Below are 72,089 nucleotides of genomic sequence, written 5' to 3'. Positions count from 1 at the left end.
TTATAATTGCTCAATAAATGTGAAGTTGTTACTATGCAAGATGCATTTCCAACAGTACTTTTCAACTTTTATCCTAAGTACCCTATTACATAAAATTATATTGGAAAACTCGGCATTTACAATGGTTAAAACAGCAACCTAAAAGATCTTAGAATAATCCTCTAAAAATCAGCAGATTTTGCCATTAGAACTACTACTGCTTTATCACAAGAGTTAGCAGCAACATGACTGGCTATGTAGAATAAATTTATAGTGAAGCTCATATAAATGTTTGCTAACTAAAGATACACACTCACACATACATGCAAAACACATATTGAGAAGGAGCAATCTCTGGAGATTTCAAAGTGCCGCATGATTTTACAAGTCAACATTGAATGTAGAGGGAATACTTGTGTAGAGTGAGCACATAGGCTGTTCGCCTTGCATGATATTTCATTTACCCTTCTTTTATTTCTTCTGTCATAATTCCTCTACTCGACACTTCCCAGCACCTTGCTATCCGTTATTGCTTATTTATCAGATACCATATTTAATACCAAGCATGACATTGTATTGATCAACCCATTATGTCTTTTCAGCTTCTCTGTCTACTGTGTTTTGATGGGTTTACACATTAGCTCTTTTGAAGGATGTTGTAATTTGATTCAAACTCTCCTGGTGAATACAACTTCTTTTTAAATTTTTAACTGATACATTCAAATTATACAGGAATGTATTAGGCACTTATTGCTTTAATTCTTTCTGAGCAAGTAACTATACATATTGATTATACCCACTAACCAATCCTTCTTATTCTCCTTTGTAAGCTTTTGATCCTCTGCCTGTCTCTTACATTTTTTTCTTCACAATTCTATCCTACATTCTCTTCAGTGCTCAGTCTTCATGATCTACTAGGAAAATCTCTTGTTCAATAGCTGCAATTGCAAACTAGCTATTATTCAGTGACTCCAAAATCTAAGTCCCCATGTTAGACCTGTATATTGAATATTTCTAATTGGACGTAGGATTTCTCCACACGGAGGGGCTACTGAACCAACATTCAACACGGCCATAGTGAACTAATGATTTTCCCAAACCTTCGAGGACCAATTACAGAGAAGAACACCTGTGAATTATCTTTCACTCTTCACTTACCCTGCACAGTTAATCCATCATCAGTTCCTGATGAATCCATTTTTAAAAAAATATTTATTTCCTTTGTTTGAAAGAGCTACAGAGGGAGAGGCAGAGATCTTCCATCTACTCGTTCACTATTCAAATGGTTGCATCAGCTGGGGCTAAACCAGGCCAAAGCCATGAGCCAGGAGCCTCTTTCAGGTCTCCCATGCAGACGTGGGGGCCCAAGCACTTGGGCTGTCCTCTACTGCCCTCCCAGGCATGTCAGTAGGGAGCTAGAATGGAAGTGGAGCAACTGGGACATGAACCGGCATCCAGATGTGGTGCCTATGTAGCAGTCTGGTGCCCTACCCACTATGCCACAATGCGGCCCCCCGAATGAATCCATTTTATAAATAACTTTCAAATCAGTCCTTTTCTCTCCATCTCTATCGCCAGGAGCTTATGCCAGGCCACCATTAACGTTTACTAAGATGATTGTAAATCTTCCTAAGTGGTTTCCTTCTCTAGAACATTCTCCTGGATGTTGTCAATGCAAGATTTCTTAAGTGTGAAAATGACATTGCTCTTCCATTTAATGCTTTTCAGTAACTTCTTACCCAGAGAATCAACACTCTCTATTGTGATTCTTAAGGTCCTTTATGACCTATCAGCATCCTAGAAGTCAACTATTTAGTGTCAAAAATATGAGTTTTGAGACTACATGCCTGCATTTAATTTTTTAAAAATTTCCATTCATTTGAACAGAAAAGAGGGGGAGAGAGAAAAAGAGAGAGAGAGAGAGAGAGAGAAAGAGGGTGAGAAATTGTCTTCCATCTGCTGGTTCACTCACCAAATGCCTGCAACAGCTGTAGCTGAACTAAGCCAAAGTCAAGAGCCTAGAACTCAGCCCTGGGCTCTCATGCGGGTATCTCCCAGGGTGAACATCAGTAGGAAGCTGGATTAGTAGGAAGTGATGCAGGGATTTGAACTCAGGCACTCAAATACAAACTATTAGTAGTCCGAGCGGTGTCTCATCAACTATACTAAATGCCTACTCCTAAAATCTTCACTGTCCATTCGTTCATTTCTGAGCAACCATGGTTGGTTTGCCGGGCACAGATCTTTCTTCTGTGAATACACAGCAGTGAAGAACACCGGAAAACCTGCCCTCCGGAGCTTTCATGCTACAAACGTAAGATGAAGCATTAACGAGCTATAGACATGATCCCTGAAAGTACAGTCTTAAGATGAGCCATTAACAGTAGAACAAACCCAACATGGAAGGCCCTCCCATATCTGTTGGGGCATATGCTAAGAACCCAGCAGATGCTTGAAACTGGTAATAGTATCAAACCCTATGAATACTCTATTTATTCATATATATAATATATATTTATGATAAAGTTTAGTTTATAAATATCCCCAAAAGTGATTGACAACATTGCCACCATCACCACTCCTGCAGTTTGGGCCATTAATAAGTAGAATAAGCATTACTTGAACACGAGTACTGTGATTCCCAGTAGCCAGTCTGATCCCAAAGAAGCCTAACAAATGACTACAGGAAGGTAGTGTGTACACTGTGAATACAAAGAACCAGGGAATGATTCATGTCCTGCCTGAGTGGGACGGATTGACATGGCGTGAGAATAAATTCTGCTACTCAGAATGGTACACAATTTAAAACTTATGAATTGCTCATTTCTCAAATTTTCTATTTTGTTTTTGAACCATTTTTGGCCATAAAACCATGTTTGATAGTTGAAGCCAGGGAATGGAAAACCATGGATAAGGGGGAGATAATGTATTGTATGTTAGGTAATGATAAAGCACCCCAAAGCATATTTTGTGGCATTCAGAAAGAGGAAAAAGAGTAATCCTCCAAAGCAGAAGAGTATTAAATAGCCTTTTCACCCCTACCAAAGTCATCTCAGAGCTAGATGTTTTTGAGGGATTTACATTTAAATTTCTTGTTTATTTTACTATCTAAATCTCTATCTACTAAATAGAGAAAAGGCTATGAGGTAATATGAGTGGAAGCAGGAGGAGAGTTAAGAGACAATTTATAATCACACAGGGTAGAGCTAAAATTACAGTTGTGACGGTGGAAGTGGTGAACAACAGTTTGCCAATGAGCTTAATTCCAATGTGGAGCCCACAAGTCTTCCCTCTGGATTTGAGGATAGGAAGAAAGGAAGCATCAAGAATGATGTCAAGGTTGTGACTTAAGAAACTGCAAATGGTGGAGACATTCAATGGTATGGGAAGGAATGAGAACGATCCTGTCTGGAGTTCAGAAAGGCAAGTGAAGAATTTATTATTTTTCAGATGCCTGCTAGATTTCCAACTGGAAATGTCAAAGTAAGAAGCTGGATATGGAGTATGGAGTTCAGGTGAGTAGTATGAACTGGGATATAAAATTTTCTGTCACATGCATATCATTTTTTAAGATTTATTTATTTTCTTTTGTTAAAAAAAGATTTATTTATTTATTTGAAGGCAGAGTTACAGAGAGACAGAGGCAGAGAGAGAGGGAGAGGGAGAGGGAAAGAGAGTCTTCCATCTGCTGGTTCACTCCCCAATTGGCTGCAACGCCCAGAGCAACATGATTCTGAAGCCAGGAGCTTCTTCCAGGTCTCCCACGTGGGTGCTGGGACCCAAGGACTTGGGCCATCTTCCACTGCTTTCCCAGGCCATAGCTGAGAGCTGGATCAGAAGTGGGACAGCCAGGACTCAAATGAGCACCCATATGGGATGCCAGTACTGCAGGCGGCAGCCTTACCCACTACACCACAGTGCCAGCCCCTAGATGTACTTATTTTCTTGAAAGGCAGAGTTACACAGAGAAAAGGAGACACACAGAGAGATCTTCCATCCACTGATTCACGCTCCAAATGGCCACAACGGCCAGAGCTAGGCCTGGCTGAAGTCTGGAGCCAGAGTTTGATGCAGGCCTTCCAGGTGCAGAGGCCCAAGGACTTCAGCTATCTTCTGCTTCTTTTCCAGGCACATTAGCAGGGAGCTGGATGGGAAGTGAAGCAGCCAGGACTCGAACCAATGCAGACACAGCAAAAAGCTGCTTAACCTGCTACGCCACAGCACAGATCCCTATAGTGGTTTATAAATCTATGAGACTGAATGGAAATCCTTGAGAGTAAATACACATGAGTGATATGCCCATAAATACTTAGTGAATGGCTCTGCTCTAAAAATAAGTATGGGTCAGTCATTTGGTGTTAGGGGTCAAGGTGCCACTTGGGACACCTGTGTCCTACATCAGAGTGCCTGGATTTGTGCCCCAGCTCCACTCCGCATTCCAGTTTCCTGCTAATGTGCACCCTGGGAGGCAGCAGGTGGCGGCTCAAGTACTTGGGTCCCTGCCACCTGTGGGGGAGACCAGAATTGAATTCCTGGCTTCTGGCTTCTACTTGGCCAAATCCAAGCTGTTGCAAGCATTTGGTGCAGTGAATCAGCACATGTGAACTCTGTCTTTCTGTCTGTCAAATAAATAAAATACAAAGAACATTGCTCTCCCTAATTTGCCACGGTCCTCTGTACTCACTCAGTTATGCACCTTTCTTAAATGGGGCCTGTTCCCTTATTTGTGTTACCTGCCTGGCCGTTTTGACACTGAAGTTTGTTACCCGGCAGTCTTTCCCTTCTGGATCCTCCATTCAGCCTATTCACTCCGTGTTCTATTCCACACTATCTGTCTCAAACACCACATTGCTGGTCCCATCCATCGTTAGTTCCATCCTCCTTAGATACAAGCCTAGCATCACTTGTGGCAGTGAAGGGAGGAGCTAGAAATATTCCAGTTTCTAAATATGTTTCTCAGTGCATGTAAAGACTGTTCTTCATCAAATGAAATTCTTGTTGAACTATGAAGCTGGCATACTTAATGTAGCTCCTAGGGTATATGGGGCTCAATAGCTGTAATTTTTTAAGGGAAATTACCAAGTTCTCTTGGATAATCATATATCTGTTTTGGGTGTCTTCTTGGAGATGGGAATATTGGCATATAATGAATGTCAATACTTCAGTTTTGATTAGTCTTCAAAGTTGAAAACAACAGATCAGAAGAGAGTTTAAGAAATCCTCTACGGCCGGCGCCATGGCTCACTAGGCTAATCCTCCACCTTGCGGTGCCAGCACATCGGGTTCTAGTCCCAGTAGGGGCGCCGGATTCTGTCCCGGTTGCCCCTCTTCCAGGCCAGCTCTCTGCTGTGGCCTGGGAAGGCAGTGGAGGATGGCCCAAGTGCTTGGGCCCTGCACCCCATAGGAGACCAGGAGAAGTACCTGGCTCCTGCCATCAGATCAGCGCGGTGCGCCAGCCGCAGCGCGCTGGCTGTGGCGGCCATTGGAGGGTGAACCATCGGCAAAGGAAGACCTTTCTCTCTGTCTCTCTCTCACTGTCCACTCTGCCTGTCAAAAAAAAAAAAAAAAAAAAAGAAAGAAAGAAAGAAAGAAAGAAATCCTCTACAAAATATGGTAAAGAAAACTAGTTCTACCTTAATTTTTTTAAAGTAAAGCAATAATTTCAGATATATTAAAAAGTCACAAAATTAATTTATTATGGAAATGATTCAGTATAGAAAAATTACATACTCAATAGTCATGGGCAAGATTTGTCAGTAGTTGAATGTAAAGATCACAAGGTTATAAGTGGATGCTGAACACTGTCTGAATTAATTGCCCTCTCACTCAGGGCATAAGGTTAGCTTTCAGCCATATGCCATAATTTTAAATTATTTTTTTCTTCTCTGGAAGCTGTATAAGATATAACTAAAAAGTAATGAAAAATATTTCACATTAAAACATGAATCGTTACTTTATGGCCAAGTAGCTGTCATAATTTTCTATTTTTAAAATTTTTTTTTTTTTTTTTTTTTTTTTTTTTTTTTTTTTGACAGGCAGAGTGGACAGTGAGAGAGACAGAGAGAGAAAGGTCTTCCTTTTTGCCGCTGGTTCACCCTCCAATGGCCGCCGCTGCAGCCGGCGCACCGCGCTGATCCTGGCAGGAGCCAGGAGCCAGGTGCTTTTCCTGGTCTCCCATGGGGTGCAGGGCCCAAGCACCTGGGCCATCCTCCACTGCACTCCCTGGCCATAGCAGAGAGCTGGCCTGGAAGAGGGGCAACCGGGACAGAATCCGGCGCCCCAACCGGGACTAGAACCCGGTGTGCCGGCGCCGCAAGGTGGAGGATTAGCCTATTGAGCCACGGCGCCGGCTATTTTTAAAAATTTTATCCCTTTTTCTGTTCCCTTTGTTCTCTGTGCTGTACCTCTCTTCCCTTTCGTGGGTTTACACTTCTTGTGATATTTTTTTTCTTTTTTTCCTTCAGAGCATAGATAGAATTTCCTGTGTGGCATTCAGTATCTTCAAGACCTTGGATGTTCCTTGAGAAGTATGGTACTATTTTGAGGTAAGTTATAGCATAAAACTGCATTAGCTGTCTCATTTGTGAAAATTATACCAAATTCCCAAATATGTGGTAAGCAGTTGCTGGTAAAAACACAATCCTAATGGTTTTCATAATTGATGTTTGCAAAACCAGAAATGATTCTGACCATATTGCATCCCCCTTATAGGACTCCAGTGGTGAGAAAGAATTCTGTGTTTTATGAGGTTTAGTAGACATTCTATTTAGACTTTTTTTACTGCTATATTTCTGAGACAGAAAGAGACTTTGGAATCTTTTCCTTTTAGTTATTTGTGAAATGTTAATGAAATGTGTATATATTTCTATTTTTCTTAGTAGAATTCCAGGGATGAAGTGGCAGATAATTCCCTTTGGAGTAGGAATACTCTTCACTGAGCACTTAAAAATTTAAAAAAAAAGGAGACAAGATCATCAAAATATTCTCTTCACTCTTTTCAGTAAAATGTAAGGTACAGTCAGCACTCTTATAGTTAATTTTTAAATTATCTCATCCTACATTGATATAATGTTTGGGATTAGATTTTCTGCAATGCTTATTGACCTACACATTAATTACAAACTGTTTGACCTTAATCAATTTCTCTTCTATCTATTAGTCCAAATTCATACTTAGTGTTTAAATAACTAAAGGAACATGATCTGACTCATGCAAAGCTTCCATTGACTTTTACTGGAGTCGGTAAAATGTTGTCAGACATCCAGAATCTAAATCACTGCTGCATCCCAGAATGCAAACTACAAACGAGAAACTGGTGAACTTTGTGCCATATAGCCACATAATGTTCTTTTAATGTTTTTCCTGATCTCAGTGGGATTTTTGCTAAATATGTAGCATTTGTAATGGCATTTTTATTCCTGGTAGGTAAGTATTCACTTACAATATCTACAGATACGTAATGATTTTGTTGTATAAAATATTAACATTACCATGTATTATTATCTTTATTGTTATTCTCCTTTAAACACTTCTTCGGCACCTTAGTTAAAAAGAGTCTACGTACAGAAACGATCAAATTTTCTTGGTTGTTCATTTCCAAAATTTCTTTGGCAATGTTTTCATGGTGATATTGGATAGCCAAAAATTTTCCCCATGTAGATGGGATGAATGAAAAGATCACCTAAAATAAGATGAGTTTAAACGAAATAAGTAATTCCTCAGCCTCAAGTGAAATCGGAGATGATCCCCTAAAATCTATACAAAAATCAATCAAAGGAAAGCAAAGACAGGTAGAGGAGGAGTTGGAGTGATGCGGAATTTGGGAATGAAACTGAACACAGACCACACATGTCAAAGTCTTTCTTCCAAATATAGTCATGCTCAGAAACAAATTAAAGGCAGATGCCATTTTCTAGAGAATGTAACAGGCTTATGGGAAGTAGAGAAAATGTTGTCAATCCCTATTAATACTGAAGGGACAGACACTGGAACTGCAGGCAGGCTCTGAGAGAACATGGAGCCTCCCAGCCTCTTTCCCACCAGAGTTCAACAGCATTCCAAGACTGGCTGGCATCCCTGGAATGTGAAGTGAGCACCCAGCCCCTCCTCACTGTGCTCCTCTGCTCTGGCCTTTCGGTAGTCCCTGAATTCCCTCCGAGGAAGGAAGGGACCCTCTCATTTCAAGAAGCGAGGTCTTCTGTGGAGGAAGAAGAAAAATAATGGCATCAGAGGAGGTAGAGAAGACAATATTGAGGCAGCAGCATAGAGCATGGAAACTTGACTGAGATGGGAAGTGAAAGCTTCCGCTTCGCAGTCGGTAAACCTGCGCTCTGACCCTGGTTCGCTGACTGCCAGGTATGTGCTGCTGAGAGATTTTTGAACCTGCGTGTGTCTCAGTTTCGTCATCTATAAAATGGGGATAATAAGTCTTCTACATATGAAGACTATGTGATAAACTGGTATTTATGGAAGCAGGTATTATGATAGCCCCTCGAACACACCGGGCATCCCATAAATGCTGGAGGCGTTTGTTAAGTTAAATAATTTAATGTCCTTAGCTAAATCAGTAAGTTAAATATTGCTATTATTAAATTGAAACAAGAAGGGACTAAACTCACTTATTTAACAGAAAACTTTTAAGTTGGGTGAAAAAGTCTATATGGTGTGAAAAAGAGACAACGGAAACCAAATGAGGCAAATGTTAAAAGCAAAGAACAGAAAGCCAGACAAGCCAATAATCGCTGTTGCCCACCCACATTCCCTCCTTGTAACAGTAACCCAATCCGAGGGGTCAAGGCCGTATCTGTATGGTTGACTGTAGTCCACTGTTGGTTACAGCTGACTGGCCAGGCACAGATGCCTGGCTAGGGACAAACAAGCCATGGTCTGTCCAGGGCCTTGTGTTGTGTGTTCTGCCTGAGAACAGCCTGGGAGAGGATCAGATTATTTTTATATTTGGGGAAATTAAATAAATGAGCTGAATGGAAATGTGATGCTGAATGAGCTGGAAGGAAGTGCCTTCAGCAGGAAAAGGAACACTTGAATCACACAGCCTGTCCTGAGTTGCCAGGTGGAAACAGAGAGGGAGAGGGAAGTGTGGATTCCTGTAGCAGGCAGGCTGCACTCCGGGTCCTGCTCGGGGAGCACCACATGACCGCTGTGAGTCTCCTGCTAAGCTCTGTTTCTCTGGGTAAGGTCGTGATTCTGACCGGCACAAAAACCTATCCTGGAGGACTGGGGAGCTGGGGATGTTTGGGACCCTGGCCTCTCGGAGGCACTTTCTCGTGCGAGCCCCTCCCACGTGTGCTGAGACACCCCTTATAAATCCCCGCTGCGACCCAAGCTTGGAATGCAGCGTGGGCTTTTGGAAATAAGCAAAGGCAGCTTAAGGAAGAAAGGCTGTTTTCCCTGAGTTCAAACTGATGTTTCCCTTCAGAGCCCTGAGGCTTAAGCCTTTATTTCTAGAAGAATGGGGAGGGGAGGAGCTAGTCCCATTTGTTGCTAAGCGACCAAAGCTTTCTCAGGTCACGTTTGCAGCCATTGAGTAGCAGTGACAAGGTGGATGTAGCGATGCAAGAAGCCTCTCATGTCAAGATTTCTGGTTCTGCTTTTTAAGCCCAGAGTTCTTGAGAATAAAATTGACTGGGAGCCCGTCACAGATCTTCGAGAATGGTGATTTTAGCAATAAGCTAGTCCTGAGAAAGGAAGGTAAGTTTCAGACTCAAACCAACACAGCAGGACATCTTATCTTGGCTTGCAAAATCTAGGCCCAGTACAAAGAATAAGGAGAATAAGTTTAACAGGATATAGACAGAAGCTGTATGAAGAGAAAACACCAGTGAACTAACCAAACGAAGGCCATGAAAGAATATCAGAATGAGTGGAGAGGCACTCCATGGCCTTAACAGGAGGATAAATTCATACGAATTTTCTACAAATTCTTTTGTACAAGTAACATTTTTGGAAAATGCCAGCATAAGCCTCACTTAATTGGGAGATTAAATACACAGGAATATCTAGAAACATCCTGAATATAAAAGTCATGAGTAGAAGGGTACCATTGAAGTATTTAACCGTAGTGTTAACTTGTGGCAGTGCAAACCATATGTTACTCTGTGATACCAGCATTGGAATACACAAGCAGGACAATGGAGGAGACTCAAGAGCCAGAACTAACCCAACAGTAAAAACCCTGGGAAGCTAGCAAGCACTATAGGTGACATTTCAAATTGATGTGCTGAACAGATCCTCCACCACCACCCCCAAATGTTTTGGAGCAAATAACTAGAGTTTGCAAAAACGTAAGGTTCGAAGCCTATCTCCCACTTACTAACATTTCAAAATTTTAAATTAACTCCTTCAATGGAAAAAAATAAGATTATCAAGTATGAGAAAAAATGTGGATGAATAATGTTATAATCTCAAGATGACAAGGTGCCTAGTTTGTCAAAATAGCTGTGGCTGAAAACGGAGATTTATTTTCTCAGTTCTGGAGACTAAAAGTGCAAGGTCAAGGTGCAGGCAGAGTAGATTTCTCCTGAGGCCCCCTCCTCACTGTAGCTTCATGTGGCTTCCCCTGCGCATGCATATACCTGGTATCTCTTCCTATGAAGACATCAGTAATGTTGGATCAATGTCCCACCCTAATGACATCATTTAACCTTAATTACCACTTTAAAAGTCCCATACCCAAGTACAGCCATATTGGGTTAGGGCGACAACATGAAATTTGGGGGGATACAATTTAGTCTATGACCAGAAGTAATTCGTAAATATAACTTCAACAGTAGAATAGTTATCAATTTCAGTGGTCATAGAAAGAATTCATATGAAATAAAAATATTATTGTTCATTGATGTGATTTAAAAAAATGGTTAGTTCCGGCCTTGGTGACAAAATGGGAATACAAGTACTGTTTAAGTATGCTTCTACACTGTTGGTGGAAGATCCGTGATGTGAATACCATACAGGGAAATTTAACTACTTGTAGTATATTAAAATAATGGCTAATCCTCTCAATTTCTTATTTATCTATTTATTTTTAATGATTTATTTATTGGAAAAGCATAATTACAAAGAGGCAGAGGTAGAGACAGAGAGAAAAAGAGAGGTCTTCCATCCTCTGGGTCACTCTCCAGATGGCCACAATAGCCAGAGCTGAGCCCATCTGAAGTCAGGAGCTTGGAGCTTCCTCTGGGTCTCCCACACAGGTACAGGGACCCAAGCACTTGGGCCATCTTCTACTGCTTTCCCAGGCCATAGCAGAGAGCTGGATCTGAAGTAGAACAGCTGGGACTTGAACTGGTGCCCACATGGGATGCCAGCACTGCAGGCAGCAGTTTTACCCACTACCCACAGTGCCCCACTTCTCCATTTCTTAGATTTTGTCCTACAGGCATAAACCAACAGGTAAGAAAAAAATATATATAGAAAAGTTAAGATTGTTTCAGAGAATGAAGATAGGAAACAAATTGGATGTTAATAAACAGGGGATTGGATGAACCAATTTAGATTTCAGTTATATAGTGGAGTATTCTTTAGTCATTAAGAAATATACAATATACAGCAGATTAGCTTTCTGGATACAGACACAGAATCTTGATGTAATGTTAAGTGAAAAAAATTGGGTTATATTCAGTTCCCATTTATGTATCAAATATAAATAGAAGCACATATGATGAAAAGTGGCTATATATGTTTTGAATTATATACATTGAGTAGACAATATTTTGTTAATTAGAAAAGTAAAAAATAAATCCATTTCAGAAACGGAAAGCATATTCCACATACTGAAAAACATATTTAAAAAAACCAGAAAATAAAAATATATAAAATACTCTGGCTTACCAAGGAACCTCCAAAAGGAGGAAAATTCTCTTATCATGTCTATGGGTTTAAAATGGGAAATACAGACTTAGAGCTTTCCTGTAAGTTTCATGCTGTCTGAAGATAGCGTTGTAACTGAGACGGGCCCCTTCACACTTGATAGCACAGTTTGAGAAGCACAGTTGGGCAGTGGAAGAGAGGCACCCTGCCACCGACCAAGTGTTTGTCCCCAAGTGTATTTCTTCAAGTGGAGAGCCATCCCTAACATGGACAGGCATGCATTAGATTTTCAAAATTGATAATACAGCTGAAAAGATTAAAGAAAATTTTAAGAACTTTCTTTTTTCCATAATAAATGAAATATTATTTGCTTATTACATGAGGTAATGATCTTAATGTGTCTAGTGTTTTAAAAAGTAAACATTTAATTAAAAGATTTTTAATGGATATATTTTAAAAGATCAAATATATGCATACTTTGTTATATACATGATATGGTAAGTTCTTTGTTAATAATCTGTGTTATAACTAATTTTATGTGAATGTTATCAGCTTTATTTCTTCTTTTCTTTTTCCTTACTAACAAGCTAAAAGGATATTTAAAAATATGCAAAGTTCACTTTTTATGGACTCAATACTCAGTCTGTTGTGTCGATCCCACAACATATCCATGATGCTAAAAATTCCAGGCTGGCATTTCAAATGCAAGTGAAACAGCATACTGAACTACTTTCAACAAGCCTAGTGCCAAATGATGAGAAAATAGATTTTTATTTATCAAGAGCCCATTAAGTACTAACATATATGACTTCTGAGTTTAGGGTTTCAAAAGGCTATCAACAAGAAAGGAGTGGTTATTGGGTTCTGATTATACAACATACTTCCACCATCCTACTTTCTCTGTTTTCCTTTACAAAAGAGTTATGTTCAGAGACACAGCCACAACGTCAAGTTTGCTTTCGTATCTATTGGATGAAGTGTGTCGACAGTAAGGATGTAGCAAGCAAAGGCTGGTAATGAAGCCAAATGAAGACAGAGGCTCTGTGGAGGACCTCCTGGAAGGCAGAAAGATAAATGAAAGCAAGCGAAAGAGTTTTAAGGGTAAGAAGTGGTAACTGCAAAGAAATTCAAGATTTGGGAGCTTCTTAAAGGAAATCAGTCTTTTTTATTTTTATTGTTTTTGAAAGGCAGAGTGGACAGTGAGAGAGAGAGACAGAGAGAAACGTCTTCCTTTGCCATTGGTTCATCCTCCAATGGCCACCGCGGCCAGCGCGCTGTGCTGATCCGATGGCAGGAGCCAGGTACTTCTCCTGGTCTTCCATGGGGTGCAGGGCCCAAGTACTTGGGCCATCCTCCACTGCACTCCCGGGCCATAGCAGAGAGCTGGCCTGGAAGAGGGGCAACCAGGACAGAATCCGGCGCCCCGACCGGGACTAGAACCCGGTGTGCTGGCGCTGCAAGGCAGAGGATTAACCTAGTGAGCCGCGGCGCCAGCCGGGAAATCAGTCTTTCCCCTAACTCCATCCAACAGAAATGCCTCTCCCTGAGGAAGTCTCATCAGAATTCCTGACACTGTGGGTCAAGCACTGCATCAACAATGTCCATTACTTACCTGTATAAACGACTTTAAAGAAACATAAAAATATTCCTTCAATACATTTTATATAGATCTAAGCAAAAGATAAATCAAAGCAATGCCAGTTAAGATCTTATGAAATTAAAAAGAATAAAAAAAACACAGAATTAATTTGAGCAATCCAAATTAAAATTTAGTATGAGTAGTGTACATTTTTAGAATACCATCTTTAAAAATTGGAAATGATTAGTTCTTATGAAAAATTTCTGCATATTTTGGGTATATGCTTGCTTAGTCAGTAAATAAATGAGTTAAATGAGCATAGAAATCAAGTTACTCCTCTAGTTCCTTCAGTTACATACAAGTGTTTCAGCAAACATTGCCCCCAATAAATCTATCACAACTATGTATTAAAATAACTAGGAGGCCAGCGCCGCGGCTCACTAGGCTAATCCTCCGCCTTGCGGCACCAGCACACCAGGTTCTAGTCCCGGTCGGGGCGCCGGATTCTGTCCCGGTTGCCCCTCTTCCAGGCCAGCTTTCTGCTGTGGCCCGGGAGTGCAGTGGAGGATGGCCCAAGACCTTGGGCCCTGTACCCCATGGGAGACCAGGATAAGTCCTGGCTCCTGCCATCAGATCAGCGCGGTGGGCCGGCCGCAGCACGCCAGCCGCAGCGGCCATTGGAGGGTGAACCAACAGTAAAGGAAGACCTTTCTCTCTCTCTCACTGTCCACTCTGCCTGTCAAAAAAAAAAAAAAAAAAAAAAAAAAAAAAAAAAAAAAACCTAGGAAAGAATTACCTAATCAAATTTATATTTTATTAAAACAAGCAATATATTTTTAAAGAAAAATATTTGAAAACTTTCAGCAAAGTTGACTGACTTTTATAGATTACTTTGGTTCATTTGTTGATGTCAAAATTTGTATCTAATTCTGTTTCTTAAAGTTTTAGGAGATCACTGTTTCTGAATCCATTTATAAATTGCTTTTTTAACAGGACGTGTAAAAAACATTTTCCACTGCATGCTCTTTTTTTTTTTTTTGGTAATGTGGTAAAAATGTCAACAACTTTAGTTATGATAAGTCTTCTCAACTTTTCCTGTACTCATTTAATATATGTAACTTGTTATTTAGAATGCATACTTACCTTTTAAATACATTCCCAAATGAACATGGATAGCCACTTTCTTTAGACTCTGAAAAAAAATTATAGTTTCTTCTTTTGAAACAATTGATGAAACTGCTTTGTAAAAAAAATTGCAAAATATAACATTTTGACAAGGGAAAGTTTTCAAACCTGAGAATGTCATAAAATGTAAAGGTTAGACAAAAATAGCTATGATAAGTATCATAAAGACACTTTTAAGTGCTGATAAAAAAGAGTCCCAAAGAAAATGTTTGAAAACTCAAAATTATTCCTGAGAATCACTGAATTAAACAAATATCAATGTGTAAATAGCTATGTTTTCTTCTTTAATCTATGAAGTAACAACTCTGTCACTCCAGTTGTTTGGTGATATAACTTTACATCTTTGATCTTCCCTTTATATTTGTAAGCTAACTTACAGTGTTACCCTCTCAATATGTAATTTTGCCACTGTATAAAGTTGTTCAGTTTGAATATTATCCTCATTTTTAATACATAAAAACTGATTTATTCATTTCATCTACTACCATATAAATTCACTGACTTTTGTATACCAGACTGAAAATAGAAAAATAATTGAACATCATCCTTAACGTCAAAGATTTAGTAACAATGACCACAGAGTATGAGTATCATACAGATCAGAGTACGTGGAAAATGTACAGAGGAAAGACAACAAATTCACAGCCAGGCGAAGGGAGGCAGTAAAAAGATGAGATGACTTTTGCAGACAATCCTGGACAGAGGCACCTGGCGCTGAGTACGTCTCCCACGCTGGGAACAACTAAAGGAATGTAGAGGTCCGCTGGAGACCGCGGTGGGAAAGAGCATCGTAAGTGGTAGTGGGTGAGGGGCAGAGGTGTCCCAAGGTTGGATTATGAAGGGCCTTGCAGGCCATGCTGGATAGCCTTCACACTGCGGGGCATCGAGGACCAGGGAGACTCCTCAGATTTGATTTCAAGAAAACTATTGGAATGGTTTGGAGAAGAGGGAAGGTTGTAGAAGAAGTAGGAGGTGTTTTAGGGAGGCCATTATATTACTCCACATGCGGAATGGCAAGGTTATCAGGAAAGCATCAGCAGGAACTGAAATAAAGAGACCACTTGGGTTTATTCAAGACATTTAAAAATTGTTTAATTTGGGATTATATTGCTATACTTCACAATGTCAACAATTCAAAATGAAAAAGACAAGTGAACATCTAGATCCGATGCCCACTGTCATTTGTTAAAATGCCACAATACACCAATGGGATTTGGGAAAGACTAACTGCTTAAGAATAGCCAAGAATATTTTTAAATGAACAAAAAATGGAAATTTAAGATTATATTTAAAAGCATAAAACTGTCATAATAAGACAATCTGATTCTGATATGGAACAAGCCGGCATAATGGGGGAGAGGCCTCCAAAACAAAAATAAACATTTATATGTCCAAAAACATACAAAGAAAGAGCAAAGAAAAAATGGAAAAAATGCATTCAACTTGTAAGAAGAGAATGAGTTTACTCGTAATGAATAAAGGTACCTTGAAGGGCCGGCACTGTGTCATAGCAGGTAAAGCCACCACCTGCAGTGCTGGCATCCCATATGGGCGTCGGTTCGAGTCCCAGTTTTTCCACTTCTGATCCAGCTCTCTGCCATGGCCTGGGAAAGCAGTAGAAGATGGCCCAAGTCCTTGGGCCCCTGCACCCTTGTGGGAGACCAGGAGGAAGCTCTTGACTCCTGGCTTCGGATCAGACAAGTTCCGGCCCTTGTGGCCATTTGGGGAGTGAACCAGCAGATGGAAGACCTCTCTTTCTCTCTCTGCCTCTGCCTCTGCCTCTCTGTAACTCTGCCTTTCAAATAAATAAATCTTAAAAAAATAAAAAAGGTATCTAGAAATTACATAAAAATGGATATTGTGGTGACAAAGAGCATATTAACTTCTCCAAATATATACAAGTGAGTAATATGTATATGATATTAAATTAATTCCAAATTTATTCTTATACAGAAAAGTGAAAATTAAAACAAGGAATGCCAGGGTGGGCATTGTGGGGCAGCAGATTAAGTTGTTACTTGGGACATTTGTATTCCATATCAGAGTTCAAGTTTGATTCCTACTTTGAGTCCCAGTTATTCTGCTTCCAATTTTGTTTCCTGCTATTGGATCACTGCCATCCACATGGAAGACCTGAATAGAGTTCCAGGCTCCTGCCTTTGGCCTGGCTCAGGTATTTGGGGGGTGAACTAGTGGATTGAAACTCTCTCTTCCGTATTTCTCTGTCTCTTTTTCTTTCTGTTGCTTTGCCTTTCAAGTAGATGAAAATAAATACATGTTAAAAAGGATTGCCATTTTAACATACATATTGAATTATAGAATAGTTACAAAAGATGCCAAACATTAATGGGTATGTAGAGAAATGGTCACTTTTTATAATCTTTACGAGAGTGAACCCATGAAAGTGACTACACAATCTTTGTGAGAGCAATTTTGGCAACATGTATCAAAGACTTAAAAAAATGTGCTTCGATTCAGCAATTTCAGATCTAGGAATTTTCCTAAGGAAGCATAAATTTATGAAGAAATTTAGAGTCTTAGTCTGCATTCCCTAAAAGCAGATCCTAGATTAAAATCTTATAGGTGGGCCTGGCGCCGCGGCTCAACAGGCTAATCCTCCACCTTGTGGCACTGGCACACCGGGTTCTAGTCCCGGACGGGGCGCCGGATTCTGTCCCGGTTGCCCCTCTTCCAGGCCAGCTCTCTGCTGTGGCCCGGGAGTGCAGTGGAGGATGGCCCAAAGTGCTTGGGCCCTGCACCCCATGGGAGACCAGGAGAAGCACCTGGCTCCTGCCTTCGGATCAGCGCAGTGTGCCAGCCGCAGCGTGCTGGCCGCAGTGGATGGTGAGCCAACGGCAATGGAAGACCTTTCTCTCTGTCTCTCTCTCTCTCACTGTCCACTCTGCCTGTAAAAAAAAAAAAAAAAAAAAAAAAAACAAAAACAAAAAACCCTTATAGGTGAGTCCTTTGTTGTTGTCAGGTAGTAAGGGTGAAGACTGGGGAGCCAAGTGAGGAAAGAGGGGGCGCCGGAAACATGATGCACGATTGTTTCAGTAGCCATTGTGGGCAAGAGGTCACGGATCACTGCAGGGTTATTTGAGAAGGCACATGAGATATGTCTCGGGCTTTTCATCTGCGGGAGAAATGTGTGTGTTTATATACTTGTTCCCACCTCTCAAGGGGCAAAATTTCATGGCCCAGGGAGTTAACTCTGCCACATTCACAGGTTACACATGAATAGCTCCTCATCGTCCCCTAACCACATAATCCCAGGTCTCTGCTTTGAGGTTCATTTTGTCTGGGGCTGTCAATTTGCACGTGTCTAATGTTGATCATTGCTCTGGAAATATCTGAAATTTGAAGCTAAGGGGATGTGAAGTGACACAGATATCCAACAAAGTCCACCCCTTGCAATCCTTAGATCTGCTTGTGTCCTGTATAATACAGTCTTCCCTACTATGTTATGGGGCCTTTATTGTTTGCGAGAATAGGTGGCCCTCCCTTCTTCTCTGCAGGAGGAAAGATCTCAGATGTGGCAGAGACTCCACAAAGGTGAGGATAGCCACAGTCTCTGCCAAGACTTAGTATAAGAAGCTGAGTGAAAACCAGACACATTATCACAAAACAAATTCCCTGTGTCTCCACAGTTGAGCTGGTCCTGAGATTTAAATTAGTACTTTTCATATTCCTCTTCACCAATAATCATTTCCCTCACCCTTGGCCAGCACTTGACCCCCAAGGTAGAGGGGATCCATTGTAATCAACCTTCTCAGAACTGCCCGTCTTATCTCCTGACTAACATGAGTGTCTGGGCTATATGTTCATATTTTTACTTCAAGATGCCTCACCATGCTTAGATCAATGGGCTCCTTGAAACTTCACAGATGTGTCAGGCTTCTGATTTTTGGGGGGATTTGTAATCCAACCTTTGACATTCATGGGTCTTTTTAAAGAATCCAGGACACTTGCCATATGTCACCCAAAAAGCCAATTAGTGTGATGTCATCTATATGGTATATCACCTAGTAACCTAGATTCAGGGAATCTTGCAGTGTCATTTGCTGTATTCCGTTCATAGACATATTCCTAAGCCTGCCCAGATTCAATGGGAGGACAACAGACACTATCTTTAGGTGGAAATGTGGTAAGTTTGTAGAGTAGTATGTGTGATAAGAGATGATGTTTTGGTCATCTTTCTAAAAGATAATCATCACATGTATTCTCTAGACTAATATAGTAAATTCATTCTTACATTTCTATCTCCATGAACCTTTGGATGATTTTCTCAATAACATTCCAAGGAAGTTGTAGTATCTGCAATCATTTAATTTATTTAGGTCAAGTTTCAAAAAGCCATCCCGAGAGAGCATTAGGTCCACCTCCAACATATTCCTGGCAGGACATTGAATCCTGTGATAAAGATCATGTCCAACAATTCTCCCCTTCTAGACTTCAATTTCAACACCCGTGTTACCTACACCTAGAGCACAATCGTGCTGGGTCTCCTGAATCCTGCTAGTACATACTAGGTAGGTCCTTTAGCTCCTTGGTATTTCAGCTCTTTCTTCCAGGAACAGTTTTCACTGAGTAGCCATTCAGATGACCCTGGTCATGGGACTGAAGGCAATGATGAATTTCAAGGGCAGGGCCTCACCAGTCTTAAGTGAAGTCACTACAAGTTATCTATGCAAGGGAAAACACCTTTTTTTCAGGCAAAGGGCCCAAAAGGGCACAATGGCATGTTTAGGAGAGTGTGAGGGTTTGTGATTCTCGGGCTCTTCCAGCCAAATGTCCTCATTTCAGCTCTCAGGTCCAACCATGTACCCATGTGGGCCCAGCCCCTGGTCTTGAAGATCAGTTCAGATGGTGCCTCATAATCTTATTTAAGCTCTGCCATCCTTACAGTTACAACCAGAAACTGATTTTTAACGCAGTCGGCCTAGTGGTGGAAGGAGATGAGTTTTTCCTTCAAATTTACCATAGAGGTCCTATTCAGTGTGCTGGCCTTAACAATTAGCTTTAATGGACTTCATTTTTAAAAGTTTTCAACACAGTAAACAGAAGCTAGGCTATATAAAAATCCTTACAATTATAATATACATAATTATATTTGCATCATACCATCCAGATGCTTTACTTTCTACCTATACCTCATCTCAGTCAATCAAAAGACAAAACCTTACTGATTGAGGTGTCATTTGCATAATAAGAATGCTTACCACCAGTTGAGGGTGGAAGGGAATTCCTTATTAAGGTCTGATCATTAAGTAATCCAGTCCCCAAATCCTATTCTGAAGGTCTTCTTTCCAGGTCATTCTGATGCCATCTTTCATAAAGGATTTCCCCCAGAGAACATAGCCCAAGACAGAACCTTTTATGCACACGCTTTATTTGGAGAAGCAGAAGTGAGGGACAAGGAAACAAAAGCAAAGAAAGAGGAAAATCACTGTAGACAGCTGTTTGTTAACTCCTATGGGCCATCTGAGAAACCTTCCACAATGTGTATCATATCTGTTCACCCAGAGAGAAAAGCGACAAGCATATGTGCACCACTTTCATTCCCACTCGTCAGAATTCGCCTCATGGGCTATACACAACAAGTAGTTCCTTGGCATTTACCTTCTTAGTCAGTGGAAAATTCCTGCACCTCATCACAGGTGCTTGAGTCAACATGCTATCTGGCTACATCTGGGTAATGCTGGTCAGAGTCTGTGCAATATTAGTTGTGACAGTGGTGTCTGCAAGAAACAGTGAGATCAAGAAGATCTAAAGGAATGCTTAAGAGGTGTCCAATGTTATGGGCACGATCACATTACCATATCATCAAATTAGTGACAACAATATAAATGTTCATCAAGTCAGGATTTGTCAAATAAATTGTGGTATGATTTTCAATGAGACACTGTGAATCTGCAAAATATATACAATAATAGAAGAATATGTAACAATTAAAAATATTCACAACAAAGCTTTAGATCGGAAAATCTGTGTTACATTGGCAATATATGATGATTTTTATGAAATCAATTCTTTTTTGTATAAATGAACACATTTCTCATTTTGGAGCATGACTAAACTTTTACATGCTTTTGTTTTCTTTTCTCCTTTTCCTTTATATTTTGCTATAGCTTCCTGGGGTTCTAGTCAGCTCTATGGAAGCACTCACTTTGTGTCAAGGAATTATTTTTAACATGCTACTAATAGAGATCTCCTCTTCCAGTACTGACTCTTCTTCCCATCCTCTTCCCTCTGCTCTCCTCACTCCTTCTACTGCTCTGTTTGTTCCTTTCTTCTCCTAGATATTGCATTACCAGTATAGAAGATGATGAATTAATGTTTCTTCTTGGTCAAATCCCTTATTTCAGAAATTTCCTGCCAGCTACATCCTTAGTATAATTGATTGTAAAGAGTGTTTAAGATCGTAGACTTTTAGAAACATAGAAGATGGGGCCGACGCTGTGGCGTAGCAGGTGAAGACACCACCTGTGGTGTCAGCATCCCATATTGGCACAGTTCAAGTCCCAGCTGCTCCATTTCCAATCCAGCTCTCTGCTTTGGCCTGGAAAAGCAGTGGAAGATGGCCCAAGTCCTTGGGCCTCTGCACCCATGTGGGAGACCAGGAAGAAGCTCCTGGCTCCTGACTTCAGATCAGCACAACTCTGGCCATTGTGGACACTTGGGGAGTGAACCAGCGGATGGAAGACCTCTCTCTCTCTCTCTCTGTCTCTCTCTGTCTCTCTCTGCCTCTCCTTCTCTCTCTGTGTAACACTGACTTTCAAATAAATAAACAAATCTTAAAAAAAAAAAAAAGCAACATCAAAGAAATGCAATCCAACCTTTAAGTCAAAGGGAATCTCAGTGCTGGATTCCTGGGCACCGACGGTGCTACTTTGTATTTACCTTCATCTTTAGACATGGGAAGCTCATTTCCCAGAAGTAGCTTTGCAAACGGTATATTTGTTTCTTACGGTGACAGTAATCCTGGGGACAAAGTAATTTCAAAAGCTTGGTAATAATAACAGCAGCACATCATTCCCATACCACGTGTCAGGGACAGTTCTTAACACTTTTCAATTGCCAGTACATTTAATCTTCACTCTAACCCTATAATGGAGGTGTTAATAGTACCCTCATTTTACAAATGCAGCAACCGAGGCACAGAGAGTTTATATAATCTGCCCAAGGTCAGATGATTAGTAAGTGGCGGAACTGGGGTTTGAAATCCAGCCATCTGGCTCCAGAGCCTATACTTTCAAACGTTATATAAAGAAAATAATTTCCAGAACTTCCACTTTTATTTCCCGTTTTCTTGTTTGCCATTGCTCCTTTATTTTTCATAAGGTTTCTATGATCTCTAGGCCAAATGAGATTCCAAAAATAACAATTTTAATTTCCAAATTGAGGGCATGATTTCTAAATGGACCAAGTTATTTTTGTGAACCCTACATAAAATTCAGGAACAGAACTTTGGGAAGGAACTTCCAGATGGCAGTAAATCTTCACAGTTCAGTAATTAAGCCTTTTGAGAGTGTTACTCTGTGATGGAGCCACTGCCTGATTAACTGTACAATATCAATTATATCAAATGGCACTACTTTAATTCTGTCAAAATTTAGAGAAATCTGACATGCTGACACAAGACTCTGTGAAGTGTGATAATGAGCTGCCAAATGTCATAAAGTGCCACGGGGGGGAAACACCCTTGCTTTCAGACTAAAGGTGTTTTTTTTCCTTTATTCATATTAGGATATGCTTTATTAAGCACCATGAACATCCAGATATACACATTTGTCCTGTTTGAAATGAACAGCCCCATCTTGTTTAGTTTTTATGAATGAAGTTTAAGTGCTAGGACTCAAATTTAGAGAAGAAAATAAATATAACATTTATTTTTGGTTGAGAAAGATTATATGTGTAGGAAATTAGGCCCTTTTACATTTTGTCCCCCTCATTCTTGTGAAGCACGGTTTTCAGAAAGTTAACTTTTACTTTGCAAAAGTTAAAAGTTTGACTTGCCCAATTTTACAGTGACAGACACTTGTCTGGTCATTAAGGACAAATCCAGGCTGTTTAAATAGCAAAGCTGGAGTTATTAAGTGACAGAACCTTTCAACAAAGTCTGGCTTTCTTGAAAAGAAAGGCATGTCCTTTTCATAGAAAGTAGAAGGGACTTAAACCACCTATCGTCAAATGTAAAAGTTTACTGTTTTGTTAATGAAGTAATAAGAATAGCTAACAAGCAGGGGCCACCCTATTTTGATCATCCCATCATTACTTTAACGTGACCTTCAAACATTTTAATTTTCTCCTGTGTCCTCAAGGACAAAGGAACCCTGTACTGTGACTTGGAGTGAGGTCTCAGCGCTCTGCGTGCCCTCTCCGTGGAGGATTAATTCCCTTTCGGATCGAGGACTGGGGGATCATCGTTCGGAAGGAGGGCCGGAGGAGGGCCGTACCTGCCCTCTTTCCCTCCTTTTTGCCTTTTCCTGCTTGTATTTTCAGTTACTTTCTGGATCTTTACATTTGGAAATCCCAGCACCCCCTGAAAGTCACTGGGTCTGAGACTAAACCCGTCAGTTTTCCCAACCTCCTCCAAGCTAGTCCTCCCCCTTCCTTTCTTTGGCCTGGAAAGTCACCATTTTCCAAGCCTTCAGAAGTTATTTCTTCCTTGACTCACCCACTTTCAACGTTCTATGGACTTGTAACCTAGTAACTGAACCTTTGGAACTAAACAAAAACTAATTTAAATAGACTTTCTTTTTCTTGGATCGGGGCTTTCAATCAACAGTCAAAACGTTACCATCCTTAAGTAACATTAGGAGAAGATTCCATTCTTTTGGAGCTCCCTGCACAGATCTTGGACAGGTATTTTTCCACTGCTCTTTAACTCCTGTGGTTATATCCCAAGGCTACTCTCTGTTCACGTTCCCCTCACCAGGCAGGTTTTCTTGTGTGCTGGTAAGATAGTTCAAACCTGGCTGTCTTCTATTTGTGTTTCTTGGCTTTCAGAATGTTTAGTCATGTCTTATGATAAATGGTGGAAGAGTTGGCTGACACACTGCCTCCCTTTGTCCCACTAGAATTTTCCAATTTTATTTTTCTTGTCTCTGGGGAGAAAGCAAATCCACTGGCTTAACTGAATGAGATGCCACTGTTTCCTCCTGTCAGGTACTTCTACTTTTTATGAGTGATTTTCCCGAGATGTCTTCTCTTATTGGTCTTAGAAGAGTAGAGTCCCTCCAGTCCCATTGTCTTTTTCTACCTAAGAGGGTGAGGGAGACAATACTTGATTCCTCTTGTGTTTTCTGTTGAGGTATGGTGCATCTGGGATGCCTGTTTGGAAGGAGAGGTTTGCTGGTTCAACTGCCCAGGGCATCTAGCTCCTATAGATCACTCAACTATTACTACTATCTTTACCACTAACTATTCAGTTATTTGCCACTATATTTGGTGAAGCTATTTAAAATGTCTTTTTCTTGAATTTCAGGTCTTAGTGACCAGTTCTGGGGTGACAGAGAGGTCCCAGTTAAGTTCCTGTTGTAAGTCATCAAATTGTCTTCCTATATCCTTTCATATATTTTGCACATCCATGGTAGGATCAAGAATGTTATTTTTGTCTGTGCATATGGATGGGTATATTGTAGTTGCAGCAGGGACATTATTTTGTTTTAAAAACCCCACTTAAAGTAGAATATGAGATACAAATGTTTGGTGTTGACGAGCTAATTTATATCTTTATTATCTGTTAGGTGATTTTTCCTACTTGACTTTGGCACTTTAAGATCCCATCATACCTTTTAAAATCAGGAAGGCCTGATATAGCATTTCTCCCCCTTTTTTTTCAGGCTACAAAGTTTATATTTTGAGAGGAATTTAAAGATGCTAGTGGCTTTCTCTTTTGCATTTCTCTATGTCTTAAAAGGAGAGAGTACTCTGGATCCTCCTGGGAGACACAATAGGAGATGGCAGTGCAAACATGCCATGTGTGTTTTTGACATTCCTGTTTTCCTAAACTTTTCAATTATTTTCTCTACAATATGCAAAGGAACTTCTGGAATCTCACTCTCATCATCCATAGTCCATTACTGAGTCTGAGTTGTAGCTAAGTTTCAAACAATAGAGCTCGTATATGAAATTTAAAATTTCTGACAAGTATATCATATGGATAACTTTGGCCTAGTCCAATATTGTATTCAGTTCTACTTTTTGCCATTGTTAGAATTCATACTTTTCAGAAATTTTCTATGTCCACACAGTTGATCAGAGTGTCATGTTTTAGGGCCCATTCATTCCCTAATTCTTTGTATAAAGGACTTGGTGGATTATAAATTCAAGTTATTTTAATACTAATAACTATTCATTTGTTGTATCTAAATCTCATCCATTTCTACTCTATAGTTAGCTAAATTATCATTTAAGATTCATTTCTAGAAACTGTGTTTACCATCCCGTGACCCTTGTGGAAATAATCATGCATTAACAGAATTATTTTACTAAGAGGGAAGTTGAACTAAATAAAAAAGAATGGAATGCAAGGAGCAACATTTGGGCAAAAGAAGGTGAAGTCTTATCAACTCAAAGTAAATACCAGGTATTACAAAGAGACTAATTTGAAGAACATTTCAAAGGAAAGAATAGCTAAAGCACTAGATGATACAGGCTTGTCATTATTCAGTAATATTCACTCACTCTGTACTCTCCATATTCATGCGAGTATACTTCTCTAACTTACGGAAGTTGGACTTGAACTTGTAACTTGCTTTGGCCAAAGGGATGCTAATAGAGAAATGTACATAACTGTGTCATTAGCTCCTGATTTCCTGCTTTTTGCAATGAGATGAGTACGTTTTGGGTAGCCACTGGGTCAGGGAAGATGGGAGACAGCAAGAGCGGGTAGGGACACAATGCACAGTTTGGACCCGGTGTTCAGTCCAGCCAGGTCTTGCTTGCCAGATGTGGATAGCCGAGCGAAAGACACGTGTGAGAGATGACTTCTTACTGTCGAATGCTGCTGGGAGTTTTTGGTTGTCAGTTGAGCAGAAATAGCTAACTGAAGCATTTGATATCAATAAGGATGTAAAAGCCCACAAAATTAGGTTTAAAACTTCCTAAGTTTTTCGAGTTATTTTGGAGAAGTGTTGACTAATTCTTAAAAAATTACTATTGTCTTATGAAAATGTTATATATGTATATATATGCATATATAGTATAAAATTCAAACTGTACAAAGGATACTCACTGAAAAGTGTTGTCCTCCTCATACTTGTTCAATAAGTCATGGTTTCCTTTCTCCTGAGGCAATGAACTGTGACAGTTTGATAGGCATACTTCCAGAGATATTTTGTACATATTAATTTATTTGCATATACAATTTTATGAGTATATAAGTATATACAAAAATAGTAACATTACACACACATAAATGTTCTTTGCATTTTCTTATTAAATTGCATAGTTGATGATTGTTCTGTACATATAGGGCTGCCTAAATTTAGCACTTATAGGACTACCTAACAACCTATTGTTTGAAATAACAAATTATTTAACAGTCCAATTTGTATAATGATTACCTTTAATTTTTAGGCAAGATTTGTTTATGTGTTTACTTGAAAGGGAGAGTGACACAAGAGAGGGAGAGACAGAGACAGAGAGAGAAATCTTCCATCTGCTGGGTCACTCCCTAAATGCCCACACAGATGGGGCTGGGCAAGGCTGAAGCCAGGAGCCTGGAAGTTCATGCAAGTCCCCCACATGAACAGCAGGAATCCAAGCTTTCTAAGTTCCTTGAATTATTTTGAGAAGTGTTGACTAACTTTAAAAAAAATTACTGCTTTTTAAAATTTATATATTTATATATATGTACATATAACCAAAATTCAAACTGCAGAAAAGGTATTTAACAAAAAATGCTCTCCTTGTCATGCTTATTCAATAGCTCTTTGCTTTCTCCAGAGGTAACCAACTGATACGGTTTTATAACTGTACTTCCAGAGTCAACATCTGCTGCCATCCCAGGCACATTACCTGAATTTGGATTGAAAGCAGATAACTAGTGGTGCTTAAATACGGGATGTGGACATCCCAAGCACTGCTTAACCTGCTGTGACACAATACCCACCCCACGATCACCTTTAAATACTGTAATGCAAGTACATATGTTATTTATTAATGATAATTATGGAAAACATAGAATATATTTCTAAACCATTTATGGAAAAAAAGGAAGAAAAAAAACCATCAGCCCGTTAGAAGGCAAGAAAGGTGGAAAAAGGAAGAAAAGAAAATGTATGGTAAACGGAAAGTTGAAATTCTATGGTATTTTATGGTAAAAATAAATCCAAATAGATCATGTAACATCATCATAACGCATGTGAGCAATATTTTGCAATTAAAACATAAAGATTCTCAAGTTGAAGTGTTTTGAAAGGCCAGCAGTATCTATGGTGTTTCTAACCTATTCACTGACACATTACACAAAACCTACACTTGATCTTAACCAAAAGGCCGAGAAGTGATACACAAAACCTTAAACATTGTTGCACAGAACTTCAATTGAAAACATGATTGAATCTATGGGGATAGAAAAGAGATATCAGGATATAATAATCAAAATTAATCAGGATTAGTTATATACATACCAGAGAAAACAGACCTTAAGAAAATAATTCTTAGGTTTAAGAGGCTATGAAATCATAATAACTTACAATGCTTCAGAAAGACAAAACACTTCTCAGTCTGAAGGCATGTAACAAAAGGCTTCAAAATATGTAAAGTGAAAATGGCCAGACTTTCAGGAAGAAATTATATCTGGATAATTAACACCTTCCTCAAAAGTCAATAGATTTAAACTAAGCTAAAGTGTAATGATAAAGAAAATTTAAGTAACATGTTTGAGAATTTGGTCCATTGGTTTCAATGTAGGCACTCAGAATGAATAGAGAATGTACATTCTTTTAAATACTTACAGATTGTTTTGAAAATAATTAATCTCATAGGTTCAGAAGAAATTTGAACACATAATAAGAAATCAATAGCATGTAGATTGCATTTAAAATCAAAATAATATAATTTTATAAAATGAAAAGGAAACAAAGGTCCCAGGCCTATCTCAGCAGACTAAATTCTTAACAATTTTTGGGTCAAAGAAGAAATAATCATAAAAACTATGACATTTAGAACTGAATTTCAATGAATGTATTCCATTAGAAATTTGTGGATTATAAGGCCCATTATAGAAGTTCTTAGTGAACATTTTTTTCCCTCTTCCTCCTTCCCTACTTCCATCCCTTCCTTCCTTCTTCTGCTTCTCTTCCTCCTCCCCAACCCCAAGCCTCATCTTTTTCCTCTTCCTCCTTTTTTGAGATTACTACTACTCTTATTTTTTTTTTTTGGGGGGGGGGGTCTACCCACTGTCCCCTAGTGCCATTTTTCCAGTATTGAAAAACTCAGGCTGGCACCACGGCTCACTAGGCTAATCCTCCACCTGCGGCGCCGGCACACCGGGTTCTAGTCCCATTCAGGGCGCTGGATTTTGTCCCAGTTGCCCCTCTTCCAGGCCAGCTCTCTGCTGTGGCCAGGGAGTGCAGTGGAGGGTGGCCCAAGTGCTTGGGCCCTGCACCCGAATGGGAGACCAGGAGAAGCACCTGGCTCCTGGCTTCGGATCAGTGTGGTGCGCCGGCCGCAGCTGCCATTGGGGGGGTGAACCAACAGTAAAGGAAGACCTTTCTCTCTCTCTCTCTCTCTCTCACTGTCCACTCTGCCTGTCAAAAAAAACCCACACACACACAAAAAAACAAAAACAAAAAAACCTGTCATTTTCACACTACTTCCTTTGCTCTCAACCTCTTTTGTCATTGATCAGAGACTTATCTCACTAAACTGTATAATTAGAAAGAATACAATAAACTAAATTGTACACAATTCAACATAACTTAGTATGGTTCTTTAATGATGATTTGAATAGAAGCAAGATAAACTATTTTAGAGTTAGATAAACATACATTTTAATGGAATGATAGGCATTGTGCACAGTGAAATGAGTAAATATTTTAAAGAAGATTTTCTCAGAAACATCATGAAAATTGTTTTAACTTGAGGCTGGCTCTATAAAACTGATTTAACAATGCTTTAATAGTCTGTTTCCAACTCACTCTACTAAGGAAATTTTACATACAAGTACACAGAATAGTTTTTGGGAGAAATTTTGGATGAATGAGTACAAATCCATATAGACAGATTATATATATATATGTATGTGTGTATATATATATATATATATATATATAAACTTACCAGGCTTAGTCTGTACTAGACATCAAGATCAGCTTACTGTGGATTTGACTGGCTAATGTTTAAAAATGAACAGCCAGAACCAGTTTGGGCAAGTCCAACTGCTAAGTGAGTCACCAGAAACTACACTGCTAATCTTCTTTTGAAATAACTGATTGTTTTCCTTTTAGTTTTTTTCCAGGGTCAAATAGAGTTTCAGCATTCCAAGAAGGAAGATGGAACTCTCTCTTTGTTTTATAATATTTTGTCTTTCTGTCAAAAATATTGATGCATATAATTCAACAACTGTGTTTCTCGACAGGAATGTATTTTAAGACTATAGTTTATTTACATGACACATAAAGAAAACAGTTCTTATATTTTGGGAAATTGTTTTTTCATTAGAGGTGGTTCCATTTTCAGTCATTTTGTAAGCTCTGAGTGTGAAGAACAAGATCAAATAAGAAACAATTTTGTGCAGTAAATTATATAAAATTTCATTGAGTCCATTATTTAATTTAAGTTGGAACTCAAATATCTACACACATGAAATACTCTGTAGCTTAAGGAAAAGATTCCCAATTATTTTTTAACTCTAAAACAAATTGATACTGTTTCTATGTTGAGGGAATCTTAGTTTTTTGTAAAATACAAGAAGCCAGTTGAGTAATGTTTCTAGCTATAGATAACTATTTTCTGAGTGTTTAGAATGTCCCTGTCAATGAAAATGTGCAGTGGAGGGGAGGAAGAGAATCCTTTTTCTCTATTCTCATATGTTCAACAGCTGAGTCTGATGAGTTACACTGACAAAATATTGATTAACAGGATAAAAAGCATATCAACCTTTTTATGTCAGTATCTTGATTTTTATGTGCAAGGATCCCTTAAAGAAAAGACATAAAGACCAAATCATGTGGTTATACATGATCGGGAGGGGGCATATATACCATATTAACAAAGGGTAGTGCATTATAGAGAAGTGACAAGACAGCAGAACAGTTGTTTGGGCTTCTAGGGGCAGTAAATTATTGAGAGGTAAGTACATAGAGGAAACTAACAGAAGATAAAAGTTATTTGGTTATGTTTTGCATATATAGAGTTCTCTCGACACTCTTTTCATCTCTAATGATGCCATATTAATTCTTCCTTCTTGGTATGAGTAGGGAAATGCATGTCCTGCTTTTAGGAAGAGGGGCAGCTCAGAGAGCTTTCTGTTATCTGCTATTTATCAGCCACCTTCAGCCCAAAACAACTGTTATGTAAAGTGTCATATTTTCATCCCCTTCAGCGTCATCTGAGTTAATCATCATACAGCTACTATCATAATAATCTCTATGTTACAGATGATGAATATGAAGCTTAAGAAGGTTAGAGAGCAGGACTTTATGATGATAGTTATCACTATCCCCAGGGGTAAAAATCTGTGCTGGTAAAAATGATTAAAAGAAAAAAGCTCTTACTTGTATCTCTGAAAATTGTCCTATGGGTACATAGCAAAAGGAGAAATATTCATTCAAGAAAATGTACTAAGTTTAGGTAAGAATAAGAAAAGTAAGTATAGTATTTGAACCCCAACTTGCCTCAGTGTCTGGCCTGGCATTGTGGCTCTATTCCAGTGTGTGGGGCCAAGCTGAGGCTCTTTGTATCTCTAACTTTTGACCTGGGAAGCAATATCTTCCTATGAGGCGTAGGCAGCCAGAAATTTTTATCCTCCTCACTCCATCTTGCAGAAGCAGTTATGTCCAAGAGGACTGAGAATCTTCTTTCCATGCAGGCTTAATTTGTATGGCAGAAACTCTACCCAAGCACATCAGACATAGACTACGGAGGCCCTAAATACAGATAGCACTTGTCCATCTGGCTTACTCAATAGGTTGAGGTTCTGTGTCAACAGGTCAAGCCAAGAAGACAAAGGCCTGCCAACACCTGCCTCCATAATCAGTTGTAGAGTGGAAATATTACTCCTGGAAAATCAGACCTCAGACTCCAGCTCTCACATGGTGACACAGAGGTTCTGTTCAGTGTGTAGGACTTGCCATAAAGAGGAAGAATTCTGTAACTCTTCCTTAGATTGCTCTTACTTGGAATGAGTGGAGAACTCCATTCCTAAGGGTGTTGTCATAAACGGAGGTTTTGGTGGACAGCATCTATGAGAAGCTGGGTAGCACTAATATAAGCAAAATTGAAGAGCAATCAGAAGACTAATACAGAGAAGCAGGGAAAGAGAATGCCCAGAAAAGCTTCCTTAGGATCCTAATCAACTCTGGTGATGAGAAAGGTTGTACATGTAACCCAGTCTGTACATACTTAGGAAAATGGAATCACAGTTACGTGAGACTGGGGACTCATTTCTTCCATTGTCTCTATTTTTCAATAAAAATGACAATAAACATTACCCTCTTCTTGCTCTGCCTTTGTGTTTTGCAAGCATAACACATAATGGGTCCATATTTACAGATTGAGAGTTTTGTCTTGGAATGGGCAATAGTTAGTGACTTTGTGATGTATTAACTAATGTGACATAGATGATGAAATTGGAAGTTTTGGGCTAGAGATATTCAGATGAGATTTTGAACTTCAAATTGTTGCCTTAAAGGGTTGATACTTTGAGGGATTTGGGAGTGGGGTGAATGGATTTGCATTTGGGTTATACATGAATTTTTGGAGGCTAGAGGGCAGACGATAGCAGGCTAGATAGTGGACTCAATAAAGATGTTCACATCATGATTCCTGGAACCTGTGAAAACCACCTTACATGGCCAAAGGGACTTTGCAGATGTTACTAATTTTTTAAAAATTCCATGCATAATTTTCCATAATATGAATTTTCCATGAACTTTTTGAGGTATTTCTTTAGTCTTATGGCAATCATTTAAACACACACACACAAATATAATTACACATTTTGTTCAGAGAATAAAGTTGCTACACTAGAAAATATGCACTTAATTAAGCAGGCCACACAGAAGACTCATAGAATGAAAAATGCCCTAAACAGCACTCTGGCCTCAGAATCAGTCTTTAAGGCATTTGGATCTGGCTAAAAAGCCCATGAGAGCATTTCAGGCATGGAAAACCAAGACACTGTGGCAAAAAATGTCCTACATGAAGGATCTCTGTGAGTGAGATCCAGTGGAAAAAAGAGGCCATCAAAGAAGGAGGTACATTTCTCTGAAGGGAGGAGAGAACTTCTATTTTGCTTATGGCCCTGTCTACATACTGACAAAGTTTGTGGACTCAAAGGGCTTCCCTAGCCTCATCAGCTGATGACAAGAGCTTTGGGTGACCACTGATGTCATAAATAAGAGTGTCAATTGTTAAATCAACAACAGGAGTCACTGTACACTTGCTCTCCATGTAGGACCTCTGTCCTTACTGAGTTGTACTATGAGAATTAATGGTAAAATTAGTCTTCAAACAATACTTTATACTTTGTGTGTCTGTTTGGGTGCAAACTGTTGAAATCTTTACTTATTTTAGAGTTGATCTTCTGTATATAAAGATAATTAAAATGAATCTTAATGAAGAATGGGATGGGAGAGGAAGTAGGAGGTGCGAAGGGAGTAGGGGTGGGAGGATGGATATGAGGGGAAGAACCACTATATCCCTACAGCTCTATCTATGAAATTTATATTCATTAAATAAAACTTTCTAAAAATATCCACTTAATTTTAAGTAAGGCAATAAACAAGATGTATGGGAAGAAATAAAATATATAGAGGAAATAAGCAAAATTATAGATGTAAATCTCAACAAATTAGCAGGGTTATTAAGTGCAATTTTATTAAACAATCCAATCAAATTTGATAGACTGAATTAAAAACAAGATCAATTTCTGTGTTGTCTATAGGTGATACACTTGAAATTGATGAAAAAATAGAAGATAGGCTGAAAGTGAAAGGATGGAAAACAGACTCATCAACCAAAGTGTAACCATAAAAGAGTTTGTGTGGGTACAAGAATATCAGACAAAATAAACTTCAAAGGACAAAAAGAGTCATTTAATAATGATTAAAAAAGGGTCAATCCATCAGGAGGATATCATAATTATAACCATTTGAGCTCCAAAATTGACTGAGCTAAGGCAAGAAATAGAAAATTCAAAAATAGTAGTTAAAAACTTCAATCTCCCATTTCAATGTTGGATAGAACAACTAGACAGAACATAGACAAGTTAAACTGTTATTCAGCAATAAAAATAAATGAAGTGTTAGCCTTGCTACTAATTGGATGAAACATGAAAATGCTATGCTCAGTGAAAGCCGATACAAAAGTCAGATATTATGTAATTTCATGGATATGAAATAGGCAGAAGAGGCACACTAGCTAAACAAATTGTGGTGATGCACTCACTGTGTTTGCTCCAGTTTTCTACATCCCCAGGCACTCTGGCTTCCCTTGTTTTTTCACTCTTAAGTTGCCAGCACTCTCTTTTTGTTGGAGAGTTGGCCCCAGGCTGCTAGAATCTACTTTTTCAGAAGAACCTGGGGGCTTATATCCCCTAGGTGCAATTCTTTACCAATGACTGACAGGAGTGAGAGATTTAAATGTTTCAGCTGTCTTGGCTTGATCAGGAGAAATCTGGGGTGTGACCTGTACTGCCTTCAGACATTCTCTGTTTCACAGAGCCAAAAGTTCCCTCCATGAGACTGCTGGGTAAGATACCCCTGCTTAGCTACCTTACCTTAGCAGTCCTATCTTCTCACTTTTCTTCCAGTGTTTCTGGGAAAACTTTCCACTAAGTGTGCACACATGAATACTAATGTTTGAGGCTGTGTCTAGGAACCCCAATTTAAGGCAGAGATCAGAAGGATTTTAATCTTCTCCAAAAAAGCACTGGTAAGAATGAAGGGAAGATCAGTCATCCTGTTCTACCTTTTTGACTAAGCTTTCTCTACTGACATATCTCAGATGTGCTTGGGAAGAAAATCAACTCATTCTGGACATTCAGGTTCATTTATGAAGTTGGTAATTTATGTCCAGACTTCAGGAAAGAGGTCAGACCTAGCAATATATTAAATTAAAACAAGCTGGGTTGTAAACTCATAATGTATGAGTTATGCTGATTTACTTTTCTGTGAACTACCTGCCTATCCTCACCTAATTTTAAAATTCAGTACAGCTGTGAGTTTCATTAAATGTTTATGATCCTATTATAGGATATATTTTTAGCCTTAATAAAAGGAAGTTGATAAAGCTTCATTATCTGTCGTTTCAGAGGAAGAATAAAAAAATCTAACATCTACCAAGTGAGTCTATAATATGTCATCGTAAATCTTCTATTTCCCAAGCCTTTGTATCTCTCTGACATCAAAGATAAATGACTATTACTAGAATTAATATCTCTTAAATATATCATGATTCTTCAACATTATTACCAAAAGGCTGTTATGAAAACTTCACTAAAATAGAATTTGATTTTCTTTCTATGAAGTGTAAGGGTGACTGATTTTTTAGTACCTGTAGTGGAAATGTCTTCTATATTAACTCGACAGGTTTTGTTAGAGGAATAAAATTATTTTATATGTAAGAAAGGAAATTACAAAATGTACTGGGAAAATTATTCTAGTTTTTCATATTTTGAAAACCATGATCATTTAAATTATGTTGCTGGAAGAGGCTAATGCCACTTCTAGGTGCTCAGTCTTGCTTTAAAATAACATGAACGTGATAGCAAAATAATTCAACTTAATTGACCAAGGGAGAGCTCTTAAGAAATAGCCTTCAGATCTTTGAAGTAGCTTTGTTTCTCCTACCAGAGTCAAAGGATAATTTTAGCCTAAGTTTCTTTGTACTAGTGTGAGTAACAAACATAATTTCTCCAGAAACGTGTGCTATGTAAAAGCTCCTATAACAGTTGCTATGGAACCAGCATCTAACACTAATGTTATTAAGGCTCATTTTGGATTGGAAGGAAATGCAAGTATAAGGCATTGGAAACTGTTTCCACAATTTGAGGCTGAAGAAGCAAAGAAAAAATAGGAGAGTAGCAAACAAACTGAAGAAAATATTTGCAAGTATTAGTTGTATGTGAAGATTCTTTATTTTTTAATGGCGGTAGTCTAAGAAAACTAAGTATTTTCTAGGGCTATTTTCTATGTTAGCTATCAGTGAAAAGATCTTTTAACTTCCGGAATTATGATATTTTTATTTTAAAAGTTAATGATTATTAGATACGGAGTCAAGGCCAAACAATACTGGGGCATATCAAGTTTTAGAAATTTGCTCTTTCTTTTCAGGTATGTATTAGTGGAGGTAAAACTATGAAATAATTAAAGAATGTTTTACTTATCCTATGCCCTTGAGGCATGTAGGGAGATTTCTGCTTCCTCTACTCTTTCCCACCATCAAAGGTAGCTCTTTGACAGCAAGGACTTGAATTCTCACTGAGAGCCAGTGGCTGCAGAAAAGCTTACACCTACTACTGTGAGAGGTTTCCAGAAAGTTTGTGGAAAATGTGTATTATGAAAAAACTATACATTGATTTCAGCTTTTTTTATACCAAACTAGCTTATTTTTTAAGATTTTATTTATTTATTTGACAGGTAGAGTGACAGATAGCAAGAAGGAGAAATGGAGAGAAAGGACTTCCTTTGCTGGTTCACTCCCCAAATGGCGGTGATGGCCTAACTAGGCCAATCTGAAGCCAGGAGCCAGGAGCCAGGAGCCTCCTCCGTGTCTCCCATGCAGGTGCAGGGGCCCAAGCACTTCGGCCATCTTCATCTACTTTCCCAGGCCATCAGCAGAGAATTAGATCGGAATAGGAGCAGCCAGGACTAGAACCGGTGCCATAGGCAGAGGATTAAACTACTGCGCCCCTTGCTAGCCCCTCACTTATCTTTTAATTCCATTTTCCCACAGACTTTTGGAAGTGTCCTCATAATATGTCATGCAATCTGTCTACCATCCCTCCCTTTGACTCCATTTTATACCTGTTTCTCCATAGTTCTGATTTGCCTACTTAATTTTTGACTTAGTATTTTCTCTTTCTTTTGGAACCTCTCTTACAACCATTTTTGAGATATATGAATGAGTGCATAAGCAAAACTAAAACAAATGGTAAATGACGACTGTGCCACTATTGGCGTCATCTCAGTTTTATAGGTGAGAAAATTATAGACCCGATTGGTTACATGATCTTCCTCCACTTAGCAGTATTTTAGTTGCAAGCTGGGGCCTCAGGCTATTAGAGGCCCAATGCAACCCTTTGTAGCCCTCTTCTCCCCACTTTTCTGAGGATGTCTGTTAAGCCACGTTGGTTGTAATGATCAGAACACTAATTATCTTCATTTTTTTATGTGAAAGGTAAACAATTTACATTCAGGAACAGATTCCTGTCCAAGTTTGCAGCCATAGGTCTTACAAGTAGGTTGAAGCACTTTAGTTTGCTGCCAGGCTTCCCTACTGAGGAAAATCCCTCACAACACAGGTGAATACAGGTGAATGCCATTGCTTTAGGGACTTACAAGGAGGAGACGCTCATTAGAGAGATCGAGTACTACTGAAAGAAACAAATCACAGGGTTAAAAAACTGAGAAGAAATGGACTCCTTTATGTTGAGATCAGTACTTTTCATTATATTATTGTTACACCATCCCACAACCTCTGATTGCAAATTTGTGTTCTCACGGAGCATATAAAATGCAATGAAATTCTATTTCCACATTACCTTTGAATTTTATTGTTAATATGAAGAGCAGCTGTCTGAAAGGGTATGAATTTAATTATAGTTATGCACCTATATCATATTTGATGCTTCAGAGTTGTCCTCCAATTTTTAATTTTCTTGGACATCTGGATATTCAGTTTGACTCATTTGGCATATTTTTATCATCAAATTTTGTAGATTTTGAAAAAACCTTTTCTTCATAATGCTCTGTTCTTTTATTAAGCTAATCTTTACATTGAAAACCAGAATATTTTAAAATAAAATGTGTCAATAAATAACACTCATGAGAAAATAGTAAATCAAACAATCACAGGTAACCTGTACATTTTCTTATTAAGTACAGTGTTACTAGGGCAAGAAAAGAAATCTGTTATATTTCTGGGGGTGTGAAGGGATGCAAGACTAATACTCAAAGAGGAAAAAGTGGCTGTATGCTTTTCGAGCAAGAAAATGTTTCCCTATTGTTGAGGTTACTTTAGAAACTGTGCATTATTTTTACTACTCTCCTGTTGCTTTCTCTTTATATTTTTAGTAACTTCATTAGAAATGCCTTATATTTTGGTATACACTGCTAACACACATATTTTCCAGAATATATGTTGCCTAATTTAAGTAAGTCTTTATGTCAAAATCCCTAGTGTTTTTAATCCTTCTGAACTGTCTATAGCCTTAGAAACTCATCATAAAACATAGTAAAAGAACATATTTAAAATTTACTACATATTAAATTGGAACAAGTGATGTTGGATAATGATGAAGTGGATATAAAAACATTTAAACCTAAATATCATTTTAACTACTGGTCACTTATCAAAAGAATTACTGAAGAAAAACAATTGAAGGAATTAGCTGTTGTCACTATAGGGAGGTCATTTAACATATTCATGCATAATTTTTTTCAAAGAAAAAACAGGCATTGAATTAAATGGATTCCAAAATTTCTTTAATCTTATAAATGATCCATTTTTTAATTTTCTCACTTAAAGAATTATCTAAGGTAAGTAATGAGAATATAGGAACATGTTCCTGTTTGTGTCAAAACCTTACATACTTTTGAGGGATGTACCTTAGATTAATCTGGTCTGACATCTGTTTAATTTGTATTATCTAGGGGCCAGAATAGTTGAAAACATGATTAATAATCAAAGTGAAACTAGACTTGTGATATAAGGAAACAAATCGAGAGACTACCAAGGAGGGAAGAAACTACTGGAATGCACTGTGAGAAAATATGATAGTGCTGGGTTAAAAAGAAATAGAACTGTTGTTATTAAGAAGGATGGAATAGAACTGTGTGATAAAAAGATAGGAAAATCTGTAGAATTGGGAACAGTATTCATGTGAAACTAAAATGAGGTTAGAAACAGAATTAGGCAGTGTATCCTTTATCAGGCTGAAGTTTGAAGTTGGATTGCCTGGTCCCCTATCCCGAATGTGTCACTTATGTCTCGGGACCTTGGACAATTTATTTAATCTCTCTGGGATTCAAATTTGTCACCTGTAGAATATAGAAGATGATAATACCTACCTCATAGGGTTGTTGTGAGAATTAACTAAGATTAAACGTTAATTTCCCAGCATAATATTAAGGAGGTGTTCAATAAATATTAACTCTCATTATCACCATAGGAGAGAGTGAAAGTGAGCAGATTGTATCTCCGTGGGAAAAATGACAAAGCTATACTCAGGTACATATTCAATGGAAAAATCTCATTTTTTGAATTTAGAGCATTTGATAGATTTTTGTCTTTGTCAGTGATAGTTTGATTCAGTAAAAGGTAAAGGAAGTTATTAGGAAAATTGGTCCTATCAACCTATGCAGTTGCACATGGGTTAGATGAAAAGAATACCAAATAAAGTATTGAAAGAAATCAGTGTAACTTTCCAGGACACTGCTGGCAAGATCAGATTCTAAATTGGTGAGACGTAAGAAGAAAGGCCACATACTTAAATATTTCGGTGAATCTGACTGTCAGGATAATGTCAGAGGTGCTGCAGTCTAAAATGAACTGTGATTTATGAAAAATGTTAAGGTTAACAAAAATTTAAAAATATGTAGAGGAGTTTTAAGGGAAGCAGAATTAATAAATGTGAAGCATACTCTTTGATGAAGGCCATTAATGAGCAAAGTTTGAAGCCTGCTGGTGAAGTGGTGACAAACTCAGTTGCTATTAGCAGAAAAGGGGTCAAGATCCTAAACTCCTTCTACATGAGATTCAAAGTTGTTAAAATTTGTTGAGGTGAGCTGGGGTGGCCTTGACCAAGGTCCAAGAAAGAGTAAAGGTGACTCTGTAAGGCAAGCCAGTAACTGAAACACTGGCAAGCCAGAGAACAATGAGAAAAAAATTTTAATGGTCAAGATTTCACAAAATTATGGGCAGAAATGGCATTTATCTTTGGCAAGGCTGGTAACATTTCAACAGGCAAAAAAAAAAAAAAAAAAAGATGTTTTATCATTAGCTGTATGAAGCAAATGGAAACCTGTCTTTTTTTTTTTTTTTTTTTTTTTTTTTTTTTTTTACAGCAGATAGGCATAGACAGTGAGAGGGAGAGACAGAGAGAAAGGTCTTCCTTTTTCCGTTGGTTCACTCCCCAAATGGCTGCTACTGCCAGTGTTCTGCGCCGATCCGAAGCCAGGAGCCAGGTGCTTCCTCCTGATCTCCCATGTGGCTGAAGGGGCCCAAGCACTTGGGCCATCCTCCACTGCCTTCCCAGGCCACAGCAAAGAGCTGGACTGGAAGAGGAGCAACTGGGACTAGAACCCGGAGTACTGGTGCCACAGGTGGAGGATTAGCCTAGTGAGCCGCGGCGCCGGCCTTGGAAACCTGTCTTTTATAAGCCAGATTTCATACAAAATACCAGCCCTTTGCATTTGGTGACCCTGTCAGGATTGAGGCTGCCTACTCTAGCGCGATTGCCTTCAAGAAGTTACCTTTGTTTCCTCCAACTTTACAGGGACAGATTTGAGCTGTGCCTTGAGTGCAGAGAGAATAAAATCAAGTGTGACCCTTTTGATATACATAAGTACACAGGAAGAATGCAGCGCTGTGTGAGACCAGAGAAACTCAACTTCCTACTTATTGAGGCAGATGTAACCTGGAGCAAGTCCTACTCTAGGTCAAAGGATCATTTCCCACTGACTCCATAGTGGACAGATAACAAGAATGAATAACTTAGAAGGTGAAATTACATCAACAAACCAACATGTATAGTGCATGTAAAACCTTAATTATAAACTGTCCCAGTTGTTCATTAAATGTGCTCACATGAGTAAGGTAGGCTCTGTTTATACAGTAAACTAGAATCACGAATACTAGCTTAGCTGACACTCCGCAACCTTGACATATACAGCATATGTTAAAAATGCCCATATATATGCAGTGCTGGGGAGTAAATGGATGAGAATGGATGAGACTCCTTTAGTCACTGTAGGCTCCCCTTGGCTGTGCCAGGGCTGAGACACATCTCTAAGCTTGAGGAACAAAAAAATAGGCTAAGGCCAGATAGTCACATAAGGAATACACTGAAAGTAAGTTTCCCTAGTTCTCTTTCTGGGTGTGCATTTATGAGCATGCATGTGTATGCTTTAGAAGGAAGCACACTTATTTTAATCTTTATTCACAGAAAGCCTCATTTTCTGTGATCAACTAACAGCAGATGAGATAGCGAGCCTTGAAACAAATCTTGTTCTTCATAATGTAATTGACTGGAAACTTGGATTAACATACAGATATGAAGAACTCATTCATGAAGAATCTACACTATGAAATCATCAGGATGCCGGCATGGAACCCAACTAGGAGCCTGACTTCTAATGTTGAAATTCTTTTATTGTGTTAAAATACACTATTCTTAATATATTACCTTTCATGTTAAAAAGAGTTAACACTAAATTTTATTTATGTAAGATTTTTCATTTTACATTTAATTTAATGAGCAGTATCAAATTTTATGGGCACTGTTTTTCAATTTCTACTACTCAGAGGACATTGGTAATGTGCTGACTTGACATAAGGAGCACATAGCAGCAAATGGTGTGATCAGGTGTGGAGCAGTGCACAGCTATAATCCTAAAGCAAAGGTCCTGTCAGCTAATAAGAAATCAGATATTCCTTTCTCCTCTTCCATGACTCAGCCTAGGCAATGCCTGTCCCTATTACAGAAGGACCTAAGGCTTTAAAACGTTGAGAATGGGGAATAATAAAGGACATTATTGATGTCCTCAGTGAATCAGAGTGATGAGAATAAAATAATCAAATGCACAGCACAATGGGAAGCACTATAATAAAATGCTTAAAAGTATGCACTCTATGGCCAGATTATCAGAATCTGGTGGCCTCATTACCTCTTATCTATTATTTATTAAATGGTGAGTTTATTATCCTCTGTCTATCCATTTGCTATCTCTAATGATGACATTTATTTATAGTATTATTCTGAAAATTAAATAAATTAATATATTTAGACTCTGGATAATAATAAATACCAATAAACATAACATACTTTATGTATTGTAGCAACTCCAACCAATTTAGGCCTAAACAAAATGGCAGAAAGTTCCCCAAAAGCATTTAATGTTTATATGCTGTTTGAAGAAATGTGATACACTGGAGACCATTCTGTGATTAGCTGATTAGAGAAGCTAATAGAGAAAATAATTGACACCGATGGCACTGGGCCCTTTACCAAGGCCTCAGACAGTGAGTCTTTCTGGAATAGCAATGGCTGGTATGTGTTGAGCACTGGTTACACACTATACAAAAATCTAAGCATTAGCATGCACAAATGTTTTTTATAGCCTCACAACATTACTGTGAAAAAGGAACAGTTGCTATAATTATTACTTAAAATATATTTTTATTTTAAGGCACAGAGAGAGAGAGAGAGAGGAAGAGAGAGAATGGGGGGAGTAGAGAGAAATGTCCCCAATCTGCTTATTCAATCTCCAAATTCCTCCAACAGGCCAGGCCAAACCTGGGAACTCAATCCAGATCTCCCGTATGGCTGACAGGGACCCAGCTACCTGAGTCATTTCCTGCTGCCTTCCGTGGTTGGCACTGGCAGAAAGATGGAATTAGAAGTGGAGCCAGGCCTTGAATCCAGGCATTCTGATACCAGATGTGGGTGTCTTAACCACAAGACCAAATACCTGCACCTGACCTCGTTTTTAACGAATAGAAAATGGTGACAAAATTTCAAGTAATTTGCCCAACATAAAATAAATTGCAGAGCTAGTATTTAAACCTAAAAGTGTGATCCCACATTACTTACTTGTATACTATATTGCCTCTTACTAAATTCTTGAACATGCTCTTTCTGTAACATGTGTATAAGCAAGGTAACCAAAAATCACCAGTCATCCATTTCTTTATCTGGCTGATAACCTAAAGGAACTTGAGATAAACCTAAAGACAAACAGGAAAAAAAATCAACAGAACTATTAGGTTTTCTTTACTCCAAGAATATGTCCAAAGAACTCAAGTCTTTATCTGGTAAATCGCGGAGACTCAATTTCCTTGTCTTTAGAACAGGAATAACACCTATTCCATGAGGTTGTTGTGATCATTAAATTAAGTAATTTGAGTCAAGTACTAACTATGGTGCCTGCAATATGGTAGGTGGCTGCTAATAGTATTGGGGTTATGGCCTTGAGAGTTAGGTTTCCTCAGAGTAAGGACAAGTGGGGAACTCGAGGGAGAAGAAAAAGATTGGAAAGAACTTGAGTGGGTTAAAGAGAAGGTGCCAAACACGCATAGCCCATGCCATGCAGATTTGTGTTCAGCCCTGGGGTTGTTCAGATTCTCTCTTTTCTGCTACTCTCCTTGCTGAAAGCTGTGTCCTTTTAAAGCATATGGGTAAGTATCAGATTGCGTGTGAAAATCAAAGAGGCACTAGTCTAAAAATATGTAACCTGGATTCTATTCCTGGCCCAGCTACAGACTCCTGTTAACTTATTAATATGTGTAAGCCTCAATTTCTTATACAACATATCGATGGAATGAAATGCTTCCCTCTGCACTGACAGGAATTTGGGATGGCGATTGGGCATCCATGCGCTCCTGTTCTCTTGACGGAAGCCATATGTACAAGTGAGGCTTCCACTGTTAGGTCACATTTGCTTTGGTTAAAAAAGCAGTTTAGAGACAGGCAAAGGGGAGTTCTATCTATGCATCTTATAAAAGGGAAACAGTGTTCATTTAGTTGGAATTCACATTCTTGATGAATTTTGAATTTTTTAGAAAAAAGTTTCTGAGTTTTAACTTTTTTCCCATTTAGAGGTTTATTTATTTGTAACTGATACAAAGAAATTGTACAGAATTGGGGAGCTCCCATGTGATGTTTTCATACACACATTCATTGCATAATGTTCAAATCAGGGTAAACACATCTGTCTCCTCAAACATTTATCATTTTGTTATGGTGAAAACATTCAAGATCCATTCTTCCAGCTTTAACAATATATGTACAGTACACTTTCATTATCTGTAAGTTACCCTCTTGTGCAACAGAACAGCAGAGTTTTTTCTCTCGTCTCACTATACTTTAGTATTGTTAATCAACCTTTACCCATTTCTCCTTCCCCATTACTAACTTTTATAAAATTTAAAATTATTGGGCCGGCACTGTAGTGTGGTGGATAAAAGCTGCTGCCTGCAGTACCAACATCCCATATGTGCCCCATTCAAGTCCCTGCTGCTCTACTTCCAATGCAGCTTTCTGCTCTGGCCTGGGAAACCAGTAGGAGATGATCCAAGTCCTTGGGCCCCTGCACCCACGTGGGAGACCTGGAAGAAGCGCCTGGATCCTGGTTTTGGATCAGCACAGTTCTGGACCATTGCAGGCATCCTGGGAGTGAACCAGTGAATGGAAGACTTCTCTCTCTCTGCCTCTGCCTCTGCCTCGCTCTAACTCTGCCTTTCAAATAAATAAATAAATCTTAAAAAAAAACATTGCACACTGACAGAAGAAATTTAGCAAATACCCACTTTGCTTCACCCTGCTAAGGTAGATACGATGCTAGATTGATATTGTGTAAGAACACAGATTAGATTGATTGTTCCATGAAATTTATCAAAGGCAGGTCTATTAATTCTCAATTTTTGAATTAGATAAATGGGGAATAGCTTTTGAATTGTTTTGCCAATAGATTCTCTTACTTTCTTTGTATTATTCTGGGTGGTTCTGCAAGTATTTCATAGTTACTGATGGAAGTTTAAATACAGTCATATATTTAATGTACATATGCATGTTATGGTTTCACCACTAAAAATTCTGTTCAGTGTAGCATACCCTGGTAGCTATATTTTTAAGATATCCTTGAGTGGTTCGAAGTTATGTCTCTGATTGAGCTGGTTGCTTTCACAGACAAAATCTGAATGTAAGGTTAATTTCCCTGGCGTTGGACGAACAGCTGGAGAACCAACAGGCTATTGATTTCCCATACATTTTGTTAAAAATTTGGTTTGGCTGAAGTGGAAAATAAGGATGAATGAAAGAATGAATTACACAACTAAATTTCCATGGGCCCATTCCCAAGTCCATCCAAAGGCAAACTTTGAGCTGCTTTAGTGTTCTCTTGTCTCAGGTCTAGCCCTCGCTGAATTTCTACAACTGCTGAGTGAGTGTTTGATACTGGAGAGTACTAGCATTTAGGAGTCTTGCTGAAGAATGGTTTGACAGCATTCCACAATATCTCAGTTCAGTGTAGCCAAATATCTTTATTGTATGGAATATTTTCTTTGACTTTATTTTCAGGTTTGCTTTTATTATTCTACTCTAGCTATAATGTTACTGTAATATCTTGATATAAGTATTATAATATGTCAAGCATAATATCTACCTCGGGGAGCCATTGTTGTATAAAATGTGGTTATGAATGGACAAAGCACTTTGCAATTTAGAAAGAAGCATACCAATGTTTAATCTAATTAAAAATTACCTTGAACCTAATGAGCTGCACATTATTGATTCTCCAAGAACATTTGGTTATGTGTATTAACTCATACCATACCTTCTGCAAAAAGTTACAGCAGGTTTATTAGAGACATAGGTCGTCAGAGGAAATTATTCAAACTATAAAAAAGGTTTAGAAAATAATTATAAAAGTATGTTGTGACAAGTGCAAGCAACGCAGAAATGTGAAAACTAAAAGGAATGATTTCTAGTCTATTCAGGACCTCACATACCAGAGGCAATAATTATTAACATATTGTGTGTTATTCCATATTTTTATAGTATATAAACACTGAGATACACATACACAAACACACCCTGCCTCTGTCTCTTCCTCACCAGAAGCTTAATATTTTTTAACAAAAAATATCCTCTTTTACATATTAAAAATGATCTCAACCAATGTTTGCAGGCACTTCTAAATTAGTTGCCTAAAATGAGGCACCACGGAACTTGTGCTAATTTTTGGACTCTGAGGATATCAAGGGTGAAAAGCTTCATACTTGGTGTCTCTGAATGTCAGGGAAAGGAACACACCTGTTTTCATGTCTTTGTAGCTCTGTGTCTCTCCAGGGGATCAAGCTTTTACTCAGGGGATTTCTGGTTGGAGGAAGAGGGTCTGCCCCACAGCCTCACTCTAAGTGATTATTATCACACCGGTAAGTTTCCACTGTGGCTGCTGCGTGCAGGCTGTGAACACATTTGAAGTCAGCAGGGGACCGTTAGAAACCTTCCCTTTGCTGAGATGGAGCTGTAGAAACCTCGGCTTCACTGAAGCAAGCAGACTGCAACCTGCGGTCAGTTGCTGCTTTTTTCATGCAGTGCTGTTTTAAACTGTCTTCTATCCCACAGAGCAAAAAACGTACCCAACCAAAAACAGCACAAACAATCCCCGTGAGTGTTTTTGAATTTTCCTCTGCTAGTCTCATTGTTAATGGTATGAGGTCTTGCCAGGAGCCATTTGTGGTTTCGACACACTAAATAACATAACATTCACACAGTTAAAAACAATTAATATCAAGCATCAAATAAAAGGCTATTTGATGCAGAACCTAGGCTAATTGGCTTTTCTACCTGTCTTATGGAAAAAGCATTTTATCTTCTTTATGGGTCACTGATTGCTAGATAAGGAGGTATATTTAGTAATCTAAGATACAGGGTGTTAAACATAATAATGACATAATTGCATACTGACTTTGCATATTATATTATCAGTAAAAGATTATCCTGTTTTCAATAAAAATATTCTCCATTAGTTAGTGGAAAGTGATTCACGTCAACATTTCCTTACCTATACTTGTCCTTAGCTGGTAATGAATTTAGCAGCACTTAAATTCCTATTTGCTATGAATTGAAAGGATGTTGTCCTTGGCTGAGAGCATTGATTTTTCTATCAAATAAAGTTTAGGTAGAATTACTATTTATAGGAGGAATTTCAGGAAGAACTCAAAAGTCATATAAATAAAAGGGATCCCACAGCTTTTACCCTTAAACCAACTAGAAATAATTAATTTTCTATTAATACTTTAAAGTTCACATTGTATGTAATACTTGATATTGAAAACTTTTCTAGTTACTTTTATAGTTTTAAAGTATTTAAAAAAAAAAAAACTAGTGGTATACACAAATCAAATTCCGCTACAAAATAGCTACTAAAAGAAGGGAGGATCATGGTGAGAAAGTACTTCTAGCTAGCTATTAACTTTGTTTATTTAGCTCTTGCTCTATTTCTAAATTCTAATATTATTATAAGTCATAAACCTTGAAAAATGAATGAGATTAGGAAAAAAGTAATAAAAACAATTTTGCCACTTTCATTGATTCAAGAGACATCAGTCCACTAGTTAAACAATGAAACAATTAATCTATAAACAGAATGAATAATATATTTTTCTTTCAATTTATTGGTAATCGATGTTGCCATTTGGCTCATTTTATCTTTGGTAATTGTAATTAAAAACACTGACTTTGTTATTTGGAGTTTTCAGGTGTTCATTAGCTGATAGTTTCTTTTTTGTTCCATCCTGTTGAGAAATTACATTGTTGTGTTTCCGTGGATATTTGAGGAGACAATATTTCACAGGAAAAGTCATGGAGACTGAGTCACAAATGGTTAACAACCGCCTGAATGAACCCAAACTCTAGAATTGAATGAAAAAGAATTTTTGACATAAGTAGTATGTGTGTATATTAGAAAAATTAGAAGACATATAAATATTTTAAAGTACATGAGCATATTTTATATGGCTATGATTAAGGTTTATTACATATTTTCTAGAATCTTCTAGGAAGATTTTTAGGTTAAAGAAAAATAGATATTACTTTAATTTTATAGATTATTTTTACATATTATATAATATGAATATAGAATATTTTAACTTGCTTTTAAAATTTAGTATTATACAAGCATCTTTCTACATCAAAAATGTATTTTAACAACATTATTTTAGTTTTGTTAGGACACTCTAGTTTACTATTTTTAGTTTTCCTTCCTATGCATATACTTTTTCAATTCATCTATTATTAATACTGCCATTTGATTTAGCAGTCATAGGTTGTAATGTAGACAGATATTCCTTCCATATGGGAATTCTATTCACTGAATACATGTCATTTTCATGTCACTATTTGATACTTTCTCAAGTTCCTTTCTTTCTTGTAATATAAACGTAAGAGAAGTGTAGGATTCAGCAATTTTGTCCCCACAGATCTGCATGTTTTTCTTTGCATTCAGGTGAATCAGTCCAACCCATAGACCTTTGAGGTCTGAGAGTTTAGTCACTTTTATTTATGTTCAATGTGAAGTCCTATCAAAATGAATACAAATCATACAAAATCTTAAATATACAACAAAATGGAGTAAAACATTATATTAATTAAAACTACAAATTTCTTTGGTGTAGCAATTGCTAAAGTAATTAAAAATAAATAGGATTATATTTTTGCTGATTCAAGCTACTATGAATATGGATATATTTTTAGCTTCAAATCATGTAACTTCCCCATTTGTCACTTAGCCAGTTTTTATGGTGAACCTCAGTAGATTAATCGCATGAGATGAGAATTGGTACTTCTTGCGGCATTTTGAGATATCCAGAGAAAAGGGTCTCTATCTGCCCAATGTCCAATTTTGATTTATCCTCATTCTCTTCTGTTCACCTCCCTTATGGCTCACTGAACCACAGGAGAATGAATTTCCTGAAATGGTAACTTTGGCTTTTAAGAAATCACTTTGTGTCAAATCATTCATTATCCCGACACAACTTCTGGTCTTATTCTGCTGTTTCCCAGTTCTGGTGAGTGCCCCAAAGTCCAGGTTTATATTACTAGAGGCAATTATTACTCACAAAAAATTGGAAGAGTCAGTGAGTCTTTTTATCTTTGGAATAATTAGGTGCTTACAAAGCCCGTAAAAACAAAAACCTTTTGGAAAGAGGAATGTTAAGTGGAGGAAAAGGTAACAAGTGTCATTTTTGTGGGCCATCAATTATATACACATATATATATACACACACACATATATGTATGTATTTATATATTATTTTACGTAGGAGAGACAGCACCATTCCTTGTTCTTTTTTCAAATGCATTAGCAATGACCAGAGGGACTTATGTGTTTCCTTTAATAATGATGAATATGATATATGATAATGTTTCCTTTAATAATGATTGGTCTTCATAGCTCTGTTTTTGTGCATTTAAGTGTGAAAATAGATCCATAAACACACAAATACCTTTGTTTCTTTAGCTATTCTAATTTTACTAAGTGAAGAATTTTAAGGGCATTATGATTTCTTTCACGTGCTGATTAGTATACTCTCATGTTTAATATTCTCTTTTTTAATGGAGAGAAATAGTGCCTCACTTAACACCATGATATGAGACACTCTGATATCATTAAAATGAGCCTAGCAGCTGTAAAGATATTTCTGAGCCTTGTTGATGATGAAGTAATCTAGTTTGATGGATGTCTTCATTTCTATCTTAATCACAGCATGCTAGATTAGAGATACATGTGTTTCACTTCAGCTAATTACTCAGAACCCATGCACAAATACAGGGCTTTAATTAATTACCATGAATTTAGGAGGGACCACGTAGAAAGTATCTTGTCTAAGTCTTAGATAAATCTAATGAATGCTATAGAAAACTTCTATTACAGCCTCTTCCAGGTTTACATTTTCTGCTATCATAGTGAAAAGTCTGAAAATATAAGCATGTAGAACATATAGCAATAAATCAGATAATTAGATGATCTAATATCCTGTCTTTAGCTATAGCCATTACCTGAGGGTTAAAAGAAAAGTGAAAAACTATTAGATTAACTGTGCCGTGGTTATAGGAAAAAAGAGAAAGGCCTATGTTCTTACTCATACATTGATCCGCCATTTGTGACCCTCAACATAAATTTTATTAGTGACTATTCTATTGTAGTGGTCGTGGAAAAGTTTATAGATTTAAGATAGGATTATTTTCTCGTTGGTGCTAAAATGCCATGCTCTGAACGCTTCCTGATTACTGCATACTGTGTAAATAAGACATTAGAGTTCTTTCATCATTAAAAGCTAAAAATAATCTCTTGACAGACTCTGGGTTATGGGAAAAGGTCTAAAGTTGGGAACAATCATAGAGTATGAACTATAAAGAAATGGTCCAGAACAGACACATGTAAAATACAAGGCCATTTACGCTTCAAGTTCATTTATCTAAGACCAAGGCTGGCAGATGATTCTGTGTGCACTGGAGAGAATACAGTGGGTTATCATGGATCCTGGAGTTTACACACAAGAGACCTTATAGATACATGACACCAAAAATTAACATAATCATGTGAGAGTCAAAATTTATTAGAGTGGTTGCTGGAAAGAAAAATAAAAATGACAGGAAAGAGAATAGAAAAATGCAGATAAAATTAGGCAAAGATTTTGTTAAAAATTGCAAAAAGACATTACTGAAAGGAAATAATTTTATGGCTGGGCTGCTGTTAATTCACTGTCACAACTCAGATTGAGAATTGCACAAATCTAAAACTAGTAAAAGTATGTCTGCAGCCAGCTTGCACAAGGGCAGTGTTGGAGCTGTGTCCATGAGAGAAGGAGAGACCTATTTTATGCATTTATTTTACAGCTTGTTCCTATTTGGGAGAAGCACTACATTTGTGGAACTGGGAGGAACCTGCTCAAGGTGCTGCACAGGAATTCAAATCAGTGTCCCCCTCTGAAGCAGCGGGCATATTCCTGAGGAGTGACGATGCCTTGTAAATTACACAAATAAATAAACACATGGAGTACCTCGGCAGCAAACCTCCATAGGGGCTTATTTCTCAATAAGGATTAATTTCTGCACTTCGACAGATGATGTGTCCTGATTCCATTCATATCATGCAAAATCTTTACACATCAGAGTATTGGTAACGGGAATCTTAAGATGAGACAAGCTTTCTAAAGAATTGCCTTCCCAGGTTTGCTTTGACTCCCTTGCTAAATGAGCACTTACACACTAGTTAGAGAGAAAGTAAAACAAAAACCAAGAAGCTATCACAGCTTCCAAATCTCTACTCAACAAGGACAACAAAAGGCTTCCACTGAGGACAAACAGGAAAACACCCAATTTGTTTCAGGAGTTAAGTTTACAAAATAGCACTAGCTCAAGGGCTCCTTCTAAAAATCACTGAACAGATGAAAATACTTTGTGAATTGCTGGTGTGTTCCTAGGAAAAACAGCCTGGCTGAAACAACAGTTGCCTTCTGAGTTGTGCTGGAAAAGCCGAATTCCAACATAGTTGCTAGATGAAGCTGTGCAATCCCAGTCTCCTCTTCTTGACAATGGAATCCGGCTTTGGGTAAGTGACTTCATTACTCATCTGTTAGTTATTCTTTGAACAAAAGAAGTTTTGTTGCTCATCCTAGGATCCGAACAGATAAACGTGTAACACCCTTCGCACTAGAGCTTGCGGTCTTGCCAAAACTATGCTGAGAGTGAAGTGTAAGCCGCACAATATGAAAAGACCGGGCTATCAGATTCAGCCACATCCAGTGCCCATGAGCTGCAAAAAAAGCGGCAAACCTTTCCTTCTCCTGAGACAGATCCATTTTAAACTGCAAATTTCCATTTTTCTAAAAATAACATTTCTTATTTTCTAAAAATAAGATTTTCATATTGACACAAGAACAACTTGAAATAAATCACATTATAAAAATGAAAGGCATTTCAGAATATTAAGGCATGAGACAAAATGTGACAGTCATTTTTATGCTGCCAATTATAAAGAATTTTCCAGATAACAAAGGAGCAGTTAAGACACTATTAGGATGCCTATGTCCCATATCGGAGTACATGCATGTGAGTGGATTCATGCATTTGCTGTGGATTCCAGAATTCTTTCTAATGTGTACCCTGAGAAACAATAGGCTCAAGTAGTTAAGTGTCTGCTACCCACAGGGGAGACTCAGACTGATATCCCAGCTCTTCACTTCTGCCTGGGCCAGCCCTGGCTACTGCAGGCATTTGGGGAATTAACCAGGAGATGGAAGATCTCTGTCTCCGTAATTTTAAAGAAATAAAATAAATGCATTTAAAGATCGAAGAAAAAGTCATTTGTTTCTACTATACATTTGACTAATAAATGAAAGAAACAGTTGTAAAAATGCAAATCCTCAGAGACAACAAAAACAAAGCAAGGTGGATTTCCCATACTACATGTTCAGAAACCGGGAAATGTAGGAAGGCTTACTTGTATACCAGAACCATGTTACTGGTGGTACTTTAGTCTTGATTCAAGAGTATTTAAATGTTTTAGAATGAGATAATTAAAAACCATGCTTAGTTGTTGGCTCTATTTTTATGATTTAATGCCATCATTTATCTTTATAAAATACTGAAAATTTAATTGTGTATTCAGAACTAAAACTCATTCTCTGTTTTGAGAGTGCAGGGTTTAGCACTAACCGTGTCTTTTTGGGAATTTCTACTTTATTGTGTTTTTTTTTTTTTCTTTTTTGTAAATCTCTTGCTTATATACACACATAGAATGTGAAGACATTATCCAACATTTATATTTCTCTTAGAAAAATTTTTGTTAGCCAACATGCAGAAGTCATTTAAAAGGGGAATATCTATCTCTATAAACACACACGTACACACGCATTTTTATTTTATGCTCCCATTAACCCAAGTGAGATTAGAAATCATATCTGTTTTTCATTTGAATTTGTTGCTACCCTATTTTTGTTGTTGATTATCTAAAAATAATAGTCAATAAAAATTTGTTGCATTTTCAAAACTACTTAAGTATTACATACTTAAAATAATGACCAATACTGGAGAGTAATTTCATTTAATTTCAAATATCATAGACTTTAAAACAAAAGATTTATTTATGTATTTATTTGAAAGGCAGAGTGTCAGAGAGTGAAAGAGAGATATCTCCAGTCAACTAGTTCACTCCCCAAATGCCTGTAACAGCTGGAGCTGGGCTAAGCTAAACGTAGGAGCCAGGAACTCCATTTGAGTTTCCCACATGGGTGGCAGGGCTCCAGGTATTTGGGCCATCCTCTGCGGCCTCCCAGGTGCATTAGCAGGAAGCTGCGTTGGAAGCAGAGGTGGAACTCCATCTCAGACACTTGAATATAGGATGCTGACGATCCAAGCAGCAGCGCAGCCGGCTACGCCACAACACCCGCTCTCTGTGTTACCTTCATTTTAAAACCATTGTGACAGTGTTGCTCAGTCAATCTATAGTTAAAAAGAAACCACTTCCACCGGTGCCCCGGCTCACTTGGCTAATCCTCCGCCTGCTGTGCCAGCACCCCGGGTTCTAGTCCTGGTTGCTCCTCTTCCAGTCCAGCTCTCTGCTGTGGCCCAGGAGGGCAGTGGAGGACGGCCCAAGTGCTTGGGCCCTGCACCTGCATGGGAGACCAGGAGGAAGCACCTGGCTCCTGGCTTCGGATCAGTGCAGCTCGCCAGCAGTAATGGCCATTTGGGGGGTGAACCAACAGAAGGAAGACCTTTCTCTCTGTCTCTTTCTCTCACTGTCTAACTCTGACTTTGAAAAAAAAAAGAAAAAGAAAGAAACCGCTTGAATTGAAAGGTGGTCTTGTTCTTAGATTTAGATAATGTTGGATGTTGTCCTTCCTAGTTTTTTAATTTCTCCAGCACAGAGGGAAAAGAAAGCTTAGTTAGACTAAGCAATATAAATTAGCACAGTTTCTTGTCTACCTTGTTTGTTTAATGTGTTTCTGCAATTGGTAATGGGAATTTTCCTCCGATAACTGAGGTCAAGGGTAGCAAATTCCAATGCAACAGGGGCCAGGCATGTAAGTCACCTCTGGCATTGCTGAGTTGGTGTAGATTTGAGAAACAAGGTCAGCACACTCTTCATACACATATTTAAATTGTCCTCATTTTTAAAAACATCATGCTCTGGCCGGCGCGGTGGCTCACTTGGCTAATCCTCTGCCTGTCGTGCCGGCATCCCACATGGGCGTCAGGTTCTAGTCCCGGTTGCTCTCTTCCAGTTCAGCTCTCTGCTGTGGCCTGGGAGGTCAGTGGAGGATGGCCCAAGTGCTTGGGCACCTGCACCTGTATGGGAGACCAGGAGGAAGCACCTGGCTCCTGGCTTCGGATCAGCGCAGTGCGCCGGCTGTGGTGGCCATTTTGGGGGTGAACCAACGGAAGGAAGACCTTTCTCTCTGTTCTCTCTCTCACTGTCTAACTCTATCTGTCAAATTAAAAAAATTAAAAAAAAAACATCTTGCTCTTCAAACAAAACCATTTGTCTCCCTCACATTTTAGGCACGGGGCCTGTATTAAAATGAACACACAACAGTCATTCTCCAGTGTGAAAAAGGTAGCACCAGAATGACTTGGTTACTTTGTGAATGCAAATTCCTGTTTGCACTTGGAAATTTTCACTCTGTGGACTTAGGAACCCATATTTTTATGTACAGACAAGTTCATATTTATTAGGAACTTAGTGTTAAAATAATAAGGTATGTATTTTAAAAAATCAGTCATCAGAAATAACAGTGAGTAACTAAAGAAGCAGTATTTGCTGAAATGAGGAGTATCAATGTGAGGCAGCCCTATTGTTTTCATATTAGCTCTATTCTTATATGTGTTGCATTTTGGCTTTTGCTTTTGTAAAATATGGACACAGTTTATAATAGAGATCTATGAAAGAAGTAATTTGAGCAGAGGAATTATTAACCTTTAGGATTTATAGTACTGAGCTGATCTGAACCCAGGAGCTGCTTCTGGGTCTCCCCTGTGGGTTCAGGTGCCCAAGGACTTGGACCATCTTCTGCTGCTTTTCCAGGTGCATTAGCAGGGAGCAGGATCAGAAGTGGAGCAACCAGGACTTGAACCGGTACCCATATGGAATGGAGGTGCTGCGGGCCAGAGCTTTAACCCATTGTGCCACAGCTCTGGCCCCTAAGTGAGAGCTTCTTAGAAAGACATTGGTTACAAATACTGCCCCTTCCCTGAGAAGCATATGTTAAATGACCCTTAGAAAATTAATTCCTCTTTCCCACTATTTCAAGGCTGATATTAGTAGGCAGTTGCTCAAGCTGTATTTGTTTTCTTAATCTGCTACCTTTTATGCCAATGATATTTGATAAAGAAAACCTTCTACTCGAGTGATGCAACACACTAGTCTCACTTGCCTTTCCTTTTCCGCTTGAGCTGCTTGCCCTGTTGCAACCGTGTCTTCAGTTTATCACCCTCAGACCGCCAACCATGCCTAGCCCCTGAAACAGCAGGTCAGTGTTATTTCAACACCTTCCTGTTCTCACAAGCTAGGTCCTAGGTGAGACCTGGAAACCCTGCAAAACTAAGCTTGGCACCACGAGGAGCAGAGTTCCTGAAGCAGGGGCTGCTTTGCCAGAAGGATCTATCTCAGAATCAAGAGGGTTGGGGCAAGAAGCGTGGGACAGAAGTCTGAGCAGCCTAGATCAGCCTGCGAGTGGAAGTCAGGAAGGTAGATGGGTGCCAGGGTCTAGAAGAAAGACTCGAGTATTCGGAAAGTGTTGGGGAACTCAGAAAGTCTTTCAGGGCTAGAGCAGCTATGAGCCTGTGCTAAAATCAAGCAGAAGCACAAGAGGCAAGGCAGAGATCAAGAGCGGCCACACCGCCGTCTATCTTAAGAGTTAAGCCAAGAACCTAGTTTTTAGAAGTGAGGTGTAAGGTCAGGATGAGACTTGGTGCTGAGCTTTCTCCTGGGATTCTTAAAATCTTCCTGACTGGCATCAAGGATTTGTCCCAGAATTGGATGCCAGAAATCAGAATTTAGTTGACCTGTTCAAGATCACAAGCTAATTAGTGCTGGGGCCAAAATTAGATCCCAGGATTTCAGTTCTCAGAATAGGGCTCTTTATGCCATGGTCCGAATGAACCAGAAATGCAGAGAGATAGACTTAATTGTTTTTGACATGTTAATTTGCCACTGTGGCTTCATAATGACAAAAAGAATTGATAACAAGAGTCAGAATACTGGAGGAATAAACTGAAGCAATTCATAGGCATATCTAGTAAAAATATACATACATTTGTCTTGGAAAGACTCAAACTTGATTGGTTTTTCTGATTATTATTTATAATCTCTGTGAGTTGATTTAGAGGAATTCATTATGGGTTATTAACAATTATAGTATTTTCTGATCAGAAAATTTCACACTAAGCATATTATTGAATAATACATGTTTCTATGTTTCCATCTTACTTACATGTTTTTCTGTATTTTTATTTTATTTGAAAGGCAGAGAGGAAGGGAGAGAGGGCAGTGAGATTGAGATAGAGAGAGAGGGAGACACACAGAGAGATTCCATCCACTGGTTCGTTATGCAAATACTTGCAACAGCCAGGCCTGGGCCAGGCCAAAGTCAGCAACCCAGAGCTCCAGCCGAGCCACCACATCCATGGCAGGGGCCCAAGTACTTGAGCCATCATCTACTGCTTCCCAGAGTGCATTAGCAGGAAACTGGATCAGAGCTAGGGAGCCAAGACTCAAAAGGGCGCTCAGATATGGGATGGGAGCCTGGCGTGGGAGGTGGTGGCTGAATTCTCTGTGCCATAGCACCCACTCATTTTTTTTCTTTCTTTTATTTCCTTTGCAGTGGTTTACACTTTGTTGTTCTTTCAATACCTTAATTAAAACGTATTCAATTAAAAGTTTATACAGGATAATCTCTTCTATTAGTTGAAATTTAACCATGAATCCAAAGTTATTAATATTCTATCTAGTCATAATTGCATTTATATATTCTAGGTTTAACCTTATAACCTTTAAAGTTAGCATCAACCCCTCTTGTCTACCTTGAAATTATTTATCTCAATCTTGCACAATTGATATAAAATGCACTAATTTGTTACCAAAACAAAAAAGCAAGGAATATTTCAAAATTGTATGAAATTTATCGGATATTGGTATTCAGTAATGAATTGCATAATTGTACCACAGCTGCCTTGGGTATCTCTGGATTTTGTTTGTATGCAGAATTCTTTTTTAAACTGCTGACTCATGGAGCTTTCTTGACTTCATGGACTCAGGACACTGATTTCCCGTTTTGTTGTATTGCACAGAACCACCCCGAAGAAGTGAGCTGGACACTAAATGGAGCTAGAGACTGAGTGCTGAGATCAGCATGGCTACAGGAGGCTGCAAGTGTGGGGACTTGGAGAAAGGCCAAGGTAACCGGAAACAGGGAGAAGTTTTTGAGTGAATTTCTACCACTGACAATAGGGAGTCTGGCAAAGCATGGTAATGGGAATTTGTTGATATGTTTTTAACCACCCAGGGGATAAAATGCATGTCATGTCCACAATTGGGAAAAAAATATTTGAACTAACAAGAGAGAAAAGTGTACAGTATTATGTAGTGCTATCTGTATCCAAGTTGAAGTCTAAACCCTCACTACTAAGAATGTGATTCTAGAACTAGCAACCTCAGCACCAAATGAGATTTTATTAGAAATGCAGACTACGGAGGCCCAATGTAGACATACTGAACTGAGACCTTACCATTATCCTCAGAGGAATGGCTCCTGGGCCCCAGCCTAGACAGACTGATGTAAGATCTGCACCACTGCCCTCCAAGTAGCGTGCACCATCATGTTTGGGGAAAAAACTTAGGGAAACTGTTTCTTGACATTAACATGAATAAAATATACAAACATTATGGAAGTTACTTAGAGAATGTCCCTTGAAGTTTGAATTTTACAGTTTAAAATGATGGGAACCTGTTAAAAATCTTATCAAATTTTTTTAAACTTGTTCTCTCTCAATTTTCTTCTTGTAAAATATTTAATTATCAAGGCATTTATGAAATATGAATAGGTATAAGCACCTCATTTAGTGTCTTATTGTAATGCAAAAATGTTTTAGTTTTTAATGTATTTACATAAACTATGAGCTTGCTTTTTAAATTGTAATTGCCTTACTTCTCAGGTTTTGTTTTTGGATGACATGTTTTCTTTCACATTATTTTTCAGGATGTGTGAATAGAAAGCATTGGAATTGATTTTAAAAATCCTACTAGCTGGGTAATGTTCTCTTTTTTCTTCTTCTTTTTTTTTTTTGAAGCCAGGAGCCAGGTGCTTCTCCTGGTCTCCCATGCGGGTACAGTCCAAGCACTTGGGCCATCCTCCACTGCCTTCCCCGGGCCACAGCAGAGAGCTGGACTGGAAGAGGAACAACCTGGACAGAATCCGGCGCCCCGACCGGGACTAGAACCCCAGGGTGCCGGCGCTGCAGGCAGAGGATTAGCCAAGTGAGCCTTGGCGCTGGCCCTTTCTTGATGTGCATACTAGTTATGTGGGCATTTTCAGTTTCTGAAAATTAATTGAGTGGCATGCTCTGGACAAACACACACACACACACACACACACACCCCTAAACTTGTTTATGTGCATATGTATCAGACATTTCAATTATAATTTTTATTCAATTATAAAAACACTTAATAAACCCCTGAATAAGCATTTCAATTACAGAAGAAACTTACATTAACAGAGCACACCCACAACCCTTAGAACACAAATCATATGAGACTTTATGCACATCCCCTGAATGGTGAAATTTAAATTTATTTTACATCTATCACACATACCTGATTTTATCTTATTTTATTTTACTCATTATCCAACTTAACTCAATTACTCATTAGTCTTGGTTGCAAATGGCTTTAATGTTGAACAAGAAAATTCAAATCCACCTCTAAAGCAAACTTTTGTCATAGAAACAGATATTCAAAGAATGTTCTGCCAGCACAGAAAGCAATTCCCAAATTGCACTCCAAAAACACTGGGGGCAAGAGCCTTATCAGCGAGGTAAACGTCTGTCTCCTCGGGTGACTGCTTCCAGCGAATTTATGTTCACTTTGACATCTCTAATTTCAATATATTTGCTAAAATATTTATTTTATTACCTTAAAGGGTATCAGTTAGCTGAAGGAAGGAAAAAAGTTAAAATTCAAATTGTTCCTATTTTCCCTTTAATTTAAGATGAAAACCCGAGGCATAGGTAGAAACAGAGTAAAGTAGTTCCCTATAAAAATGATGGAAGGTTCTAAGTCAAATTGGCCATTGGAATTAAAGCCACCATCATGTTTCATCAAATATTAGGACTCAGAACCAAGGGTTTTCATTATACACAGGGTACGAAGTACTTTATAAATCACCATATCTGCTGACATTCAATTACCTTCAGTCTTATTAATATGAACTACAGAGTGTTTTTAGGTGTCTACCGGCAGTAAAACCAGTCTTTTCATTAAAAAGCCTTGGCTTACACCCATTGCCTAAAAGTTCACATAACACCTTTAAACATCTAAGATATAAATGTTGATTACTTTCAAATGTTTCAAACTACAGATTAACTACTTTAGAAAAAAAAATCCTGTCCATATATATGCCTGGGGAATTATTAAAATATGATGACAAATCTTGCACAAATCAAACAGTGATTTCTCTCTTAGTCCTTCTACAACTCTTTTTATTTTGTGCCATAATATGTTGTTATGAGTGAGCCTGGTGAATTAGCAAAATATTTTGAAATCTCCAGAAGAGAAAAGACTTGTCTTCTTTCTTGTAAGTCTACAATAATGGCTCCTATGCAGAATGATACGATTTATATCTTGCCATTCTCACACTTGCAGATAACCTCATTTTTTGCATTTTTTGCAGGGCCTCATCCCCCCCCCCCCCATTTTTTGCATTCTCTTCCACCTGAAGAATCCTGATGCAAACCTTTTAGACTGGAAAGGTGAAGCCCAGACTGTATGCAACTGCAAAACTCTAAGATTCCCAGGTCTATACCCAGAATTGTGATGCAATGCTTTTGGGTCACACCCAGATGCGTTGTTGTTGTTGTTGTTGTTATCTCTATTCCAAATGCAGTCGGGACTGAGAAGCACTCCTAGATCACAGCTGTTGGGATTGGAAATGCCACTGCGTAATTTTGCAGGTGATGGAAGAGAGGGGAAATATCTCTGGAGCCGGGCTTGAGACGACTAGGAATTTTATGAACCTATGAATCACATGATCTTTTGATATCTATTTATATACATAAACTGTAATATATATATAAATATTTGTTTTTATATATATGCACACATCCTTGGATGCATATTTATACCCTCTATTTACATATAAACAAATTTTTATTATTTCAATTTGGTTTTAAATAATTTGTTTAGAGGGCAGGTGTTTGCTCTGTGGTTAAGACACCGCTTGGGGTGCCTGCATCCTGTATCATTGTCCGGGTGGGAGTCCTGGCACTGCTTTTAGTTCCAGATTCCTGACAACACACACATTTGGGAGGCAGCAGATGACAGTTCAAGTACTTGGGTCCCTGCCACCCAAGTGTGAGACCTAGATTGAGTTCTGGTCTCTTGGTTTCAGCCTGGTCAAACCCTGTTTGTTGCAGGCTTATGGAGAATGAACCAGCAGATGAGAGCCCACTATCTGTATGTCTATCTCTGTATCTCTGTCTTTCAAATTAATAATAATAATTAAAAAAAAAACAAGATAATCTGTTTAAAACAATATGCTTCAAATCCTAAAAGTACTCTTTCAGGTATGCAAGCACCTTAAATCAAAAATATTTACACATGTCCACAAGGCGGCGCTAATGACCTGCGAATGTAAATGGTGTAATTCAGAATAAAAATTAAATTGACAATCAAATATTTGTACATGTTGCAATAATTTGCTTCAGCAATTCTTCTCCAGAAACAAAAGGTTATGATTTATAATGACAGAAATATGGATTGCTTTCTAGGCCTTAAAAATAATTTCTGTGTGCCCACAATACAGTTAGGAGTTCTCTGGAAAATATTTTCTTGTGGATATGTTACTTAAAATTTCTAATTCAAGTGCTTGAATGTTGCCATGAACTGATCATTTAAACATATCATAAGTTGTTTAGATATAATTTTTTCAATGTCTAATATAAAAATAATTTTCAATGCCTAATTTATTTTCTATAAAAAATTAGTTTCACCAGATCAAAAGGTAATTTATTTTTCCTGTGACTATGATTACTCAAAATAGATTTTACTCATTTTTTTCCTGAATTTCTGAAACTCAAAGCGTGCTCAGAGTTAAAAAATATTTAAAATTTTTTGGTGGCTTTCCAAATTTGAGGAGATAAAACACTTTACTTGTTTTGGATTTTAAATAGTAAATCATTTTTGAAGTTTTAAATTTATAGTGAAAGAGCATTCTAAAATACAAACACACAAAGTATCTGGAATTTTCTCCAAATAAACATTATGAGTATCTTTTGCTTATTTATTATTTATTTATTTGATTGGCAGAGAGACAGAGAATCTGAGACTAAGAGAGATCTTCAATCTGCTAGTTCACTCCTCAGTTGTCTGCCACAGCTGGGGCTGGGCCAAGCCAAGGCGGGAACAAGGAGCTGCATCCAGGCCTCTCACATGGGTAGCAGGGACCCAAGTACCTGAACCATCACCTGTTGCCTCCCAGGGTGTGCATTAGCAGGAAGCTGGAATGGAGATCAGAGATAGTGAAGAAAGGATAATCCCTATGCAGGAAGCGCGAGATTTAGTGAGTTTAAAGGCATTGCTGCAGCGCAAATTAAGGGACTTGTTACTTCGCTCTTCCTACTCCCAGTGTCTCCTTCTTGTGTGTCAGGATGAAAGGTTTTCCAATATGGAAAGTGTCAAAGCATCTTACCTTTTGAGCAACAGACTTTTAAAATCAATATATTTATTTAATTGAAAGGTGAAGTTACAGAGAGAGAAGGAGAGACTGAGAGAGGTCTTTTATCCCCTGGTGTACTCCCCAATGGCCACAATGACTGGGAATAGGCCAGACTGAATCCAGAAGCCAGGAGCTTCCTCTGGGTCTCCCACACAGGTGCATGGGCCCAGGAACTTGGGCCATCTTCCGCTGCTTTCCCAGACCATTGCAGAGAGCTAAATCAGAAGTGAAGCAGCCAGAACTTGAACCAGCTGCCCGTACGGATGCTGGTGCTGCAGGCCATGGCTTAACCCATTATGCCACGGTATTGGCCTGAGCAACAGAATTTCTACCCAACAGGCAAGTTTGTAAAGCAAGCATGAGTTTGGTTTCTAATGCGGGTCCTTCTGGACATTTGGCTCTTTGGTAAAAGATGATTGTGAGAGGAGCAGAGCAAAGCCTTTGGGCCAAACCACGAAGCCTTGATTTTTTAGTATCCCAAGAACAGTTTCTGCTCAGCCTGGGAAAACCTCCTATCCCTCAATCCTGCAGTTGTCCGGAGCACCAGAATCAGAGAGAACTCTGAGGTACTGCTTCCCCGTGGAAGATCTTCAAAGGCCTCTGAGACTTCAAAGCCTCCCCTGCACGCATCCTTTGTAGTACCATTCATCTCCATTTCATTGTTTTCCATTTATTATCACATACAAATGTATGTGCATTTCTATTTATGACACCTAGGCTGCATTCACTTTGAGATGGGTCTGTGGATCAAGAAATTAAAAATAGTTAAAAGCTTCAGAGATGAGGCCGAATGTAATTGGTAATAAAACCAGAAATTTCTGGCTGCTGCTGACCTCTGCCTCTTGCAGAGTTAGATGCATAAATGTCGCTCAGTCTACTGTCAGGCTCCTAAACTAGGCTCCGGATTCTTGCTGCCTGATCTCATCAACATCGTTATTATCATTTCAGCTTATTTATCTGAGAAGCAGAGGGACACAGAAGAAAAAAGAAAGAGATACAGAACTCCCATCCGCTGGTTCACTCCCCAGATGCCTACAACAAATTCTGGGCCAAAACCACAAGGCAAGAATTCAGTCCAGCTCTCCCACGTGGGTAGCATCACCCTTGCCCTGGAGGAAGTGTTTTAGCAGGAAGCTGGAATTAGGAGCTGGAGCCAGATCTCAAATGTGTGATATAGGCATGCTAATTAGCGTCTTTAACATCAGGCCAAATGCCTGACACTTGCCCTCATTCTTGGGTCCTATAAGTTTGGTTATGTGCCTAGATCCCTTTCCCTTTACAGCTGAGTCTTGCAGTCTGTGCTCGGATTTCACCAGCCTGTTTTGTCATCTGCTCATTGTTTAACTTGACTTGAAATCACTCAGTTGGGTGTGGATGCTTCCCAGACCAACACAATACCTGTCCTCCACCTTGATTATCCAGTCTTGAACTAATACAACTTGATTTTTAAAATAGATTTATTTTATGTATTTAAAAGACAGAATGTCAGAGAGGGAGGGAAAGAAAGAGAGAAAAAATCTTCCATCTGCTGGTTTTCTCCCCAAATAGATGCAATGGCCAGGGTTTGGCCTGGCCAAAGCCAGGAGCCTGGAACTCCATCAAGTTCTCCACATGAGTGGCAGGGGCCTAAGCACTTGGTTCATCTTCTGTTGCCCTTGCACGTGCATTAGCATGGAACTGGAGCCATTATTTGGGCCACCACCTGCTGCCTCCCAGATGTGCATCATCAGGAAGCTGGATCCCATGGGGGTATCACAAGCATCCACTTAACACCCATCCTAGTATATGTTCAAGAGGCATTTGGCTAAAGCCTATTATTTCCTTCTAGACCATATTTAATTTTTGTTCTTATCCACATCTATGAGGCCTTCATGATTTACATAGCTAATGCAATTAAATTGTATACCTGTGAATTATAATTCTGTGTGTGTAATGTATTTATTAGGAGACTTCAAACTTTGTCTCTTCTATAAGACAGTCAATATGTAAAGTATATTAAGAGATTCACAATAACCATTTGGAAGTCATTACTGGCAGTGCTCAGTAGCAATACAGTATGGTTACAAACACATCTATATATTTTTTACTATCTTGTTGTGTGCAGTTGTCTGCAAGAACAAATTCTCCAAGTTTAATAAGGAAAAATTCATTGCTAATTAGATTTACAAAACTGTCTGGAAACTAATGGAAGAAGGAAGAGGGGACAATTAGCCCAAAATTATCCATGAAATCTTTACTGCTATTATATAAGGTGCCTTTTCAATTTATTTTTTATAGTGTTTTTTTACAATAGTGCTTTGCATAATAGGTAAGTACTCACAAAAATAAGTGGTGAGAAAAGCTTAGGATGGACTTCTTAAGTAAGTAGGGTCTCTCCATCTTGAATATTTTAGATACAATTATACGTATCACCTAATTTTAAAATTTCTATCATAGTACTGGAAAAAGAAAACCTATTTAGAACTCTGAAATAAGTGATACCGCATTTCGTCAGTAGATGTCACTGTTGTCATTTTCTACAGGTGTGCTGAGTCAGTGGGCTGAACTCAGTTGATGTACACATGTTTTATTCAAGGCAGGACCATCACACAAGGACCGTCACACAAGAATCAATTTTGAAACTCTTTATTAATTTGAAATGACATCAAGGCTTTTTTCCCCCACTTTGGTTGAAAAGAAGAAACGTTTCTCCCACCTTTGCTATTAACTGCTATCTTCCAAGAGTCTGGAATTCTTTCATGTATAATGTTCTGTTGTAAAATGATTTCAGTGCTTCTGCTGGTACAACAGAACAAAGTCTGTTCCGTACATAAATGAAGCAGAGAAAAATGTATCTCTTCCTGATAAGGGTAACAAGGCTCTCTGTCCATGTTTGATATTGATTATCCATCAAGAGCATTATATGTGCAACATGTGATTGATCATAAAGGTTAGTGTCAACTCCAATTTCTTTGGGGAGCTGATCTGTATTCATATTTTCCTACACATTGTTTAAATTACTTCTCATCAACTCTTTTGTCAGTCCCAAATCCCCTTGTTGGTACTGTTATTCTAAAACAAACAAAACAATACTAGCAAGGACAAGTAAACCTTGGTTCATTACTTTTCTCTGCAAAGGATGTGCTACTTCTATTGTCCCACTTAATACAGATTCAGCCGTTAGTCACTAATGGATTAGTGGCTTGAAAAGGTAGATGTTATTGAAAGACACAAATGGATTTCTAAGCATTTTTCTAAAAAACTTCTTGCTAATGTTCCTTTCATAAGAGCAGTGAAGCTTGTCAATCCTTTCCATTTTTTTTTTATTTTGGTCCAATCAAAAAGATAAGGTTTGCCAGCTTAAAATTTTCATTTTGCTTGTCTTAGGAATCTAGTTTGCCTTCCTAGGATTTTCATAGGTGATTGATGGTGTGAAGTAAAGCACTGATAAAATATAATTTGGAAATAACTCTCGGGAGATTATCTGTTCTGTTTTGTTTGCTGTTATGCTTCTGTCTAACTCAGAAAATTGCTGATTATTATATTTGATTGTGTGTATACCTATGTGACTTTCTTCAGCATACTTGGGGTTTCATTCATTTGCTACAAAGATATTTATTCCAAGTAATTTAGGGATATATAGTGTACCGTTATGTGGGCTTTTGGCCTAATAATTAGAACTACCATGTCCCATGTCTTGGAGTACCTGGGTTTTATTCCAACTATGGGTTTTGACTTCAGCTTCCCACTAATGCAGTCCCTAGAAGGCAATAGTGATGACTCAAGTAATTGACTTCCTGCCAACCACGTGGAGACCTGGATTGAGTTGCCAGCTCCAAGCTTTAGCTTGGCCCAGCCCTGGCCATATAGGCATTTGGAGTGAAAATCAGCAGATGTGAGCTTGCTGTCTCTATCTGTCTCTCCCTGTCTCTTTCTGCCTCTCAAATAAACAAAAAGAACTCCTCTATTCATTGTATCTCATATACTACCAAGTAGAGCCAAGAGAAAAAGCTAAATATTATAGATCTATCTTCCATTTTCATATTTAGACAGTAATGGTATAAATACAGGTGGAACATATTTTATGAAAGCAAAGAAATCCAACAGTGCATTTTGTTTATATGCCTGTCACCATTTGACTCAACTACCCTGTAGGTATTGCTGAATCAGGACCAAATGTCCAACTGGTTTTAGAGGCCAATTAGCTTGTAATTTGTGCTGAATATTTCAGCCATATTGCTAATTATAGCTATTGAGACCATATGATCTCTAATTTCTGTTTCTGTTTGGTTTGAGTCAATCAGATTCAAGGCTTTTCTTTCTTTTTTTTTTTTTTAATTAGAATCCAAGTAAGATAAGGCCTTTTTTGGAAGTATGTTAATTTAAAACTTTTACTTCCTGAAAATTTTAAACATATTTTTGAGCATTACTTTGTTTAACTGTTCTCTCTGGTAATGTTGCATATGAATCATAATGTTTATCATCAATTTTCATGTGAATATTACAAAGTGTTTCGGGAAATAACAGATGTAACATAAAACAAAATGGTGGCAGTTTGTTTTTGTAGATTTCAGATCTATTACCTTGAAATATTTTGCAGTACCATACTTTATAATTAATTTTAATTTTCAACAGTCTTAAAATGTAAGAGCTAATATGGATGCAAAAATCTAAGTACAAAGAAAGCTATTGCACACCTTATCTCTGTGAATGGTTTAGATGTTAGCTGTCTGACTGTAAGTCAGATCACATAGGCCTATGTGTTTTCCTCAGGGTCAAGGAATGTTATTTTTTAATAGAGATTTATTCATTTATCTATAAGGAAGGAGAGAGAAGGAGAGAGAAAGAGAGAGAAAGAGAGAGAAAGAGAGAGAGAGAGAGAGAATCTTTCATCTTCCAGTTACTCCCTGAGTGTTCTCAACAGGTGGGGCTATGCCAGGAGCCAAGAACTCCACCGAGGTTTCCTACGTGGGTTGCAGGAACCCACGTACTTGGGGGCCATCATCCACTGACTCCCAGATTTATTAGCAGGAAGCTCGATTGGAAATGCAGCGTAGGGGGGCTCGGCACTCCACTTGGGGTTTGGGTATCCCAAGCTACAGCTTCACTGGCTGCACCGCAATAGCCGCATCTTTGCCCACCACGAATTGCTGCATGTTCTACCCAAGTTTATGTGTGGCTCATCAAATATTTCATTAAAGCTTTAAACAGGTTAGTTGGACCCTTGATAAGTCTGACAATTCATTCTTCAAAATTTAACCAGCCAGGGGCTAACTAATCAGTTTGTCTTTTTTTTTTTTATAAAGATTTCTTTTATTTATTTGAAAGAGTTACAGAGAGAGGTAGAGAGAGAGAGAGAGAGGTCTTTCAATTGCTGGTTCACTCCCCAGATGGCCTCAATGACCAGAGGTGCACCTATCCGAAGCCAGGAGCCAGGTGCCTCCTCCTGTTCTCCCGTGTGGGTGCAGGGTCCAAGGACTTGGGCCATCCTCCACTGCCTTCCCAGGCCACAGCAGAGAGCTGGACTGGAAGAGGAGCAACCAGGACAGAACCGGCGCCCCAACCGGGACTAGAACCTGCTGGCTTATATTTATATTTAATTTGAGACATCATCAAGACAATATCAAATATTGAGAGTATAGAAAGGATATATATATATATTATATGTGATTTTTCAGAAGCAAAAATGCATGTGTGCAAACATCAAACTAAACCTGAGAATATGTGATCTTGTTACATCCAGGCCATTTTAGTGTTTACTAAAAATTCTCTCAGGCCTTTAAGGTTTGAACTCAGTTAAATTTGGGATTTTTCTCTCTTTTCCCTCTGTTTGAATTTGATTTTAAATCCTGGGGCTATGGAAATGTTTCTTGGGCTGACTCAGGTTGTCTGACTCTACCCTGAACCTCATGCATCCACCTCTATTCTGCTCTGTGGCATCTGGAGCCTGTGCTAGGCCACTGTATGTAGGACTTCCAGACCTACAGGTGGTCATTCTTCTTGCCTCTTACCGAGGAGTCTCCTCATGCTCTATCATCACTCTTGCTCAATCATCACTCACTTGTCCTAACAGAGAACGAGACCCAGACCTTCCCTTTCAAGGGAGCCATTCTTTCACCACCTCCCCTTTGGTTCTCTTCCCCCTTCCTTGCTTGAAATCTCTGAGCTACCAGGAAAGCAAAAAGCAAAGCATAAGAAGATACCTTCCTCATTCTTCTAAATACTTTATACCTAGACTTGCTGTTTACTACTTAGAAGTTAAGAATTTGTTCTGGTGTTCTCCTTTATCCATTGACATCTCTTCCTGTGGCCACATTAGCCTTTCAATGGGTGTGGGAGTAAGAGACACTTCAGGTCATGTCTCACTTAGCCACTCCAGTTCTAACACAGGGTAAGCAACTCTATGAGAAATGGGCAGTAAGAATGTTTAAAACCTTTATAATAACTCCACAAAGAAGTGTTTTCATTTATACAGGAGGGATTTAGAATTACTAAGACCTAGCAACAACAACTCACTGAGTGGCATGGTGGTGATGTGAATTCAATATTAACTATCGCTCTTTTCTCACTACAATGTTTGTGAAAATTTTAGCCACAAATGCCAAGGAAATAGATTTCCTAATTCTGACCAACTGCTACTCACCATCACCCTGCTTCTGCAGTCTAGAGTGGTCCACAGCTCATTTTGATTCCCACTGAGCCATGTCAGAATGGCTGCTTCCTTGTATTAGTGCTGATACAATGATTGCAGTTCTATCTTCTCTCCAGTATTCTTAGTTATGGGCCAGAATTTCTCAACGCTGGCACTGTTTATGTTTTGGACTTGATGCTTCTTTGTGAGAGAGCTGTCTGCAAATTACAGCAGCATCCCTGAGTTGTGCACATAGATGTCTGTCATAATCCTTCCAATCTTGCCAAACTTGTCCCCAAAAATTAATGAAGGTGATCTCTTCTTATGTGTGTTGAGAGTGCTTAAGATCCATTCTATTTGTAAATTTCAGATATAAAATATAATATTATTAAGTAGAGCCACCATACTGCATGTTCTGGGTCCAGAACTTACTGGTCTTACAACTCAAAATGTGTGCTCTTGGACCACATCTCCCCATTTTTCATATTCCCAACTCTGGCAGTCACCATTCAACCTTTCATTTTTTAATAAGTTACTTTGTATAGATTCCACATGGAAGACAGTTATTCAGGAGTATCTCTCTGTATATGGCTATGCCACTTTGTAGATACTGTTATCCATAATGGTTGTACCAATTTACATTTGTGCCAACAATGTACTAGGGTATCTTTTTCTCTACAGCCTTGCCAGCATGTGTTTTTTTTTTTAATTTTTTGGATAATAGACATTCTAGGTGAATCATTGAGGTGATTTTTTAGTGTGGCTTTTATTTGGATATCCCTGATGGCTGGTGATACTGAGCATTTTTTCATATGTCAGTTGGCCATTTGCATCTCATTCTTTGGAAAATGCCTATTTGTATCCTTCATCCATTTCTTAACCAGAGTATTTAGTTTTGTTGTTGTTGTTGAGTTTCTTGAGCTCCTTATATATTTGGGATTTTTTTCAGATGTGTAATTTGCAAATATTTTCTCCCTTCTTGACTGTTGTCTCATTTTGTTAATTGTTCCTTTTGCTGTGCAGAAGCTTCTTAGCTTGATTTAATCTCATTTGTCTATTTTTGGTTTTATTTTCTATGCTTCTGTGGTCTTACACAAGAAGTCTTTGTCTAGACCAATGTCTTCCGAGTGTTTCCACTATGTTTTCCTCTAGTAATTAGATGATTTCAGGCCTTAAGTTTAGAAACTTCATCCATTATGAGTTGATTTGTATACAAGGTGCAAGTTAAGGAGTTCTGCATGTGGAAATCCAATTTTCCCACATCATTTGTTGAACAGACTGTCGTTTCTGCAGTGAATGATTTCAGCTTGTCTGTCAAAGATTAGTTGGTTGCAGGTGGGAGTGTTAACTTTTGAGGTTTCTATTCTGTTCTATTTGTCTACATATAATTTTTTTTGTCAGTTTTGATTATAACAGCCCTACAGTACTTCTGGAAATCTCATATTGGATGCCTCCAGCTTTGTTTTTTTTTTCTGGTTTTTAAAGATTTATTTACTTATTATTTGAAAAGCAGAATAACAGAATGGCAGCAGAAGAGAGAAAAAGAGATATCTCCCATCCACTGGTTCACTCCCCAAATGGCTGTAATAGCTGGAGCGGGCTTATCCGAAGCCAGGAGCCTGGATCTTCTTCCAGGTATCCCATGTAGATGCAGGGGTCCAAGCACTTTGGGAGTCTTCTACTGCTTTCCTAGGCCATAGCAGAAAGTTGGATCAGAAGTGGAGCAGCCAGGACTCATACTGGCACTCATATGGGATACTGGCACTGCAGATGGCATCTTTACCTGCTATGCCACACTGCCAGCCCCACATTTTTATAGTTTAAGACTGCTTTGGCTGTTGGCTTCTTTTGTCTTTCCATATGAATTTCAGGATTTTTTTTAGATTTGTAAATAATGTCCTTGAAATGTTGATTGGGATCATGCTGAATCTGTAAGTTTGTTTATACTATGGACATTTTGCTGATATTAATTTTTCCAATCCTTTCAGATGGGAGATTTTTCCATATATTTGTGTCTTCTTCTTTTTCTTTCATTTTGTAATTTTTCTTGTAGAGATTTTTCATACCCTTAGTTAAATTTACCCCAAGGTGTTTAAATTCTTTTTAAAGCTGTTGATTGATCTTTTAAGTTCTTTCTGAGCCAGAATTTGTTGGAATGTAGGAATGCTATTAATTTTTGTGTGTTGATTTTATATCTTGCAACTTTGCCAAATTCTCTTATAAACTATGTTTCTTAGTGTACTCTGTTCATTCCACTATATAACGGATCATGTCATCTACAGAGGTAATTGGACTTCCTCCTTCCCAATTTGTATCCCTTTGATTTTTTTCTCTTGCTGAATGGCTCTGGCTAAAGCTTCCAGAACTATATTGAATAATACTGCTATGAGTATGCATGCTTGTCTGTTTCTGGATATTTGGATATTAGTGGCAGTGCTTCCAGCTTTTCTCAGTATGGTGCTGGCTCTGAGTCTGTCATATATTTCTTGATTGTGTTGCAGTATGTTCCTTTTATATCCATTTTTAACATCTTAGTCATGAAAGGATGTTGTATTTTATCAAATGCGTTCTCCACAGCTATTGAGATAATCACATGGTTTTTAGCCTTCATTTTGTTGATGTGATGTATCACATTTATTAATTTGCATACACTGAGCTAGCCCCATATCCCTGGGAGAAATCTCACTTGGTCAGGGTGGATGATCTTTTTGATGTGTTGTTGGATTCAGTTTGCTAGTATTTTGCTGAGAATTTTTGCATCAGTGTTCATCATGAATATTGTTTTATAGCTCTCTTTTTGGTTATATCTTTCTCTGCTTTTGGAATTAAGGTAATGCTGGGTTCATAGAATGAGTTTGGAAGGAGTGCCCTCTCTTTCAATTGTTTTGACTAGTTTAAGATATACTGGGATTAGTTCTTCCTAAAGTTTGGTGTAATTCAGTCCTGAAGCCATCTGGTCCTATGTTTTCTATGTTGGCAAGGTTTTTACTGATTCAATCTCAGCCTTGGTTGTTGGTCTGTTCAGATTTTATGTCTTTGGCCTTAATTTTGATAAATTAAATATGCACAGAAATCTGTCCATTTCTTCTAAAATTTCCAATTGTTTGGCATATATCTGTTTGTAATAATTCCTAATGTTTCTTTCTATCTCCATGGTATCAGTTGTATCATTGCCCTTTTCATCTCTGATTTTATTAATTTGGGTTGTCTTGCTTCTTTTTTCTGCTTAGTTGGGCCAATGGCTTATCATTTATGTTTATTTTTTCAAAAACCAACTCTTCATTTCATTGATATTTTGTATAGTTTTATTTTTTATCTTGTTTATATCTTCTCTGATTTTTTTGTTGTTTCTTTCTTTGTAATTTTGGGTTTGGTTTATTCTTATTTTTCTAGGTCCTTGTTTTGCATTATAAGATCATTTATTTGATACTTTTCCATTTTTTGATAAACACACTGTTATAGAGTTTCCTCTTAACAGTGTGTTTGCTATATCCCATATGTGTTATATGTTGTATTTCCATTTTCATTCGTTTATAGGAATTTTTTGTTTTCCTTTTTGATTTTTTTCAATGATCCACTGTTCATTCAGGAGCATGTTGTTTACACTCCTTGTGTTTTTACATTTTCTGTAGTCTCTTTTGGTGTTTTGTCTTCATTCCATGATGGTAAGGAAAGATACATAATAAGATTTCAATCTTTTGACTTTGTTGAGAATTATTTTATAACTTAGTATATGGTCTACCCTAGAGACTGCTCCATGCAATGATGAAAAGAATGTTTATTCTGTTGCTGTGGGATGGAATTTCTGTAAATACCTATTTGATCCATTTGGTCCTTACTGTAGATCAACTCTGTTGTATTTTGTCTATTTTTTGTGTGGTTGATTTGTCCATTGATAAGCATGGGTTGTTGAATTCCCTCATTATTATTGTAATGGAGCTTATGTACTTATATCGCCATTTAGATCCATTAATATTTGTTTTATAAAACTGTGTGCCCTAGTATTGGGGAATATATATTTATGCTATTCATATCTTCTTGTTGAATTGGTTCTTTAATCCTAACATATTGGTCTTCTTTTTCTTTTTTAACAGTTTATATATGAAAGTCTATTTTGTCTGATATGAGTATAGCTACTCCAGCTTAGTTTTGATTTCCATTTGTGTAGAATATCTTTTTCTGTCCTTTCAGTTTCAGACTGTTTTTTTTTCTTTAGTCTTGAATTGTGTTTCTTGTAGGTAGCATATAAATGGGTCTTGTTATTTTATCCATTCAGCCAGATTGTATCTTTTAATTGGAGAATTTAATCCATTGATACTCAGTTATTATTGATAAGTAATGACTTGGTCCTGTCATTTTCCCATAAATATTCCAATTGTTTGTCTTGGATCTCTTTCTTCACTTACTAGGAGGTTCTGTCCTCATGTTCTTCATGATTCTGATTGTGTTTCTCTCTCTCTTTATTTTTTTGATAAGCCTGGTCAGGTGTGACATGTTTTCAAATTTTGCTAGCTTTGAAAGGCCTTTATTTCACCTTCATTTATGAATAAGAACTTCACTGGATAAAGATTTTGGGTTGGCAATCTCTTCTTTCAGAATTTGGACTGTACCTCTCCATTATCTCCTTGTCTCTAGGGTTTCTCTTGAGAAATCTGCTGTCAATCAGATGGGAGTTCATTTAAAAGCAATCTGGCATTGCGATCTTGCAAATTTTAGAATATTTTGAAGGTTTGCCTATTATGTGTCATGGTGAGGATATTTTTTGATCATATCTATTGGATGAGTATATCTTTTTCT

At 38.2% G+C, this 72,089-nt stretch overlaps 1 long non-coding RNA gene across 2 annotated transcripts; it reads left to right on the top strand.

Annotated features, from left to right (window-relative positions):
- The first annotated feature begins 23,301 nt into the window (after positions 1-23,301).
- On the top strand, positions 23,302-62,015 carry LOC103348872 (uncharacterized). Of its 2 annotated transcripts, XR_016231453.1 has the most exons (6): positions 23,302-23,434; positions 24,057-24,108; positions 50,174-50,301; positions 56,040-56,147; positions 57,039-57,225; positions 61,631-62,015. It is a non-coding gene; the product is annotated as an uncharacterized LOC103348872 (long non-coding RNA). The 2 variants fall into 2 exon arrangements; XR_016231452.1 differs by lacking the exon at positions 61,631-62,015 and having other exon boundaries at positions 57,039-58,610.
- Positions 62,016-72,089: the final 10,074 nt, after the last annotated feature.

This window comes from Oryctolagus cuniculus, chromosome 3 (assembly GCF_051225735.1).
Source record: "Oryctolagus cuniculus isolate XC-2025 breed Fujian yellow rabbit chromosome 3, ASM5122573v1, whole genome shotgun sequence".
Taxonomy (NCBI): domain Eukaryota; kingdom Metazoa; phylum Chordata; class Mammalia; order Lagomorpha; family Leporidae; genus Oryctolagus; species Oryctolagus cuniculus.
This window is presented reverse-complemented; position numbering and strand designations above follow the sequence as displayed.